Source organism: Scomber japonicus, chromosome 8 (genome assembly GCF_027409825.1).
Source record: "Scomber japonicus isolate fScoJap1 chromosome 8, fScoJap1.pri, whole genome shotgun sequence".
NCBI lineage: Eukaryota > Metazoa > Chordata > Actinopteri > Scombriformes > Scombridae > Scomber > Scomber japonicus.
The window spans coordinates 29,944,991-30,002,501 of record NC_070585.1 but is presented as its reverse complement, the minus strand read 5'-3'; the positions used below and the strand labels follow the sequence as shown (position 1 = coordinate 30,002,501).

General features: G+C 39.7%; 2 protein-coding genes across 2 annotated transcripts in view; one reads left to right on the top strand and one right to left on the bottom strand.

Annotated features, from left to right (window-relative positions):
- slc36a1 (solute carrier family 36 member 1) overlaps window positions 1-927 on the top strand; it is a 52,646-nt gene extending 51,719 nt beyond the window's left edge. Inside the window, exon 12 of the mRNA XM_053324190.1 lies at window positions 1-927. This exon is cut by the window's left edge and continues 576 nt beyond it. The gene's annotated coding sequence lies outside the window, so the exon portion shown is untranslated.
- A 28,108-nt stretch (window positions 928-29,035) lies between these two features.
- On the bottom strand, window positions 29,036-57,245 carry mtnr1al (melatonin receptor type 1A like). Its single transcript, XM_053324164.1, has 2 exons — window positions 56,951-57,245; window positions 29,036-29,805 (listed from the first exon to the last, which is right to left on the bottom strand). Exons 1-2 carry the CDS (start codon window positions 57,243-57,245, stop codon window positions 29,036-29,038), a joined length of 1,065 nt encoding a protein of 354 aa, XP_053180139.1.
- Between the last annotated feature and the right edge of the window lie 266 nt (window positions 57,246-57,511).

Genomic DNA, 57,511 nt, shown 5'->3' with positions numbered 1-57,511 from the left:
AATGTTAATGGTAACATAGTTATTACGGTAAAACGAAACGATTCCTTCAAAAAGATATATATATATAAATAAATAAATAGAGGGCATGTTTTCTTTTTTAGAGAGGAGTTCTCATCTCGACAGCCTGAATATATTGATGTGTTTTATGTTTTTAGTCAAAGATTCAATCTACCTCACAAACTGGTAACGATTTGGTCTTTCAAATTTTTATTTTATTTTTCTTTAACATCCAGATTAGAAGCTGTTGCCGCTGTTGTGTGGACTTTTTTTTAACCCTTTCAGCCCAAATAGCTTCTCTCTTTTTTTTCTATTATTTTTAGAGCTGTTTTCAGTTTCAACCAACCACCCATCACCTCATTTAGAAAAAAGAAAAGGAGAAAAAAAGCTTTTTTTTTTTTTTTTGGTTGCACTTTGATTTATTATGCCTTATTCAGTAAAAAGGGCGCACTACTTTGACTTTAGTTAACACATGACATACATAAACCTTCAATTAATTAACTGTAATATATAAAACAGATGTTAGGGGGGGTTTTTTTCTAACAAAACTTACGACATAAAAATAGGGTTGGGTATGAAAATGGATCTGAATTAGATCCAGTTAATGAAAAAAATGTGCTTTTCATTTTCACTTCTCAAATCTCGACAGTGAGTTGACGATAAGATCTGTTGACGTCACCGTTAACATATGCATCACAGCGTGTGTGTGTGTGTCTGTGTGTGTTAACATACAGCACAGCTCATTGCATTCAGCATCCAGAAAAAAGAAAGACGAGAGCTTATCTTCTAATTATGACTCAGTGTCTCATAATGTTTCAGCGTGTAGTGTAAAATAAAATAAGCAGTGAGCAGTTTATGAGAGCAATATGTCTCCTGGAGTGATCTCACACACAATAACCCCCTCAGATAAGTCATAACGCTGTTTGTGACGAGCTTCACACTTTTATTGGATTTCGTTTATTTTTGTCCCATTTTATTTGAGAACCCTGAAACAGCAAAATACAGTAAAAAGATTCATATTAAAACAGTAAAGTGGTTAAAAAAGAGCCAAACTGAGGGATTAACCATCATTAAGGATTCCTGAGTATCCTGATAATCAACTTTTTACTCTACTTTATTGTTGGAATGACATAAAAAAATGCATTATTAGGCGTAATAGTAGTGAAAGAGATCTTTAAAAGCTGCAAACAGAGGCTGAAATAAAAAGTTCTGTCTTCTCAAATAATGATTAATAAATATGAATTCACCTTTTTTCTTGTTATTACAAATGTTGAGAAAATGATGAAATGTATCTCTTATTAAAATGCAAATGCAAGTACCAGAATAATTTAACATCCATTGACTTTATGTTACCTTTTTGAACCCAAAGGAATCAAACATCCAAGTAAAGTGCATTTAATACTCTCAACTTTCCATGGCTACTGCTATACACACAATCAGGATTTAATAAGACCTCAAATAGATTTTTTTTTTTTTTTTGGCAAATGCAAAGTACTACAGTGCCAAAGTTACACTAAGTACCAAAATAATTTAATTTAATTACAGAAAAGTCAACATCCATTGGCTTTATGTTAACTTTTTAAATCATCATAAATTATCTGATCTTTGATGAAAAGTTGCAGTTTTTTTGCCGTTTAAAATCCAAGTTAAGTGTGTTTAATATACAATGACCAGCAATCAGGATTTAATAAGAACCCCGAAGTGATGAGCACAATCTGAATCTATAAAATAAAACTAATAAATAATAAAATCCATCTCATACCCGACCCTAGAACAACATGTCTGAACAAAATATTAAGAACAAAACTCACATAGGAGCTCTTCTGTGCGACACCTTTTTCTTTTTTTTTCTTTTTTTTGTTCTCATCCTTAAAGAAAAAAAATATTTTTTTGATCTGATTATTTTCTTATGTGTTTTTATGTTTTAATGTATTTTACTAAATTAATGGTTGGATTAAATTTTTTCTTTTAAATAGATTTTTTTTTTTTTTAAATTGTGTGCTTTTATTTTTTAAAAAGAAAGATGTACAAACTAACGACCCTTAAAATCTTTTGCTTGGGTAATATAATATAATGTGTATATTACATGCAGAGCCTCACTTGTAATGTATTATCCACTTTAAAATCACAAGCTGTAGGTTATTATCAGACTCTTAAAATTACCCTCCTCCCCTCTTCCTCTTCCCCCCTTCCTCTTCCCCCCCTCCTCTTCCTCCTCCTCATCCATCCATCTGCGTCAGTAGGCAGAATAAAGCCAACATGTACTGTAAGTTTATTATGAAGCTTCTGTACTGTTGTGTGTCTTCAGTGTTTCCGTGGCAGTATATATAAAGAGGGCTTATTATTAATATTAATATTATTATTTGTATGTTTCGGCGTGGGGAAAAAAAAAACTGAAAACTATGAGCCTTATGTGTAGAGGATAATTGTAACAGCTGTTCCCAGTTGTTTGTTTTTTTTGTGTACAGTGTATATATAAATATACACATCTGTTGCACATGTGTTTGTTTGCACACACGCACACACACACACAAATGTTCTTTTTAAATGACAATATAAGCATTTCTTTTCTTCTAAATCACCTATGAATGGATTTATGAGAGAAAATAGTTTGAATGAGAACTTCTCCAAACTTTCCACTGGACACTTTAGGATGATGATGATGATGATGATGATGATGATGATGATGATGTGGATGTGCAGCTACCCTAAGAAGCCAAATTTCACTTTCGCCCATTTTTATTTAAGGCTGCAATTAAGCACGTTACTTTTTTAATTGTCAATTAATCAATGTATTATTTCCCAATTAATCAGCTGTTTTAGCCAATCAGACAATTTTTTAAAAAAACCGAGCGCTAATCATGTTCCCAGAATCGCATCATCAACCAGGTGAAATTGTTTGTGTTTACAGTTTTAACAAAAAAGCTGCAGATCCTCATTGGACGGACTGAAATATAAATGTTTGGGATTTTTATTTAATAAATGACTTAAAACAGATAACATATTTTTCATGTCAGCACTCTTCTCATTTCTTTACTCCCTGCTCTGAATAAAAGGAAAAAAAAAACATTGAAAGTATTCACGTGTGCTCCTCTGTCTCTTTTTTAGGTAGCTGGGTAAAGTCTTTCACCTTGTTACTGACCGTATCTCTTATTTTGAAAGGTCAGAGGTCATGGGTTAGGTTTTGATGGCTGAATTTGAATGTTCACACTTTACTACACTTGTAGATCTAAAGTGGGTAAAGTCTTTCACCTTGTTACTTTGTTAGAAGAAGGCGGGTATGGGACAGTATCTCTTATTTTGAAAGGTCAGATTTGTGGACTTAATAGATGCGCGGGAACTCTAAAGTGCACAAGGGATCTAAAGCGGACTTCCTGCAGACTTCCAGAGAGTCTGATTGACTTCAGAGTTCAACTGTAAAATTATAAATAATCCTCAGCGTTATGGAAATAAGGATATAAAAGAAAACTACAATACTTGATTATAATTAGCAATAATTGGGGTATGTTTGATAATGCACACAGAACATTCACACTGGCCTGAAGGTTCAATAACATGGATTAGTTTATTATAATCTGCTAAACTACACCAGTCTACAGTATGTGAAGGATTTAATGGAAATATAATGTCAGCAGAGTTTAGTAAAACCTTTGCATAATAACTGAACAACTGAACTGTAATAAATGAGTAACCGTCTTGTTCAAGCAGCTGCCATGCAGATTCTGTGTTGGCCTGTTAAAGAGTTTATATCTTGCTTTAAAGACCATGTAAAGTGAATTCAGACATTTTCACACAAACACATTAAATAGGTATAGTAGTACTATAAATAGGTCATAAATGTATTTCTAAAAAAGGTGTAAAAAGCATTTCAACCATTTAGATTTGAATTGTGGAGCTAGGCTTCACAAACTGTGTTTCAAGATTTCTGTGTTCAGGATTTAGTGGGCCGGTCTGAAAATGAGCATAACCCCCCCCCCCCCCCCTGCTGCTGTAGAGGTATAAATACATTCAGCACACACTACTACTACTGCAGTCTACAGTTAGCCAGTTAGCTGAGTTAGCCGCCGAGTTAGCCACCGAGCTAACTTTTAAATTTTGAAGCCTAATTTCATATATTTGGCGATTTTTTTAATCATTCAAATTTGGCAGGGTGGTTAACAACACACTTTTCTGTGGTATGTCAAACTCAGAACACATATTTATTCTTACTTTACACAGACTTTAAAACACTCGACACAGCTTTGGTCTCCTGGTGAATTTCTGAATCATGTGTCACTGTAAGTTACTGCTAAGGATCCTAAAAGTCCAAATTGTACATTACATTACACACATCCTGGCTATTTACTTTTTTACTTTACTTTTGTGTTATGAGTGTAGTAGTAATTTGTTGTCCCATATGCTAATGAGTGTGTGCCAGAGTTGGAGGGCGATTGGCTGACTGCAGGATTGGCTGCTGTTCACCGACCGGGGGATTGGTTTCCAGGCTGGCGGCGGATTGGCTGACTCACCAGGAAGGACCCAAACTATAAAAACTCCCAAGATGGCAGAGAAGCATTGCCTATTTCCTCCTTTTCCCAACCAGCCACATTACTTTTTGCTTATCTTTAGTTTATTAGCTCTGTTGTTTCAGCAGAGGTGGGCTGCCAGTTTTTTTTATTATCCTGTTTATGTTAGTCAGGGAGGTTAGAGTTAGTTATTTGGTTTCAAATAGGTCATATTGATTTAATTCATAGTTAGGTTTGTTTTGTGTGTTATTTCGGCCTTTGTCCACCCTTATGGTAACCTTAGTTGTGTTTATATATGTACATTTGCAATAAACCTGATTTGTATTGTTGGCTGCTTGGGATTTGGGGAAGAGGAGGCTCTGTTTTCATGTTATGTCTCAGATAGCCCTAACTAGAGTATAACATGAGTTCAATATGATCATTTAAAGACCGTGTAAAGTGAAATCAGACATTTTCTTCTAAACACATTAAATAGGTCATAAATGTATTTCTAAAAAAGGTGTAAAAAGCATTTCAACCATTTAGATTTGAATTGTGGAGCTAGGCTTCACACACTGTCTTTCCAGATTTCTGTGTCAGGATTTAGTAGGCGGGTCTGAAATCTCCGCCGCGTTACGTAACGCGGCGGTAATTATCATAAACCCGCCCCTGCTACTGCTGCAGTATAAATACATTCAGCGCATTAGCCTCAGTCGTTTTCCAGCTCGCTCTCAGCTAGCTAACTAGTCATGACTCCTCCTCGTGTGTGCATCTTCACTGGAAGTCGGGATTTTTGAGCAGTCCGTTGTGTCTGGTTAGAGGTGCCGTACCGACCGCCTCCCTCCCCGGCTTACGTCCTCTCGTCCCGCCGGTGCTACTGGCATTACGTGCCCGCCACCGACCGTCTCCCTCCCCGGCTTCGTGCCCGCCACCGACCGTCTCCCTCCCCGGCTTACGTCCTCTCGTCCCGCCGGCAGCAGGTGCTACTGGCATTACGTGCCCGCCACCGACCGTCTCCCTCCCCGGCTTACGTCCTCCCACCCCGCCGACAGCAGGTGCCTATATCACCGCCACCGACCATCTCCCCCACCGGTTTACATCCTCCCATCCCGCCGACAGCAGGTGCCATCATCACCGCCACCGGCATTATGTGCCCGTCAGAGAGTGTAAGTAACGTTATGTGCTTATAAGTTATAATACTGTACATTTAGGCAATTAAATGCATTTTGCTGAATGTGCAAATCCTGAAAGTGATTTTAAGTCATGCCCGTGTAATGTTAGCATGCATGTAATCGTGACATAATTTGGCCTTATTCCCTGAGCGTCATCCACCTGACAACACAATGATAACCGACAGGTAATATTTTATGTGCACCAATATAGCTATGACAAGGAATTATATGTAGACTGAGGTTCTACGTTTGTGTGTAATGTAAAACATGGACCGAGGGACACCTAAAATGAGCGTCAAAGTGGCTTCCGAGGTACCCACTGTGTGTGTGTGTGTGTGTGTGTGTGTGTGTGTGTGTCCTAATGTCTCTTTTCCTTATTCCTGTTTTCTTTTCCCATGTACAGGTCTCAGTGTCTTCCTCCAGCATATCTGGCAGCCACTGTTCCTGTGACTTACCTTGTGCCTAGACTTGGGCGGTATATATATTTTTTTCAAGCCTTCATAGCTTCCAGACATTTACCTTGGTGTATGGTATTTATTACACATTTCTGGCGACTAATTTCCGTGGTGACTAAAACATTTGAAATTAAACCACTATAACAGTATGAAGCACTCAGAAAGCACCTTGGTATACTGCAACACCTTTATACCGCCCAAGCCTACTCCTGCCTCAGCCAATCTCAGGACCAGAGCTCCACCAGCCTCCATTGTAAAAGAAGTAAGTTGTGACACACACAGATTACTCAATAATACATTTATTTTATATTGGACACATTTTATAAACAAATAACAATATATGTAAGCAATAAATAATAAATCAATCTAAAGGGGAGGTTTAAAACCTGTGTATTCCCCATCTTCATCAGGGTACTCCTGATGAATGCGGAGGACAACACAGGAGGGGATGACAACCCGGTTGTCCTTTCCCAGGTATCCCCAGCACCAGGACACAAAACTCCTGTAGGCCAGGTAGCGAGCACGCCTGTAATAAAAAATGTAGAAAAATACTTTGATTTATATTTTTATGTATGTTTACTTTTGGTATGTTGTCCTCTGTGTAATCAAATTTGACACTGGAGCTGTCTTTCACAAAACATTATTGACATGTGTTGTCTTTTAGAAGAACTTATCTGAAACCAAACTGAACTTATTTGTTTGATTGATGTAATAAACAAAAAGCCTTTCCCTCCACATTTTTTTGTCATGTCTTACAGATTGGGACCTCGGAAGATGAGTTTGATTCATCAACCTGCAGTCTACCTCATCATATTGGCTAAATGGATGGACAAGAAAATGGACAGCAGTTTCCAAGGAATTTCCACGAGCACACAGCTACATTTTCAGAAATAATAATAATAATAATAATAATAATAATAATAATAATCTAGTGATTGCTTGTATAAATGTCCAATCATGTGCATTCAGTTTATACATCTATATATCAAGGTGATGTACATGTTGGTTGATTTACTATGTAGTGAAAAACAGCTACAGAATGAACCAGTATTTATTGTTTGCAATCTGTCCAACATGAGAGTTTATATATAGCTCAGGAAGATGAAGGATTAAAATGGATACAGTCAAGCATCACTCATGTGCTTTGAGTGTAAATGAAATACACTGTATACATTAGTCAACTATAATATGATTGTATAAATGATGTAAGTTTATTCCCGGGTACTAAACCTTACCTGTCTTTGAAATGCATGTCATTTGATCAACACAAGTGTAACTTATAAATATCCGAAATCAGTAAAACAATTATTATATTGTCTATGTTACCCAGATCTTTCCTTTTCCGCCAGTGGTCCATGGTCTGCCTGATAAATGTTTAGGGCATTCTGCAGGGAGTAGGGGTTCAGGCAGACCGGCTCCAAGCCTGGATGAAGAGTCATGCAGCGTGGCTCTTCAGGCAGCTCTCCACATCTACTCTGAACCTATAGGAATATGTGTAATAGGTGTTTTAGTGCTAGACATCTAGTATGCTGCTGCTTATGTATTCATTATTTGAATTATTGTGAAAAACAGTTTTCATTTACATACAGCATTCAGCTCCTTGCAGCAGACATGTTCAACCTCTGTGGGCATTGTTCTGCATTCTCCACATGTGCACCTGCACAAGTACATTTTTAATCACAGTGTGACGAATGTTAACCATTTCAGTTGTCAGTTCAGTATGAAGCCTGGTTCAGCAAAATGACCTAATCAGTTGAAGCATATTGTCTTATTCAGCCTGTGTGTTATAATGATGACATTCAGCAATCCACAAATTAATCAGAAGACACAGGTAAGTAACTGACTAAGTGAAACTGGTTAGTGTTATATTTTACTTTTTTGTAGTCTAATTAGTTACCTAATGCGTTTCCCCACATTTGTTGAATAATGTGATCTGAAAAAACGAGTAAAATGCCTCCTTTCAAAGCTGGACAAACTGAATTTACTTGGGTTTACCACCCACTACACTCTAAAACAAATACTAGTACTACCTTTATTAGGTATAAACAAAAGGAGTAATTAAATTAACGAAACAGTAATAAAAATCAAGTGTTTAATCTGTGAACAGACAAAACAATCACAATTCTTCATTACATGAAACCCTAACGTTTTTAGCTAGTCAGTGGGAGCGTACCTCGGCGGCTAGCTCGGCGTCAGTATCCCATAGTCAGTAATACATATTGCTAACTTGCATAAATAGGAGAAATACATTACCATTCTGTTGCAGACTGTGAGGCACGAGATTGTGCATGTTCATTGTCTGACTCCGAGTCAGTATCTGGCTCTGATGGCTCAAACATGTAGGGCTGGGTCACTGCAATGCTGTTGTTAGCGCTAGCGTCCATTGCTACTGTTGCTATGTTACACGGAGGCAGCCCCCTTCCGCTCGTGGGTGTGTTTCCAGCGCCTTCAGCAGACACGCCCCCAGCGTTTGGCAGCACAGAGAAGTGCTTGATTTTTCATGATTTTAAAAGATAATTTTACATACTTAGACAATTTTTCTAGCATTCAAATTTGGAAGGATGGTTAATAACACATCTGTCTGTGATGTGACTAACTCAGAACACAAATATATTTTCACTTTACACGGTCTTTAAAGATGCATTTTAAGGGTCTAAACAAGGAAAATCATTCCTCTCTTATCTGACTGTATAAAATGGACACAGCTTTTTTTTTTATTAACCTCACAGTTATAAATGTGTTGTGTTTCACCCGCTTCCTGTGGAGCAGAGAGACTATATTTCCGCTAATTTATGCATCATGCGCAGAAGCAAAATTACATCAGGTTGTTTTTTAACGAGCCGAAAGTAAAGCAATTATCTGGGGGAAAGTTTTCAGATTGACGTTTTTATAAAAAATGCTCGCTGTTATTCGCGGAGTAGTTACGAGTCTTAATGTAGCAGAATAAATTCATGAAGAGTGTCTTGCGGGCTGCAGCCGTTCAGATTTCACCCCAGAGGTTAATACGCTGGTTAACAGAGCGGAAGAAGGGCCACTGAGAGTTAAATGCTCGCTCTAACTTGTTGCTGAGATCAGTTGGAACATGTTTCTCCAATTATTTTAACAAATCACATACCTGTAATTGATTTTTCTTTTAAAAATGTCACCAAACATCTCAGACTATCTACTTCAAAACTGTTTATTTACAGAAAAGGGCATTTAAATGTTGAGCTCTGATAAGATTTTATGTGTAACAAATTCAACTTTTCATCATTAATGCAAATATCAAAAATGTACATGGTAATTCTGTCCACATTAATAGTCGCTAACTATAAAAGGTCAAGCTGTTATCAAGTCTTGCTGTCAGCGTGTGTGAGCGTTTATATCTGTCAGCGCTCTGCTGAATGTAAATCCGAGTCAAATAAAAGACCTCGGGGGTCTGAGGCCGAGGCCTGAGCTGCTTTAGTGACCACCATCTCCATTTTTGTTTTGTTTTCTTTCTTTTTTTTTCTCTCTCTCTCTCTCTCTCTCTCTCTCTCTCTCTCTCTCTCTCTCTCTCTCTCTCTCTCTCTCTCTCTCTCTCTCTCTCTCTCTCCGCAATCCCTAACGTACAAAATGCTTTTCAACATTCCCCGCACAAAGCGTCTGAATAATCCTGTTCGCTGCCTAATTAATACAAATGAGAGACGGAGGCCGATTGGATTGGGGAAGAGGGAGAAAAGAGTCCATTGGGGTTAATTTTCATACAGTGAAGCTCCACGCTGTGCTCACGGACCGCCACAGATGGAATTTCATTAACCCGGCTGCTAGCAGGGCAGACTCTAATGTAGACAGATGTATTCAGACAACAGCCCTGCGCATTTCATATGAGCTGGTTATTGTAGCCTGTGTGCATGCATTTATCTTTACATTGCTGACAACGGCCTGTACAGTGGAGGTGTTCTCGCTGATTTCTTTCTGCAGGCGGTTTTTTAGCCATTTTCTGTATCACGTTGGACAGTTTTTCTTCTTCTTGTTGCTCCTCTTTCACCGGCTGAAATAACTCCTATTTGTCGCTTATTACCTTCTGCCCCCAAAAAAAATCTAACAAATACACTATGATCACACCTATTCAGCACTTCCTAATTTGTTGTAAATAAGCTCCATTCACTCCTACAAAGAGGAAATGTGACATTGTGTCTCTGTATTGAACCTAAATGATGTGCACATGGCAGCTCAGTCACATTTTTTGTCACAAAGAACAGCAAAACTACACCTATTATATATACAACTGTGGTGTTTCTAATAATTGTAAGTTGTTTTTCCAGCAATGATGTTAATTGAGTGGAAACGTGTGTTCTTTCTCCTACAAAAAGTTAACAGAAGCTCCAAATCTCCCGTCAGCTTAAGTTAGTTGTTAATCAAAGTGATGAGCTCCACTGTAAGCTGTATATTCAGCTAGTTTGTTCAAATGTTTGGTGACTATTTGGAGCATGCAGGCGAATAGAAGTGGATTATACTGTGAAAAAGATTTAAAGGGCTCACCATTGGAACCAGTTGCTGTGAATCAAACAGCTAATAACAGGAGATAAACACAAATAACATCCAGTATTTGTGTATTTGGTTTCTTTTTCTCATATTTACAGCACATTTCTGTATGTTATGTCTCACGTTGTGATGTCAAATTTATCCTTTTGCAGGTATTTGCAAATGTGCTGAAGCAGCACCAGGTGAGTTGATTAGCTCAGGCCCATTTATGCTCAGCGTTAAATGTCCGTGCTCTGCGTTCATTTCGTCCGTATTTCTGCACGTTTCCATAAAGCTTACGGATATGGACCAAACGGAGCAGTACCACCGGAAACCATGGGGGGACAGTGTTGCTGTCACTACTCGATACGTAACTCTAGTGAGACACGAAGAAGAAATAACAATGGAGGAACTTTTTGAGGAAAGGTTGTGAGAGTTGGTTAGAAACTTTAGGAACATTATCAATATCTCCTCCACAGTCGCCATGTTTATTTTTGAGTTTGTTGTTGTCATAAACTTTTGATTCTGTGCTGCCCCCTGGTGGATATATTGGTTAACATCCATGCCAACGTAAAGGACGCATGGAAGTATGTGAGCAGTGATGGTAACGTCGTTTGAAACGGACGGATACATTTTCGTATATACGTTGAGCATAAATGGGCCTTTAGCCTCATCAGCCTTGCCCTATGTTTTGCCTTCTACACCCTCCTAATCACCTTGGTGAGTTGATTAGCTCAGCTGGGGTGAGATGACTAATGAACCTCTCTTTGTCTCTGCAGCAGTGGCTGGACTGAGACCACATGGAAAACACAGCTGAAAAAAGGACTCACAGTTTTAGATTATTTCGTGTATTAAGTTTGTGTGTTTGGTGGAGAAGTGGCTGAGCGCCGGGCGGCAGCACACGGGAGCTCCATGGTGCTTATTTATCAAATAAAAAGAACTAAACAACCATTATCTGTCTCTGCTGGAGGTGATTGTGCAACAGTTAGAAAACTCCCAGATATACTGAACTTATTCAAACATTTCCCCTGTAGGACAAAAGCCTCGACATCAGCAGCTAAACTCTTGTTCGTGTTGTTCACTCGCATATTTTTGCATCAGATTCGAGCTCGAACATGAAGAAAAAGAAGAAGTGACATCCTACTACTCTTATTTGTTTACTTAGACGGCGGAGCCAGCAGGAGTCTGCCTGGAGGCTTCAGGAGGAGGGTTTTTTTAAACTGTAAATCATGCAAATTTTATTCCAGTAGATATGTGGAAATGTGCAAATGTCCCTTTTTTTAGTTGGCGTTTCAGGGTCACTGTAGACAGCAGACAAACATCTCATGGTGCATATTATAATATCACCAATACTATGTTAAACTATCCACAAGTGGAAGATGTCAGTGTAGTTTTTTAATGAATTAAAACCACAGAAACAATGATTTTTATGGCATGAATTTGTTGTTTTGGAAGTCAAACAGTGTCCTCAAGTCAAGGAAGGAAGGGAGGAAGAAGGAAGGAAGGAAGGAAAGTAGGGAAGAAGGAAGGAAATGAGGGAGTGAGGAAGGGAGGAAAGTAAGGAGGGAGGAATGAAGGGAGGAAGTAGGGAGAAGGAAACGAGGAAGGAAGGAAGGGAAGAAGGAAAGGAAGGAAGGACGGACGGACGGACGGAGGAAAGAAGGAAAGGAGGGAGGGAGAAGGAAGGAAGGAAAGTAGGGAAGAAGAAAGGAGGGAGGAAGGAAGGGAGGAAAGGAAAGAAGGAAGGGAGGAAGGAAGGAAGGCAGGAGGGAAAGTAGGGAAGAAGAAAGGAGGGAGGAAGGAAAGGAAGGACGGCAGGAGGAAGGGAGGGAGGAACAGTCAAAACAGACAGGGTCAATTTGACCCGGGAGGGTTAAGTTAAAGCTGAGTTAAATCTGGTTTTTAAAACATTGATTTTTGACAAGCAGGTTGCATATATGACTATATTTCAGTGTATAGCAGCTGCACTTCATATCTGGAATATTTTATGAAATGAGATTATAGAAATATAAAATATCATTCATCCAAATCATCATTTCTCAACTGATTTCTTTTCATAAACCGAGCAGATGCTTGTGTGAAAGTCTCGAGTGCTGCTCCTGACTTGTTGAAAACTTCTTCGAGTGTTGTTTTTCGATTGAGGCGGAAATATTTTGATGTTGGGAGAGCGTGCAGGCGGCTCTCTCAGCGCTGTCAGGAATATGCAGCTGCACCACCTTCCACTGAAAACCGGGAGATAAGGAGAGCTTCCCTGTAGACACTCAGATTAAAGGATTCTCCACTCTCTCTCTCGTTCTCTCTCTCTTTCTCCTCATCTTTGGAAAAGCTGTTTTCCATTTCAAAACTCTGCGAGCGCCAAGCTGAGCAGTGAATAATGTGTATTTTCTTTAAGAGGATGGTCCCTCCTTAGGAAATAGCAGGTGGGGGTTTGTCGTGAGCAGCATGACCGATCTGACTCTAATTGAAAAGCAGCACCCATGTAGAGATGACTTCAGGTGTGTTAGGAAGATGATTAATGTATTGATTAATCTCTGGATTGGATCTTGGCCCCCATCGCTCATTTTCAAAGTGCATTAAGAAGAAAGGATCTTGGACTGGTCAGTATGAACAGGAGGAATGATAGCAGCAAGAAGAAAATCTATTTCTCTCTTCACCTGGTGACTGATTGTTGTTTTGTGACAGATGTGGTAAAACTGTGAACACAACCTTTAACCTTACTTCACAAAAAAGGGTAATTTTTTATCAATGACAAGACAAGGCTTTATTCATATAGCGCATTTCAGACACAGGGGCAACTCAATGTGCTTTATATTAAAACAAATAAAACATCAACTTCCTTCAACCCTGCATCCTCATTACATTTTTTGGCCCTTATACTTCATTCTGCTTAATTTTGACCTATTGTCCTTGTTCGTAGATGCTTTTTTGTGCCACCTAGTGGTCACAAAAGCACAATACAGCGTAAAAATAAGTGAGATGGCAGTAGCCTGGCTATCGCTAACGTAACAATTTTAAGGGTTAAATTAGTGTCACAGACTCACTTTTAAACAGACTCAGTAACACTTGTTAGCCATTAATGCAACAAATAACTAGCCTGGCTAATGCTAGACCCTACCACAAGTGAGGGTTAGGGTCTGGAGAGGAGCTGTTCATTTCCTTGTATTTGAGGTGGGATCAATGAATGTCGATCAAATGCTTCTGTACGCTACTGGACAAACTTACAGCCAATCATATCAATGATACATGATGACTTATTCAGAGTCTGTAGAGAGCAGCGTGAACACTTCCTGTTTATGAAGGAAAAATCATGTAGCTGAAGCTTTTCTTCTATTTTCAAAGTGAACTTGCCTTCCAGTTTATTTAGCACACAATCTACTGCTGCTTCAAATGGTTGCTGCACCTCCGTGGCCTCCATGCTGGATGTAAACAGTCTCACTCTACGGTCGTCATCGCCTTGAGCCCGCCTCCCCTGTTCTGTGATTGGTTCCCTATGTTAGGCGAAGATTGCCATGGCCATGCTAACTTACAGAGCGAAGTGGAATGAGAGCATGGGTTTACCCAGGCTAAGACAAAAGTGGACCAGGTACAAAATAGTATTACATTTTATGATTAAAACATGTTTATTAACTTATTTGTGCTAAGTAATGTTTGTAGTTTGATAAAAATATGACTCATTTTAGCAATAACAGCAAGCTACGACACTGCTAATCAGGAAGTAGTCGTTCGAGGACATTGGGACTTATATAGTTTGATCCACTGGTAAATTAACTGAATTAATTTTTTTTTCAAAAACAACTTCCTGTTCAAAGACGATCCTTTGTTTTTATACTTATCAGGTGCTACTAGATTAAAAATGCATGCCAGACAAAAGTTCAGGTCTCAGGAGATTAAAACATACAATAAAAAGAAAAGAAAACCCAATTATATAATACAAAGAAAACAAAGTACAGAAAAATAGAAAGAAAACAAAAAGCATAAAATATAAGAGTGCAACATAAAAATAATGATTTGCTTTTAAATAATTAAAAGAACATAGCGAGAAAGTCACATCTACAGCACTTCAAAAGGATGAGAGGGGGTCAGGCGCTAATCAGCTGTCCATCACGCTCTCTGGTTTAACAGCTAGTTAAAACCTAATGAAACCGAACCGTCGTCCACTTAACCTGCAACAAGTTTATCATTAGGTAAGCTGTGATTTAAGATCCGTACCGACATGCGAGAGTCATTTCAATTCAAGCATTAAGATCTCTCCATCTGTATGTGTGGTTGGAAAATCAATGGATGTCTTCAATGAGTCCGTTAATTATTGCTGCAGCCATGGGTCACCGCTCACTTTGACCCCTCTCGACGTATTTAGCTTTAAAAGCAATGAAATTCAAGCTCACATCCAACGACTTAATCATTATATAACATTTATATAATAGGCGTATTTTTAACCTGAACCATATGTGCATGGAGTTTGTTTGCATTTTATGGCTATGAGATCAACTTTTTGCAGCCAAGGTGCATAAAAAGCAGATGATTTTTTTTTTTTAGCAAAGTGCAGCTTGGATGTTTAACCCTCCTGTTGTCCTCGAGTCAAAGAAGGGAGGGAGGAAGGAAGGGAAGAAGAAGGAAGGAAGGAAGGAAAGGAGGAATGGAGGGAGGAGAGGGAGGGAGGGAGGGAGGAAGGAAGGATGGAATGAAATGAGGAAGGAAGGAAGGAAAGGAGGGAGGGAGGAAGGATGGAAAGGAGGAAGGAAGAGAGGAAAGGAGAGGGAGGGAGGAAGGAAGGATGGAATGAAATGAGGAAGGAAGGAAGGAAATGAGGAAAGAAGTATGGAAGGAGGAGGAAGCAAAGAAAGAGGGAAGGACAAAGGAAAAATTAAAGAAAGAGGAAGGGAGGAAGGAAGGAAGGAAGAGTCAAAAGAGATGGGGTCAGGAGGGTTAACAATTGTTTAGAGAGAGAGAGAGAGAGAGAGAGAGAGAGAGAGAGAGAGAGAGAGGTAAAAAGATGAAAGAAGGAGGCCAAACCAAGACGACCAAGACATGAAATCATCGAAAAAAAGAGAGAGCGAGAGAGAGAGGACAAGATGTGATCATCGTGAGTCACCTCTCTCCCTCCTGTTTTCAATTTTCTCCTCAGGACATATGAATAAATAAATGAATTTCTACTTTTATTCATGCCACAGACTTTAACCATCTGTCCCGAGATCCAATGATACCTCCCCTGCTCTTATCTTATCTCCTCTAATCTCACTTCACCTCCTCAGCTCTCCTTGTCATCCCTTCCTTTTCATTTATTTTCTCCTCCTCTTGTCTCACCTCCTTCTTTTCCCCCCCCATTATAATCTCTGCTTTTTCCCTCCTTCCCTCCTCCCCTCTTGACTCTATAAACACCACCACTCTGCTTTTTCATCTCTGTCTGCAAAGAAAAGTTGTCCTCCTCCTATCTTCTCACCTTTTAAACATCACCAATATGTTATAAACTCACTTGATCAATGTGTGATAAAGTTTAGATTTAAGTAGTGCAGGTTTTGAGGCTGGCCTTTGGTGCTTTAACCTAACTTTATGAGATCACTGATATATACTCTCCTCTGCTGCTGGTAAAACTAAAACTCTTTACACTAAAGAAAATATAAAGCAAAGGAGAAAAATCCATGCTTTAAATTGTTGGATTTCATGCCCCCAAGTTTTACATTATTTCAACTGAATGCCATCAAAAAGTTTGTGGTAGACGCACACATCTGGAGGTAGAAAGCAGGTGCTGGACCAAATAACAACATCTGTAAAAGCAGGTAGATTTAACCACACAGTCTATGGATTTAACAGGATATCACAAGTGGCGTTTAGAGCTCAATGTTCTCCTTCAGAATAAACATCAGCTGAGTAATCGGCATGTCTTATATCAACAAAAGTCCAGATGATGTGCCAGTCCCACTCAACACTTTACAGATGTACATATGGGAGCAAATAAATAAATAAATAAATAATACAAAATCATAACGGTAGCACTATGAAATAAAAGGATCCATCTCTTCAACCACTATTGAAATAAAAGATAACTTCAGTTCAGAGCTTTATTGTCCGTCAAGAGGAAATTTGGTTTGTAGTGTAGTTGAATTATGAGGTGTAGAAAAATTCAATATGAAGTCTGTAATTGTGAAGTCTTTCTCTGTTCCAATCCTTTGTTTTTTATGTTATTTTTATTATGTAAAGCACTTTGTGTGTACAGCACTTTGCATATATACCAATATCATGTAACACAAAGAGACATACCAACTAATCTCACTTTGGACCAGCCAGCTAAGATCGAAAAGGACAATTCCTAATATATTTCCAAAGAGCCTTTTTCTTCTTTCTAATAATATAAAACTTATTAACAAATCATTTGAATGTGTTTGAGTTAAGAAATGGGACCTGATGAAAGATTTCATGAAATACAGAACACATAGTTGTTTGTATTTCCTTTTTTGTGCCCATTAAGTGAAAAAGGTTAAATTTCACTACTTTAAATGCTGATGTGACTCCATTTCTTTAGAAGTGTCATCGCTCTGTAACTATTAGAAGAGGAAGTAAAGAAGGAAACTGATGTTATCTCCTCAGCACCAATCTCCAGTCACATCCTCTACTTTCTTATCTCATTGCCCCTCTTCCCTTCACTCTTGTCATTTACAGTCACTCTTTCCTTTACTTTACCACTTGATTTTCAGCCCCTATCCTCTTTTTTCTACCTCCTTTTTTTTCCATCATCTCTCCCACTTCTCACGACCTCTTGCCTCTTCTTTAAACCCCCATTCTCCTGCCCTCCTCTCATCTCCTCCTCTCCTATGGTGTAAACACTTTGGACTGGCGGCGTTGCTCCCGGCGACAGCTCCTCTTAGACTGACAGGAAGCTCATCAGATCTCGTGAGTTACCGCAGCAACGGGACTCAGGCTCCAGGAGGAGAGGGGTGTGGGGACGGATGGATGCTGTGCGAGTTTAACGGAGAGAAACCTGACAGCTGTCAGTGTAGTGAGAGGTTTCTGTAGATTAACGTGATAGACAGACCAGAAGTGAGAGGTGGAGTGAAGTTATTTATATGCTTAAAATTGGAGCAAGATGGAGAAGAAAGTTCAGTTAGACAAAAAAAAAGAGGGAAAAAATGTTGAGTAATGACACACATTTCACACATGCTGTTTTTATTTATTGCTCTATTGCTTTTTTGTTTTAATTACTTATTGCTATTTTGAAGATTTTTAGTATTATGCTTGAGTAATGAGGTGTAACAATGAAAAAATCTTGACACTTAAATCTTTGTTAATAAGTGAAAACTTCCGTAAACATAAAAAAAACCTTCCCCATGTGGATTTTATATATACTGTATAGACTTTTTGGAAAATGTTTTACCCTGATGAAGAACCATATATGGTAACTTCATTGACATTATTTGCAACACGTTATATCCCCCACTAACACTCTGGGGTTCAAATTTTGAATTTTCCAAGTTTTTCAATGAGTGCCTTTATAAAGGTTTAACACATTAGAGAATAAAATCCATTAAAGTGTGATTTTTTTTGTCCATTTTCAGCATCTAATAACATATATTTGTGTGGCAAAAGTATGTTTTTGACTTTCCTGCCACAGTTTTTCAAGTCAAGCACCCAAATCAGAATCAAAATCGAGTCAAGGATGGAAGGGAGGAAGGAGGAAGGAAGGAAGGAAAGGAAAGAAGGAAGAAGACAGGAAAGGAGGCAGGGAGGGAGGGAAGGAAGGGAGGGAGGGAGGGAGGGAGAAAGGAAAAGAGGAACGGAGGAAGGAAGGAAAGAAGGAAGGTAGGAACGGAGGAAGGAAGGACAGAGGAAAGAAGGAAGGTAGGGAAGAGGAAAGAAAGAGACAAGGAGGGAGGGAGGAAAGAAGGAAGCGAGGAAAGAGTGAGGAAGGAAAAAAAGAGAGAAGGACGGAGGTAGGGAGGGAGAAAGGAAAAGAGGAAGGGAGGAAGGAAAGAAGGACAGAGGAAAGAAGGAAGGGAGGAAGGTAGGGGGGAGGAAAGAAAGAGACAAGGAGGGAGGGAGGAAGGAAAGAAGGAAGGGAGGAAAGAGTGAGGAAGGAAAGAAAGAGGAAAGAGGAAGTAAGGGAGGAAGGAAGGAAGGAAGGAACAGTCAAAACAGACAGGGTCAATTTGACCCGGGAGGACGACACAAAGGTTAAAAGTTTAATCTGAAGCTAAAAAATGAGTCAAATCAAGTACATATCTTTCAATATTACAGTCTCCAACTCCTAGTGTTTTCATCTGGGTTCAGGTCAGCTGTTTTTGTCTCATCATTAACTCTCCTGTTATTTCAGATCATGCCTCTCTCATCTCATGCTATGTAATCTACTAATTCCTCTCACCTGGTTTCCTCCGCCCATCTCCTCACCTGCAGCCCATTTGCTCATTAGTCCCTCAGCATATAAACTAATCCATTCATCCATTCTCACGCACTCCCTGTCAGCTTGTCTTGTATGTTACCTGTCGAGCTCTCCAGTCTGTCTTGTTTTGCCTGTTCTGACCTTGCGTGCTTGTGTGTTTTTGGACTTTGGATACCTGCCTCCACCTTGTCGGATGTGTTTGCCTCTAAGATTGAACTTCTGGTTTTGACTCTGCGTGACTTTGTTTAGTAAACTGAACTTCCCTTGAAACTTGCATGTCTCTTTGTCGTGCTTTTGGGTTCTCATCTGCCACCTTTTCGTGCTGAAGTCCTTGTTTTTGTTACTATACCCCCCTAACCCTTCCATGTCAGCTCAACAGGGAAACCACTGCTTTGTCTTTTGTTGGAAACAGTAACTATAGGCTTTGTTGATCATGCCCTAGCATTGTTAGCTTTGCACGGCCAAACTGATACCGCTACCAATAAGGAAACAGGAATGGGTATTTACCATTGAATCATAATTGGAGTCGGGTCCCCGGTGCTTCACATGTGGAGCCAGCCACGACAAAAAGAAGTACACAGCGGGGACCTTTTTCCCACCTGGATCCCTGTTTCGTGATGCCATTTTCTGTCGATAGCGGATGTATTTGTCCCTCAGGTTCTTCCACTTCTTCATGCAGTCACGTCCAGGCCTTCCGACTACGAAATTTCCCTCCATGAATTGTTTGCCATCTGGCAGTCTTTATAATGGGGCAATGCAGAGTTATAGAGATGCTCATACTTGCGCATCTCTTCAACCAGACGCTCTTCCACTTGGTCCATTTTCTTTGTTTGTTTATGGTGGGGTACAGGTAGTCAACTGGAATTACGATACCGGAAATACGTTGCTACCAAGCTAACCAATCACAGCCTTTGCAGTCTGCGTTGCCTCGACGCGTGGTTAGGATTTTGTGGAGGTGCACGTCGACGCAGAGAGCTTGTGTGTAGGTACGCTGTTGTTCCGACGCAGAAGAATAAATCAGCCTTAAGGCTACATGTGAATTGATGCTCAATTCCGATTTTTTTGTTTTTTTTTGTTTTCGTTTGTCTGTTCATATTACACTTTTAAATCCTCCTGAAGTGAATGCGACTTGTGCTGTTCACATTTTCAGAAACAAATCAGATATGGGTCACATTAGAGAGAACAAATCTGATTCAGGTCACTTTTAACTGCAGTGTTAATGTAGCAAAAGAGGGAATTTGATGCTAAAAAGCCTGTAAATGTGTCAGATCTCACTTATTATCTGTGACTGATGACTTTGGCAGGGACTAATTATGAAGGGATACTGTGAAGAGTCTGAATATGAACAGTATGAGGGTTAATAGTATGAACAGGAGGAATGATTTTGGGGGGAAATTTGTGAACTTATCCTTTAAAAAAAGAAAGTCAGGCATCCAGATGTGAACTGTGTGTGTGAAATAAAGTGACAGGCAGCGTCGGCTCACAGTGAATGTTCTTTTTATTAAGACATGTTTTCCAGGGTTCAGTTGGTTTCTTTTTGTCTCATCAACATTACAAACATTCAGAGGAAACATTCTCCACGGCGATGTGCAAAACAGCGTGTGAAAGGAAAACAGGTACATTCTCATTTACTGTTGGCTCCCAGTGCGACTGGCTGGCCCTCAGCCAAAGACACAGAAACCTTTTTGTTTTTTTTAATGTTTTCTTTTTTTTTTTAACTGTTCCATACACACAAACAACAAGCTCAGTTCATTGCATTGATTTTTCAGCACTAAAAAGAAGGAGGAAAAAAAATAACTTTCCATTTACACCACTACAAGTAAAAGGCCTGTACTGTATTTGAATGTAATTTAATATAATTTTAAACCCCTCTGTGGGCCAATTATATTTACTATCACCCTCACCGAGCCCACACCTGAGGTCGCTTTACAAACTCCAGCTCCTATATGGATATAAGTTCACATCCATCTGTACTCTCAGCTCATTCTTTTCTTTCATATCTACCCTTTTTAACTTTTCAAAAAGCAAACTGAGCTTTTAAATTGGCTTTTTTTTTCCATAGACACTCTGCTTCGCCACCACATATTTTTTCCATCCATATTACTTTTTATATTCTGTGATCAGAGGACTTGCACTGTCATTACCCAGAACGTATATGGTTTTGCAGGTGAAAAGATGTGTGCTTTTAGATAAAACAGGGCTAAATATGGTTGGAAATATAAAGTTTTTTTAGACATCTAGGTTATATATAACCCTTATTTTAACAGAATGTCAATGATAATATCACAATATGTAGCTAAAATCAGCTACACAGTGAAATATAGTCATTTAATTAGATTTAAATAAAGTTATATGTAACCTAGAACCAAATTTAACCCAGTTTAACAGTGATGGTTAATAATTCACCTTTGTTTAAATTTTTGGCAAATAATATTAAATAATCTTTTATTATTGTCCACAAACAAATAGTGGAAATTTTGCCTTCGGCTTCACAGGTTGGATAAAACACATCACAGTAAATCACAATACATACAATAATAAATAACACAACATGCACAGTACAGACTACGATAACGGACATGGTTCCAGTGTGAATGGGGGGGCTTTTTTTATGAATTTCAGCAGAGTTGTTGCATTTGGTATGATAGACTTTTTTTTTTGGAAATGTTTTCAGTTGCTTGCAGCGGCTCGATTTGAATCAAAAGTCCTCTACTGCTTCAACGGGATGATCATTAATCTTAAATAATGAAAAATAATGACAGGCATTGTGGTGACTCACAATAACCACCAGCTCCTTTTTTTTATGTCTTACTTTTGTTTAATAAACTGTCTTCACACCGCTCAGTAAGCTCACCAATATGGTGGAAATAATGTAGACTCATTAGCTGTGTCGCCTGTCTGCATAAGAACGACTAGCACCATGTCATCAGCGTATTTGTGCAATTGGCAGGTTGAATTTCGTAATTTGCATTTCATCAGTGTGTAACAGGGAGAACGAAAAACAGGTGAGAGCGACTGTATGAGAGGTAAACACCGTCCGCACCTCAGTCTCTGTCCTCCATCTGTGACCAACTCTTTAATCCGCTGCATCACATGGCTGTTTAATGTTAATATCACAAATCACACTATACTTCTGCATACAATTAAACACTGAGCTAAAATATATATGTGTAAAAAGTCTGTCAAACAAGTGATTTGTGACTTAGTCTGCTGGCTCAGCGTGCAAAACAACCACAAGTGACCTTTACACTGCAGGCATTTTGACATATTACAGCAGGAAAGATACTGTTTACATGAAGCAGTTTTGTCTGTACTTGTGTTCTTTGTGTGAATCTAACCAAATATAGTCGAAATGACCGTTAAGGCCCATTTACGCTCAACGTTAAATACAGATCCGGATACAGACGGAGCCTTCTGTCCGTGCTCTGCGTTCATTTCGTCAGTATTTCTGCATGTTTCCATAAAGCTTACGGATATGGACCAAATGGAGCAGTACCACCGGAAACCATGGGGGGCAGTGTTGCTGTTACTACTTGATACGTAGCTCTAGTGAGACATGAGTAACCTTCCTGTTGTCCTCGAGTCAAGGAAGGGAAGGGAGGGAGGAAGGAAGGAAAGGAGGGAAGGAAGGAAGGGAGGAAGGAGGGAGGAGGGACAGAAGGAAGGAAGGAAACGAGGGGGGAGGGAAACGAGGGAGGAAGGAAGGGAAGGAGGGAGGGAGGAGGGGAGGAGGGAAGAGAGAGAAGGAAGGAAGGAAAGAAAGAGAGAAGGAGGGAGGAAAGAAGGAACAGTCAAAACAGATGGGGTCAATTTGACCCAGGAGGACGACACGAAGAAGAAATAACAATGGAGGAACTTTTTGAGGAAAGGTTGTGCGAGTTGGTTAGAAACTTTAAACATATCGTTTTTGTCTTTGATGCAAGAGGAATATTATCAATATCTCCTCCACAGTCGCCATGTTTGTTTTTGAGTTTGTTGTTGTCATAAACTTTTGACTCTGTGCTGCCCCCTGGTGGATGTATTGGTTAACATCCATGCCAACGTAAAGGACGCATGGAAGTATGTGAGCAGTGACGGTAACATTGTTTGAAACGGACGGATACATTTTCATACGTACGTTGAACATAAATGGGCCTTTAATGTGACTAACAGGTGTTTTCATTTTTGCTCTAAAATAGTTAATTTAGTCACTTTATTAAGTTTTAATATTCTTTCAGGTTAGATTTTGACGTGTTAAAGCATAAAAAGTATCTTTTAGGTGAAGTAGTTTCAGGGTTTACTCACTACATCTTTCTTAATCTGCTTTCTTGTCCAAGTGATTTAAGTGTTCTTGCTCTTCTCGTTTGACTTATGTGGACTTTGGATAGCCGAGTATTAAGGATACATTCAGCAATGGCAGAAGTTTGGAGCCAGATCAAAAACTTTTATTATGATGTCATTTATTATGTCACTTTATTAAGTTTTAATATTCTTTCAGGCAAGAAAGATTACCTATAAATGGTCATTTTATGTGAATAATGCCTATTTGTAATTTTACTCAAAGGGAGGACTCGCTGGCTCTGATGTTTCTACAGTGTAATTCCTTTTTGGGAGATAAATTTTGGTCTCACAGATGAAATATGATATTTATTGGAGCCACACTAGTTTGTCTGAAGGTTAAGTGAAGCTTCATGTTCAGGGCCACAAATGTATTAAAGTAACTATATTAAATTGATTTTTTTTAACACATAAGAGATTGGATTTTTATTCTAGCAACATTACAGACTGAATAAAATAACTGACTGCGTCTGACTGTCATTTATATTATTGTTTTCATCTTAAAAAGTCTGCAAGTGGAGTTTTGAGTTGAGATTATTTTGTCTCAGTGCAGCCATCAATCATCACACTGCATCCTCCCACCCTCGAGAGTTTGGACATACATGTTAAAGTTTGAGCTCCAAGGTAACTACACACAAGTCTGAACTTAGCATACTCTGCAAAGACCTGCACCTTTTCTCCTTTAAGAAGTCAAAATGTCTGCAAAAGGTCATTTTATGATTATTTTATCTATAACTTGATGACAGAACACAACTAAAAAAAGCTGTTGTCAGGTTTTTGTGCTCTCTGCAAGCCGTCGTCTGTGCTCAGTCAAAGTTTGTTTATGAGGTAAAAGAAGCATCACTCTGTAACGCCATCGTACCACCAAGAGAAGAATGAGAGTCTCTGTCTCAGTCTGGGTCAAACAAAAGAGCATTTAACTTTAATTTTCTCCTCCACGTGTGTTTTGGAACCGGCGACAATGTTGGCACACACACTTAACAAAGACACACACACACACACACACACACACACACACACACTCAAATACAGCTGGCTCTGTTGCAGCACCCCTGGGGTCTTCAATGGACCTTTAAATTGGAGAAAAACTGATACTAGAACCGCCTGGACCACACACACACACACACACACACACACACACACACACACACACACACACACACACACACACACATAGCGAGCTCGTTAAAATAGGACTGAAGCACAGGCAGATTATCACAGCAGCAACACTCCGCTTATTCATACATATGCAACATTCATCTTCCACTTTTCCAGGAGTGTGAAACACAGTGATGTGGTCAGAATACTGTTCAACAAACCAGAGCTTCATTACTCATTTTCATGTCTCTCTTTTTTTATGTCCGTCCATCCATCCGCCCCCATTATCTCGAACATAATAAAAGCCAAACTTCTTCATAATTGGCACAAACATCCACTCTCAAGCTCAAAGATGCACTGATTTGAATTTGGTGCTCAAAGATCAAGCTCACATCCATTTATTGTCTCTTATATATCTCAGGAATGCCGGGAGGGGAATGGGAATTTACATCCGAATTTCATCCGGCGCAAAAACGTCCACTTGGTTTTAAGGATGAACTGATTTGAATTTTGGGCCATAAAGCAAGAATTCATAATAGTGACAAAGTTTCACACAAAATTAAGTTCAGGAACAGAGACCACGCCTTATATCTCCCTTATGTCACACCTTATCCGCTCTTCTCTCCTCCTCCTCCTCTTCCAAAATCCTTTTCTAACGTTTTCTCTTTTGTTTGATTTCAGGAACAATGTGGTTTCCATCCATAGACTGTATGAAAGAAATGGACGTAACATCCGTGACGTCACCCATTGGTTTGTGGACTGCTGCTTGGAAGCCAATAGTTTCGAATCTGGGCAGCGGCTTCTTGAAAATTTCAGGTGCATGCTGGGAAAAATAAAAACATGAATTCTACTTATATGGGCATGAGGCGGAGCCATGGGAGAAGCGGGGAGGTTGCTATGGTTGCGAGGGCTGGATCTCGTGGACATTGGTCAATCAACCTGTCAATCAGGACGTAGCCACGCCCTAATGTATACCCTGCTTTATCATCAAATATAAAATCAGGGAGGCCAAATTGTCACAAATCAACATCATACTGCATTGAAGAAGTTGGTGAATTCTCCATTGACTTGTATAGAGACGGTCGCCCCCTGGTGGCCTTTTGATAGAATGCAGTTCTAAGTTACTTCCGTGTTGGCCTCATTTCAGAGGACCGGAACTCCCCGCCTGTTTCCATCCTGGACCAGAAGAAGAGACGGCTCCCTGACCCAAAATCTCACCATAGAGAGCAATACAGCAGCCTCCACCTCCACCCATCCACCTAGCACCCCAATTCCCACCTCCTTCCTTCATCCTTTACTTTACACCCCCATCCCTTCATCCCTTCATCCCTTCAACCCTAATCCCTCTTCTACTATTGTAATAAATCTTTAAACTCCTCACTAAGTTGGCGTGGTCTCTGTTAGTGAACGTCTAATTAGGATAAAAAGATGAAGAGATGTCTGAGTCATACTGTACATGTCAGCATAGTGCCACTTAATACACTTAATACCTTTTTTCATTAAATCCCCTTTAAAGTATTAACTATACATTTTACATGAGTCTGGACAGACGTGGATGTAAACTGTAACTTGACTGGTTTAGCGGAGGGAAACAATGATGTGATGAGGACTGTGTGTTTTCAGCAGCTAAAATAAACAGTTTTGATGCATAAAGACTAGTTTGAAATAAAAGTGCACACAGTATTGCTTCCAAAGGGCAAAGATTGTTGTCTTTTTTTTTTCTTTTCTTTTTTCCATTTTAAATGTCTTCCACACACATATGTGTTGAGTCCACCAGGTGAGAGGAAAACACCTTCATGGCATCTGAGCGGATTAACGCAGGATGTGGCCGAGGTGGAGAAACCCCTCCTGCCTTTGCTGCTCCTGTCCCAGTGATGATGTGAAGATGTGACACAGTCCCCGAGAATAAAAGACACAAGTAACACTTCCAACAGCCGACAGCTTTCACAACAGAGACGGAGACTCTGTTTAACAAGTCCACATCTTAAAGTTTAAGGGGCTTAACATCCTTGTTTATTTTATTATCTTCAGTCAAATTGCTGATATTCATTAAAACCGCAACAATTAGTCGATTCATTGATTATTTTGAGTGATTTTCAAAATAAAATGCCAAAATTATCTGGTTTTAGATCCTTAAATTCAAATATTTTCTTATTTCTTTTAGTCTTCTGTGACAGTAAATTGAATATTGTTGCTTTCTGGACTGTTAATCTTAAGAGGAAACATTTTCAAGACCAAATAAGACAATCAGGATTTGAATTGACAGATTATAATCAATGATCAAAACAAACAATTGGTTGCAGCCTTAAAATAAAATAACACTCCAATATAATATCTTCACACACTGTAGTTGCTCTAATGCTGCAAAATAAATAAAAAAATAAACTTCTCAATTTCCATCATCAGTTTTGTATATCTTTGTATATCTTTGGATAACGCCAGCAATTCATTTAATATCTAAAGTTAGTCACAGGTTGTTGGTTGGTAATTGAATTTGAAGTCATTAAATTTGCAGCTCTGTCAACATCTGTCCTCTCTGTCTTTGTCCCTGTGAGAGTTTGGCTTGTTGCTCCAAAAAAAAGATTGAATGAAATAAAAAATCATTGAAAATATATGAAAATAATCAGTGTAAACAGCTTTTATCAGCCTCTACCTAACTGTTAAATCATTGCTCCACAGTAGTAGTGGTCAAACACTCACACACAGGGTAACTCAAGGGTGTTAATTGTTCATTTATCTCTTGTTTTAAGCCAGATATATGCTCATTTTAGTCTATTTTTAGATGAGAATGTCTTTTTTCTCTCCCTGTGAAACAGATGTTTGATGACTCATCCTGCACTCAGGGGCTTTAGCGTAAATTCATCTAATAAAATGTGACTTTGGGGCGAGTAGTTAGCCACGCGGGTCATATAAAACCACACATAACTGTTTTGGGATCGTTGAAACTAATAAATTAATACGGAGAGAGACAGGAAGACCCATTTTTAGCTGTCCAATCAATTTTACACCTGTCACATATTCTGTTTCACAATATGGAAACTAAAGACGCTCTAACTTTCAAAGAATGTGAGACCTTAACCCTTATATACTGTTCAGGGTCAAATTTGACCAATTGTCACATCTGAGAGCCTGAAATTGAATGGCTTACCATGATGTGACTCAGAATATACAAAAAAGGAAACATATTTGACCCATATTCAATTTAAAGTATCTTCTTCATTTTTCATATTTAATATAATTAGTTGAAATAGTTCTCATGTTTTATGTAACATTGAATCATAATATAGGGTCTTGAAAACTAAAATATAAACTCTCTCTGCTCTCTGAAAGCTTCATTAAGGATAAATCATGTTTATCTGTGACTGAGGAGCTCTTTATGAATGATCTGTGGTTCAGAAGTTTGTTATAGAGACTAATTATGTGAGGAAATACTGTGATGAGTGAGAATATGAGTGTGATTTCTGCTCAAACAGGATGTCGAGTTGTAACCTGTGTGTGTGTGTGTGGGGGGGGGGGGGTGATTGGATATCAGATAAGTAGAGGAAGACAGTCGGATTTGATTGATATTGATCCGTTTTTTTCTTTTTTCTTTTTTACACCTGTGCAGCATGAGGTAACCATTAGAAACGACATCTGTTTTGAAGTTAAAAGCCCTTTAATACAGATCAGAAAATAAAAGAGGGCGCTTTCCTTTGAGGATGAATTCTGTTTTTTTTTACTTCCTCAGGGACAGAAGTGGAGCTGAAAGCAGCTGGGGCTTATGGGTAATGTAGTCATAAGGAGGAGAACCTGTAACGCTTGTGTGAAATATAGCAGCTGCCAGTCGTCTCCACTATGAACATTTCTTTGCTATCAAAATTAATCATCTTGATGCTTGGAAATGTGCATGTGGCAAGGTATATCACACTACTATACTATACTATACTATACTATATATATATATATAATTTGTTTTTCTATCCGTATAAATAAATTACTTTTTGTAAACATCTTTCTCTCCATTTTTGAAACCAGCATTCATCACTTTTCTCTTCTTTTCTCTTCTGTGAACAATCACAAAACAGCATAGAAATAAATAAAAATTTCAGAGTAACTGAGTTTGTGTGTGTGTGTGTGTCATTCATGAAGGATTTTATGCATCAAATGAGAAGGGTGGAGAAGGTCCAACATCAAATATATGTATGAAGTTTGCTATAAAGATAGGTAATTACTTATTCATGACTTCATTAAAGAGAAAGTCACAATGAAACACGTTACTAAGTAAGGAGTTACTCCCAATCTGTCTTCCTCCCTCTCTCTCTCTCTCTCTCTGCATTTTCTCTGTAGTGTCTCTTTATCTCCGTTTCCCTGAAGGCATCACTGATAACTCTCAGTGTAGCATCATTTATTTCATTTTGTCTCTGCCCTTCACACCTCGAGCCATAAAAAGTTCTTCTATTTTTCTCCTCCATACACAGTGTTTTTCTGTCTTCTTTATACTTTTATACGTTTTTTTCCCCCTTCCTCTCATTACTAAGTTTCTTAAGGTCTTTGTCAGGGTCATGTTCTTCTTTCTTTCATCACTTTTTTTTAATTGACTTTACTTGTCAGATAAAAGTAAAACTACCCCCCCTCCCATCCCCCTTTGACTTCCACCCTCCCTCTCAGCGTCTTTTCTCAGCAGTGGAACTTGAAGATGATCAGGACGATCCTCTTGTATTCCTTCCTGAAGTTGTGGTTCAGGACGCCGTAGACGACGGCGTTGAGGCAGCTGTTGAAGTACGCCATGAAATAGCTGGCCGTGAAAAGCCACTCCGGTATGGCTCGGCTCAACCTGGAGTCCAGCGCCACCGCCAGGCCGATCAAGTTGAGCGGCGCCCAGCAGACGGCGAAGAGCACAAACACCACGAACATGGTGAGGAAGTTGCGGAGGTCGTGTGGTTTGATCTTTGGCCGCGAGTCCGGCTTGACCCTCCGCCTCACCTGGATGACGAGGATCCAGATGCGCAGGTAGCAGTAGGTGACAATGCCGATCGGCAGGATGAAGTGCACCACCACCACCGTGATGGTGTACAGCGAGCTCACCGACTGGGCGAAGGTGCAGGAGTAAACCCGCGGGTCATACTGCAGCGACTCCACGAACCAGTTGGGCACGATGGCGAGGATGGTAAGCGCCCAGACCAGCACGACGTAGCACATGGTGTTGCTGTTGGAGAAGAGTTTGTCGTACTTGAGGCTGTGGCAGATGTAGCAGTAGCGGTTGATGGCGATGCCTGTGATGTTGAAGATGGAGCCGATGACGCTGAGGCCCATGAGGAAGCCGCTGATCTGACAGTGGATGTAGCCGGCGATCCAGCCGTCGTGGAAGATGGCGGTCAGGACCAGCGGGTAAGGGTAGATGGCGACCACCAGGTCAGCGAGGGCCAGGCTCACCACGAAGGCGTTTCCTGCAGAGCGAGAGGAAGCATAAGAAGTGAATTATTCTCACAATCTTTAAAGTCCATGTAAAGTAAGAATAAATATGTGTTCTGAGTTTGACATACCACAGAAAAGGGTGTTGTTAACCACCCTGCCAAATTTGAATGATAAATATATGAAATTAGGCTTCAAAGTTGTGTAAAAATCAGCCTCTTTCTCCTCTACCAAATGCTGTGGGTGCGCCCGCCGAATCCGCTGAAACCCCGCCCCCTACCAAGTGTCACCTGTCAATCAAAGTCACCACCTCTACCCGAAACATGGACGCTTTAAGCACTTTCTGCTGCTAACTCACCTGCTAGCTCTGCGGCTAACTCAGCAGCTAACTAACTCAGCTAACTGGCTAACTGTAGACTGTAGTAGTAGTAGTGTTAGATGTACTAACAATAACTGGCCACTAGGCAGGTTAACGACTGAGCAGAGTGGACTCTTGGTATGGGTTTTTTCTGATATTGGGTTGCTCTGATTTCTCTTTGGCTCGTTCTTCTAAATTACAACAAGCCCTCATGTTTGGGTTGGTCATAAACACCTTGTCTAATTTCTACCCCAAGTTAACCCTTTGTGGGTGTGCTTGACCGTTTCGTAGGGATCACTTTGTGTCATGATATCTGGTCAAAACGGTCTATTTCACCCAAACAAAAAGACCTTCAGATTGCATTATGGTTGGTTGTGCTAACATGTAAACGAAGAATAACACGTAAGATGAAATGAGGTATGAATGAGGTCTGTAGAGGTCTATAAAACATCACATTTAGGATCAATGAGGAAAAAAATCCATGTTTTGTGTTGTAATGGCCTCAAAGAGGAAGGAAAAGCAAAGCAAACAGATGATTTTTAAATAGCATTTTCTTGGTGTGACCTACAGAGGGTTAAAGGTCTGCGGACCCTTTATTGATCAAATTAGGAAGGAGAGGTGTCTCAATGGGACCTAATTAGATTGGACTACACTGTTTTGTGTTGTGTTGTATTGCAGTGTGCTGTGATCCACCAGGTTCATTTTCTCTCCTGACCTTCCTCAACCTCTCTGTCTTAGTTAGACTGACTCGATTCCTGACACTCAATCAGCTTATTGACATTTCAGTCCTTGCATGGATTGACATGCATGGTTTTTGTTCTCCATGAAAAACAAATTGTGTTTTTCCTCTTGTTTCCTCCAGTTTTATGTTTGAGCTTCACTCAGCAGAACGATGCAGAGTTTGTTTTCATGTTCATCTCCTGAAGGAGGAAAGTTTCTCTGAGCTAACCTTGAATCTGAGTTTAATGAGTCTTCATATCAGCATGATTTGTTACATCAAAGCCAGTTTTTGAAGCCAGTCAAGGTCCTAAATGAAACTTAAACCCAGGGAACTGAAGTGAACGTGTGGAAACTTGAAGCCTCCACTGCACATACGCTGAAAATGCATCTTCTATCAAGCTATTATAATTGGTTTTGGAAATGACTGGATTTACAAATTCACAGATTTTGGATTTCTCAAATAAACCCACACACGAACAAAAACAAAATAAAACCCAAACCGGGAGCTCAAGCTCAAGAACAGGACGTTAACTGAAGGAAATGAGCACAACACAAATAGTCTCCAAAAAAAAAAAAAAAAAAAAAACAGACGAGGAGAAACTGCAGACAAAATTCATGATCATCAAAATCATAATAGCATCTGGATCATTAAGCTCTCACAAACCTCATCACTCACACTTCAATGCCTCCAAACATCATCACGAGATAATGAACACAACTGTCCAACACTGTTCATGTACACACTGACTTTAACTTCTTCAGATTACTCACAAACACACACTTTGCCCCCCCCCCCCCCCCCAAAAAAACTTTATAATGATAGATTATTGTTGCTTCTAAAGAAAAGGAGTAAACACTGGTTTGTATGCCGGTCACATGAGCTGATGGGTTTGACTTTACTTTAGTTTTTCAACAATAAAAGAAGATCTCACCCTGCTGATGTACGGTAAAGGTCTCCCACATGGGAAGACCTTTCAGATTAGGTTTGAAGAGCATTTTTAGGATAACATTTGCCTGTCGCCCAGAGCCAACTGCTCATATTTTCTCACAGTATTAGCCATCGTCTCAGAATCCCTTTATGAAACTGTCATGTCTGTCCTGCATTAGTATGACAGACGGTTTTCTATCTGAGATATGTATGTCAGCAGATAAATGTGAGGGGTGAGATGATTAATGGGAGAGGAAAGAAGAAATCTGTTTTCAGTTAGTTTTTTTTGACTTTCTCTCTAATCTTTTTGTTTTCTGTGAAATATTGGATCATTTGAGCATCAAATTCCCACTTTAGCACTAAAAAGACTGTAATGTTGAAAGATATCTACTTGATTTGACTCATTTGGTTAGCTTTCAAGTCACCCAAGATCACCTTACAAAGAATAACAGAGAATAAAACCAGACATCAAACTAAAAACAGGTGTAGTGCACAGTGTTAAAGTGAGTGGGTGCTGAGCAGCTGAAGGCTCGGGCACCCACGGTGCTGAGGCGTGATGTGGGGATGGTTAATAGACCAGCAGAGGTTGAGCGGAGGTTGCGGGAGGGGCTGTAGTCCTGGAGGAGGTTGCAGAGGTAAGAAGGGGCTAGATGATGGAGGGCTTTGTTTGTGAGGAGGAGGTTTTTGTAGTGGATGCGGTATTGTACCAGGAGCCGGTGAAGTTGGATGAGAATAGGGGTGATGTGGTCAGACGATTTGGTGTGGGTGATGATCAGGGTGGCCGAGTTCTGAATAATTTTTAGTCTGTTGACGAATATAATATGAAATATTGGATCATTTGAGCATTTTTTCAGTCATTCATTTACTTTTTAGCATTAAATTCCCACTTTGTGTAAAAAAAAAGATGGACTTTGGCACTAAAAAGACTGTAACGTTGAAAGATATCTACTTGATTTGGCTCATTTGGTTGGCTGGAGCTTCATATTAGCTTTAAATCCATTTGTGTGCATTATAAAGGGATCTTCTAATGGTCACTATGGACAAGAGGAATGATTACAGCAATAAAACATGATACAATGCTCATGTGGGCACCTGACAAATGTAAACCTGTACTTTAACTATGATGCATCTAGATTAAAATCTGACACTCTGGGCTCGGCTGACTAAAACTGAGTGTTTCTGCTGTCTGGTTAAAACCCTCAGTTGCTGCTGTAGAAGGATAATGAACACATATTTTAGAGGAAGCTTTTTATCAAAGCGTCTCTTTTCTTCACCTCTGGGAGGAGCGTGGTGGTGAACTCTAGCAGCGTTAATAACAACTTGCTCTACCTGCACCATTTATCACCCCTTGATCCCATCTTCATTATGAGGAGGCCTCATCCTTAATATTCTGCTCGACGACTCTGTGTCTCCCGCACGCCACAGACGGCTAGTTAGAAAAGAGCTGTGGCTCGGAGAGGAGAGACCAGGGACTTGTTAACCGCCAGTCAATACGTGTTAGTCTGTGGTTCTGTCTTTATTGTTACTGCATTTGCTCTTTTCATCAATTCCCAACAATACCCCCCCCCCCCCCTTCCACCTCATGCAAGCTGGAGCCATATGTTAATAGAAGAGGAAGAGAAATGATGCCAAGGTTAGAGGTTCAACTCCCAGTGTAGATCGGTGATTGAGGAAGACATTAAGAAGTGTCAGAGTCGGCCTCATTAGAGACGTTTCATGCTGTAAACGTGGAGATTCATGGTACCTGAAGGAGCTTCTAGAGGTGTCAGCTGCGGCCACGGCCTCAGTTTGTATCTATAATGTGAAAATGTGTCTTTATATACCAGTATGTATCCTGTTAGCTGAAGTTAGCAAAGTGGAGAAGCAAGTTTCACCATGTTTGACTGACACTAAAGCAACTATATCATACCAGAACATTTAACCCTCCTGTCGTCCTCCCGGGTCAAATTGACCTTGTCTCTTTTGACTGTTCCTTCCTTCCTTTTTCCCTCTTTCTTACATTTTTCCTTCCTTCTTCCCTCCCCTCTTTCTTTGCTCCCTCCTCCTTCTTTCCTTCCTTCCTCTTTTCGTCCTTACTCCTTTCCTTCCTCCCTTTCTTCTCTCCTAAATTCCTTCTCTCCTAAATTCCTTCCTCTTTTGTCCTTACTCCTTTCCTTCCTACCTTCCTTCCTCTTTTCCTCCTTACTCCTTTTCTTCCTTCCTTCTGTCCTTCCTTCCTTCTGTCCTTCCTTCCTCCTTTCCTTCCTTCCTTCCTTCCTTCCTTCCTTCCTTCCCTCCCTCCTTACTCCTTACTCCTTTCCTTCCTTCCTTCCTTCCTCTTTTCCTTCCTTCCATCTGTCCTTCCTTGACCTGAGGACAACAGGAGGGTTAAGTAAAGTAGGTATTAGCAGTAATATTATACATTTATATTATTTGTACTGATGCATTACCATGTAAGCATCATTTTAATGCTGCTCTAGTTGAAGAGAAGATTTTACTTATTGCTTTACAAGCTGTCGGGTACTTTAAATCTAGTTTTTTTTTAAAAAATATCTGCTGGTTGACATGTTTCCCCTTTGGCCTAAATCACTTACACTGAAAGAACATTTGAAGCAGGGTGAAAACTACAGGGGAGTTTGGCTCCCCTTAAAAAGACATGAGCTCCTCTGACAACATATTGTCTCTAAGACACTGACAATATGCTATTTTTGCCACGTTTCTCTATTTGTCTGCATTATCATCATCATGAATCATGCATTAAAATGAGTCCATTGCGGATGTATGACTCACACAAGAGGGCTATTCATCACTAATTCACTTTAAGAATGATACTAGTACTAGATGCTATTCATACCATCATCATTGAAGTGTGGCAGTGCTGCATCATAAACTTCACCCAGTTTAACTGAAACTTTTCTTGGTCACTCAGTCTGTGCAGCGAGTCGACATTATTCATTTCTCTGTCATGTGATAGTCATCACAAGTCAATTAACTCTTAATACCAGAGCCAGTGGCGTCTTTTGACCTACTGCAAATGTTAATGAAGTAAAAGCTAAACTATTTAATATAGTACATCACTGTGCAGAGTATACTGTGTCCTGCTTGGCTGTATTGTATCATACAGTGATGTTTGGAGGTTTAATGTGTCATATATTCATACACTGTCAGTCACGAAATAATCTAAGCTACCCCCAAAAAATACAGTATGTATATAGTTTGCACACCTGTTTAAGGGCGATCTTTTAACCCATTTAAGCCGGGAAAGCATTACCGCATTTCTACCATTAAAGCCGGGAAAGTGGATACGTTATTTTGTAGTATTTGTAGTTTTTTCCACCTATTTCCCGTCTCTTAGCCAATGAAATGCATCAGAATATACACGTGGGAGTGTCGCAATGAGTTTGTTGAATTTTTAAAAAACTTTATTGAAGGTTTGGACAAATAAATTCAACTTCTCATGAAAGCCATGACAGGTATAAGCTCTCAAATACCTTTTGAATTTCATTTCTATCTGCTACAAAGCCTGAGAAATCAATTATTTAGTAGGCGTTGACACTCTTCAGGTTTTAGGGGGTTATTTTAAAATCGCCCATAGGTTTTACAGCCATTTTTTCCAGGCGTTTTAGGTCTAAATGGGTTAATATTCAGTATGAGCAGAAAGAATGATTACAGCGAGGAAAATCTCTTTCACTGACAGAGCTGAAAAATGTTGAACCTACCCTTAAAAGTTCACACTAATACAAGAAGTGAACAAGAGGCACCGAAGCTCCCCTCATGATGAATTAAACCCAAATAGGTATGCTAATTAGTATCTCCATTAAGACAAATGATCAGTTAATTAGCAAACATTCCTGTCTCCTGTATTGTACCATACAGTGATGTTTAGTTTGGATACTCACATGGAGGTTCATATATTTATCATAATGTCATTTATGGAAAAATGTGAGCTTCTCTGAATATCTATATAGTTTTATATAGGGATCTTTTAATAGTCAGTATGAACAGGAGGAATGATTACAGTGAGGAAAATCTCTTTCAGTGTTATATAAACACCTGACTGAGTTGAAAAATGTTGAACCTATCCTCAAACGTTACTCGAGGCACAGAAGCTCTCCCTCATGATGAATTAAACCGAAATAGTTATGCTAATGAGTCTCTTCATTAAGACAAATCATCAGCAAACATTCCTGTCGATGCGATGCGATCTTTGCCTCTTGAATTCACTCAGAAGGTACAGTGGTTTCAAACATTCATTGGTTTTTATTCCACATTGATATGCAGATTTATGCGGCGAGTCGCTCCAAAATCTAATCAGATCATCTGTTGGTTAGAGGAAGCTCGCTGGGTTTGAAGCGGAGCGTCCACACACACAGACAGACAGACAGACAGACGGACGGATTCCAGTGTGATTGGGCTCCATCCTGTAACCACAGAAAGTGTCAGCTTCGTTCTTTCTCTCTCTGCTCGTGTGTTGTGTTTATTTTCTTGCAGCAGCGTGAGAGTGTTTCTAATCCTGAAGGCACCTCTGACTGCTGCTGCTTGTTTCTTGTTGCTTGTTCAAGTACAACAGAAAACACTGCTGTCACACAGGCAGGCGGATATTGGTTTGCAGCTAGCAGCGAAATAGAAAATTGACACTTTTTTTTCAACTGACATTTCTGGATTATACGAGAATAATGAAAGGACACAAGAGTTGGTGGTTATATAAACTCAAGCTGGGAGTTTTAATGAGGTTATATTATCCAATACTGAAGTTCAAATGTCCTCAGCACAGAGCTATAGCTACCTTTGAGGACATTAAAATCATCAAAAAGAGTTGAATCATGCCATTTTACAGGCTGTTTCTCACATGTTCACATCTAATATAATTAATTTTGACTACTTTACACCAAAGAAATACATAAGTATAAATATCACAGCCTATAAAAAAAATCTTACTTTGAGGGAAGCTTCCTGATTTAAATCTGAAAACACCCATTTGAAGCATCATTAAACAACTTTAAGGCTGTAGCCAACTTTTTGATAACACGATTAAACTATTCAATCAAGATGTGCAGTCGTACTTTAATTGGGAACAAACAACTTTTCAAACTTTCCCTCTGTGGCGTTTCTAAGTGGTACTGTAGTGTGCGCTGTTGTTGTTGTTGTTGTTGTTGTGAAGACAAACAGGGTCACTCTCTGTTTCACTCTGAGTGACGCACCATGAAGAAGTGATCAACACCACTTTAGAAACAAGAGAGAGAGAGAAGAAAAAAGCATGTTCACCGAAGAGGTAAATTGAAATAGTCACAACTTTATATTGAATTTTGGCAACAGGCTACTATCAATGATGTGCATAGCATAGTAATAACATAGTTTGGATAACTAGTAGGGTTGGTGTCAGGATGGAGGGGGAACAATGTGAGTTTGTTAATTCATGTAGTCTCTAATGGAGACATGAGAGCAGATCCTTTAGTATGTGTTGCATGTGAGGGATTTTTTGTATCTGTAAAATGCAAATGGGCATCTGTACAATAACTTTTGTTAACTCAGTAAAGACACATGGTAGTAGAATTGTCTATGGGAGCTTTCACAGCAATTTGTGCGTACTAAACAGTCCATTCCGACCAAAAGCTCTTAGTTCGGTTCATTTTCGTTGGCGTGAAAGCATCAATCGCACTCGGGTGCGCACTAAATCAAGCGGACCGAGACCTCCAAAAAGAGGTGGTCTTGGTCCGCTTGACTCTGCACCAAATGCCAACCTACCGGAAGATGAGGGAAAGTCAATTGGACAAATCTTGATTCATTTGCAGGTGTGAATGCGGACCACACCGCAGCCTGTATGCTACATGGTAACTATTTTACTGCCTGGTACGGACCAAATAATCGAACTAGTGGTGTGAAAGCGCCCTTAATGTCTAATTTATGTGGGAGTCAGCAGTGTTACATGGTTGGTTCATGTGTTTTAGTACCTCATGACTCTTTCCACTAGGAGTTACAGTATAAAAGCTGAAACTGTCCTTCTCCATGCTGGCATGTACAGAGTAAAGAGAAAGATTCATCACTCCGTCGTCTGTGCTTCTTCAGAGAAACTTCTACTACACTTGTTTATGTTTTTACAAAATAAAAGAAATTGCACAGATAGAAACACTGATAACATATTTTCTATCCGTTGAGTCTGTTAATTTTCACATGAGCAAAGCTTCATATGAGTCACGGTAGCTAACAGTAAAAGGCCCTCACAGTATACTGAAACATAATGTACACAGATATAAGTAGCCTTGAGTGTCATGAGATTTAATTTCACATTTATCATAAAGCATAAATGCCCTCTTCCTCTGGTTGATGCACTTCCTTTGTGCCGTAAATCGAACCTTCATTTTCCCCGGAGATCGTATCCAGTGCCAGAAAGAATGGCAGAGTGAGAGCGACGCTTAAAGGGAACCACATTTGATACTGATGGTGTCTTTATTCTATAGCTGTTACCCAGTGCAATCAACATGTACTTCATAATAATAAGTAAGCATACATCATCATCATCATCATCAACAACATCTGTGCTGCTGCTGCCGCTGGTAGCGAATATAGGCGCTGAAGCTTCTTACTGTAGCCTTTGATCAATGGCCGGCTTCAGTAATTGGTGAAGTGATTGTTAGCGGGCGTTGATAGAGCTGATGAGAAAGCTAATGAGTTCTTGCTGTTTACATCATTTTTAAAAAGATATTCAATTTCAAAATCTATATTTTCGACTCAGCTTATGCTTGTGTCAGTTACAATTGATTTCTATCATTTTTATGGACAGATGTAACGGCACGAAAAGCTATAAAACCTCCATCAACTCAATCATCTCCTGCAGCATAGTCCTTTTCCAGATATGGCTAAATACACTAAACTACTGTCTGAATATCAAGCTAGCTCAGTCTCATTTGCACTAATTCTTATTTGCTCCATCTTTCATTCAACTTTTACTTACAGATTTGGACAGTTGCCTAATAGAAAATGCTTTCTTGATGGAGTTTATGTTATAGGAGATGTCATTCTCCAGATGTGTCATTACCCGTCAATGACACATCAAGACAAGAAGCCGCAGCATTGCTCTCATATAATGTTTATAGTCTGTTATCGCTCTGCTCAGTATTCATTTGCTCTTTAGATTGAACTGGAGGCATCACATCGTTTTCTTGACATGTCATATTAAAGTTGCTGTAATGACCGGTTTCGAGCTTTTAGTTGAAACTTCACTTCTAGCAAATGAGTATTTTTGTGAAATATGTCTGACTTAATAATACAAAACAAACAAACGTCGATGCTTCAAATCAACTTCAGTCCGTCATTCATTCAGATGCAATGCTACACTGTCAATGCTACACTATATTTTTTAAACCTCACAAGGCCAATTTTGCAACCCTACAGCTGTCTGATGATGAGAAAACAACCATTTTACTGTCATTCATCTCTGTTACTGTCCTTATATGAACTGCAGCCAGGCAGCATCACTTCTTCTCTGCCGTTATGAAGCAAAAAATAAACAATATGTCCGGTATGAGAAGTCAGTGCCTTTATCTAACTCTGTGGACACTGGCATGGTCGGACGAATGACGGGAGAATAAAATATGTGCATTTGTCTGGCTCTACAGAAATACAGAAACAAGACTAGACCCATTCTCTTCATGTTGATAACATGTTGTTATGGTCGCTGTTGGAAACCTGATACGTTTCCAATAGTAACCTAGTAACAATATATAGATCTAGATCAGGTGCTGCCACAGATGTTTCCCCTCCAACAGAGAACACAGACAGATAATGGTTGTTTAGTCCTTTTTTATTTGTTAGATAACCGCCATGGAGCTCAGCCACGTCTCCACTGAACACACAAACTTAAAACACAAAACAAACTTAAACTTTGAGTCCTTGTCTTCAGCTGCGCTTTCCATTTGCAGTCCGTCTGCTCCCTCCTTAGCCAGCTCTGCCCAGCCTCTCTCCTACAGCTGACTGCCCAAACCCTAACCCTAACCCAACCTCCACAAAGGTTTCCACCCAACAGCAGCGTTATCCAATTTAGAGAAATATAAAAGTTATTTGGGAGACATGAGCTTCAGTGCCATCAGAGGCCCTTGGGGGTACTAATGCAGCCCTGGACAATGGGGAGCTTCTCAATTCTACGAGTCAAAGTTCGATTGGATTAAAATCTTCGCTAAGCCAAGCAGGCGGGTCAATTCGTAACCCCCTCTTTTTAAGTTTATACAGCGTAGTTTCAGGAGCGGGACCACACCACAACTGCTCTGCCTCCAGCCATTCTTATAGTCACCACCAAGACTTCTCCTCCACTTCCACTCTTGTATTCTGCCACCCCATTTCTCTCCTCCTGTTTCTTCCTCTCCTTCATAAGGTCCTGAGGGGGGTCAGTGCTGCCAAACGCAGTCAGCAAACAGAATATGCTCATCAATCGTTTTTCTTAATAAATTATTTAAATGCATCTTGTTGTTGGTGTGGTCCTTTCTAGTGAAATTATAGTTTAGTGATTGGCTCCTGGTCAGTCAAACAGTTACTTTCTGTGTAAGCAAAACATCAGAACCTGTTTAATACACCAAAGTTATGCATTTATCCAGATTTTGGTGAAAATATGAGTCTTTTTCATTGAATCTACAGCTAGCTTCATACGGCCATCTCTCAGTTGTGCAGGAGGCTACAGATATGTGGTGTAAGATTTTAATGGGTGTGAGGTTGCAGTGCTTTGAACTCCACGTTCCACATTTCACTCCGGTGACAGAACAGAACAGCAGATACATTTGTAAAGAAAATGTATTTTCAGAGTAACGATCTCGGGGTGTGAGGTTAAAAACGAGGCAGGGCTTTGTTGTGTCTGGAATAGCGTCTGCGCCTCGAGCAGCAGCCGCGCCGCGTGTCCTCTCCATCTCTAAAAAACACCAACAGTCAGAATTACAGCAAATGATAAAGTAGCCGAGCAGTTACAGGAAATTAGACAAAATAAATCATGGTGCCGTGGCAGCTCGACACAGCGTCTGAATCTTTGGGCAGGTGCGCTGCAGCAGCATGGGGTCGTGCGTGTGGTTTGATCAGGTCAAGCTCATCAGACGAGATGTCAGGATGGGAAAAGTGAGGCCATGACTTCATGTCGTTCACTGCAGCAGAGCACATGCCTCACAGTTACGGCAGATGCTCGCTGAATTGTTAAACTTCCTGCCACCTGTTGCTGTTGTTGTAACATCTCTCTTCTGCTCTGTGTTTATCGGGGAGAGGTGTGAGGGAGGCGAGAGTCTCACCTGCAGGGAGGTTGATGGAGGACTTAACGCAGTGATGTGATACTTCCGGCAATGACTAATCACAAATATAAATGCTTAAACTGAGTGAAATAGACAGGGCTAGTCCCCCTTGTACTGTTCTCATTATCTGGCAACACAATTTAACAGCAAGCTAAACTCAATCCAATAAATGCAGAAGAATCAGGGATCATCTTAGTTGTGCCTCTAATAAGATGCCATTGTTGATGCATTTATGAATAAAGAGTGAAACTGGAACAAAATACATAACCAATTTAATAGTGTTGGTGCTATGACAAAGAAGCTGTGACTTGCTGTGACTGCTGCACACCATATGAATTTTAAATAAACTGAATTGCTTGCTTTTCTACTCGAAATGTATATTAACTTATAATAATGCACTTGCACTTTACATACAACTTACTTCTTAGAGCATGCACTCTATTTTGGTGCATTGCCAACCAGACAAGCACATGTTAAATCTCAGTAATTACAACATATATCTTACAAAGTTCACTAAAGCACCCTACTCACAAAGATCATCTACTTTCAGATCACATGCAGTCTACTTCCTGTTAAAACAAAACCACCACTAGTAGGTGCTAAAACATCATTAAAATAACTCTAGAGAGCCAATATAGTGCAAGACACTCCCAAACTTAGGCCTGTCACAATATCAATTTATCATACAATAACGTAATTATCAACATCATCATGTCTATATATGGACTTATCATATAAACATGACCTATGATCTTTTTTTCACCTCAGTATTGCCACACTTAGCAGCTAAGAGGCTATTCATGTCACATTAGCTAAGTGAGTAGTGTCCATTCCTCTCTGTGCATGTCCTGAGTGGAAACTGCAGAAGCCAGCGGCGCTGCTTATATGGACTTAAAGGTAAATAACTCTGTCCCGACCCATAATGGCAGTCTGTGTTTTTACTTAAGAGGAGTGCCCACTCTCCAATCCTAACCCCAACTATTATATTATCATTATATCAGTGGTATAAAATGATCTTTAAATGACAATAGTATAGTTTATCGCGATTATTTCTGAGACAATGTATCATCCAACAAAAGTAATTCACATGACAGGCCTAGCCAAACTCACGAAAAACTCAAATTTTTTCACTTCTACTGGCGTCTATCCATGAGAGAGTGTTAGATTCTGGTGCTCATTGTGTTATATTGAAATGAGGCAGAAATTAATAGCTCAGAATTATCTGCATGGCTAGAAAGCACCTAAGTGGAAAAATATGTTGGGTTTTGTGTGTGTGTGTGTGTGTGTGTGTGTGAGAGAGAGAGAGAGTGTGAGAGTGTGATTTGGGTGACCTGAACATTTAAGCACTACTTGTCTAATATAATAATACCACCTCACATGCCTGTATCCTCAAAGGTGACTGTACAAAGTTAGTTATAGATTCACAGAAGGTACGATAGATTCAATACATCATATAGCAAAACAACTTTCCTATCATCTGTGTCTTCTCTCAGGCCTGTACTGTAAAGCTTGATGGACTGAGATTTATTATTGGGAATATAAAATAAGAAAACGCCCCTTAGCTCTTTAGTCATTTTGATGAGTCACTCTGTCTCTCTTTATTCATCCCATGGCATAACCCTCCAACAGTACCAAATCAGCCATTGCGCATCATTACACACCATCATTACCAGCAGTTTCATAGTTCTCAATCCAAATCAGTGCAACACACCATTAACAGGTCCCAACATTTACCAAATAGGTAAATCAATCCAGCAAATTAATGGTAAAAAGGAAAAGAAATTCACTGGTTGTGGAAGCTGCAGCTGCCTGGCCTCAATTTTTCTCTTTAATAAATTTTTTGGAGGAAAAAAAAAAGAAAAGAAAGTATTTTGCTCCAAATGTGTTTTTAATAGGCAGCAAATGGACATAAAACTAAAGTTGAATTAAGTTTGCCACAGACATGAGAGAAACAGCAGATGGGCCTCGTCTGATTCATTCAGGTCTGAACCCTTCACATAGCTGCGTTGTAACCCTTAAATGTGAATATATACATCAACATGGCCGTTATTCCTTTATATGTGATACTTCTTATATAGGTATTAGTCAGCCAACTATCACACTCAAAACAGACGCTTCTCTAAACCTTTTTCTTTACATTTCCACAGCCCTATGTTCCCTCAGCCCTATATTCCCACAGCTCTGTGTTCCCTCAGTCCTATCTTCCCTCAGCTCAATGTTCCCTCAGCCCTATATTCCCACAGCTCTGTGTTCCCTCAGCTCAATGTTCCCTCAGCCCTATATTCCCACAGCTCTGTGTTCCCTCAGCCCTATGTTCCCTCAGTGCTATGTTCCCTCAGCCCTATATTCCCACAGCTCTGTGTTCCCTCAGCCCTATATTCCCACAGCTCAATGTTCCCTCAGCCCTATATTCCCACAGCTCTGTGTTCCCTCAGTCCTATGTTCCCTCAGCTCAATGTTCCCTCAGCCCTATATTCCCACAGCTCTGTGTTCCCTCAGCTCAATGTTCCCTCAGCCCTATATTCCCACAGCTCTGTGTTCCCTCAGCCCTATGTTCCCTCAGTGCTATGTTCCCTGAGTTTAATATAAAATAAAATACTACTACTAATAATAATAATAATAATAACATGAGGGGCCAACAGCACATTATGTGCATTAGGGAATGGCCATTCCTGTACCATGGGAATGTAGGCCTGAGGAGGGCCGAACTAGGTAGAAAATCCTTGAGGGAACATAAGGCTGGAGGAACATAGGGCTGTGGGAACATAGGGAGTGATATACTAAATATACTAAATGTGCACTAATACAGGAATTAAACAGCAGGAGTTACCAGCTTTTACAAAAGGAGGGAACAGTGTCTACAAAGGAGCTTCCTGGGGAATGAAATCTATTGTGTTTATTCATTTTATTCATCTACTTCCACACTGCCAGAGTGACTGAGACCAGAGGGAGAGAATACATTATAGCTTTTTACTTTGGTTCCCTGTCAGTTCTTGAATTCGTCTTTTTAAATTAGTTTTACTTGTTTTAAAGCTCTTGGTGGTCTTGCAGTCTTTTTGGAGTCCTTTCATGTCCTGACTCCACTGTACCGACCTTTTGCACCCTCACATCATGAGCTGAGCCCTAAGGTCCTCTACTCAAGGTTTTCAAATTATATCTCAGACCTTTTAAGACGCTGGGAGATTGTGCCTTCCAGTCAGCAGCCCCAAAGCTTTTAAATAGTCTCCCAATGAGCTTGAGGTTCTTGGATAGCACCATCTGTTCCTACAGGCATTAACCCTTACTGTTCATATTCAGGCTTTTATCAGTAGCCCCTCTAAATCAGTCTCTATATGTAATGTTGTGTGTAATTTTGTGTATCAGCTGCACTAAAACATTTTTAACCCTCCTGTCGTCCTCCCGGGTCAAATTGACCCCATCTGTTTTGACTGTTCCTTCTTTCCTCCCTTCCTTCCTCCCTCCCTCCCTCCCTCCTTTGCTTCCTTACCTCCTTCTTTCTTTCTTTCCTACCTCCTTCCTTCTTTCCTCCCTCCCTCCCTCCCTCCTTTCCTTCCTTCTTCCTTCCTTCCTTCCTCCTTCCTCCTCCCTCCCTCGCTCCTTTCCTCCCTCGCTCCTTTCCTCCCTCCCTCCTTTCCTTCTTTCCCTCCTTCTCGCTTTCTTTCCTCCCTTTCTTCTTTCCTTCCTCCCTCCCTCCTTTCCTTCCTTCGCTCCTTCCTCCCTCCCTCCTTTCCTTCTTTCACTCCTTCCTTCCTTCTTCCTTCCTCCCTCCCTCCTTCCTTCTTCCTCCCTCCCTTCCTTCCTTGACTCGAGGACAACAGGAGGGTTAAAAAGATGTAAAATATTTCCACTTTTTGTATATTCTGGGTCACATGAAGATAAGTTGATACATTTCTGACTAAGAGAAAAGTTTTTAATGTGTTTTTGGTATATTTAATGTGTATATTTCATGTTTTAACTTAATTTATCTCTCTTGTATGATTGTATTTGATTTTATATATTTTGCATGTGAAGCACTTTGTGACTGTTGTCTATGAAAGGTGCTGTCTAGTAAATAAACTTAGCTTTCTCACTTGCACCAGCCTACATGTCTCACAAATGCATCTTTAGTTGTCCCACAGCTCAGGATAAAATCTTTCAGCGAGACAGCTTTTAGCTTTTCATGCTCCGAGCCACTGGAGCAATCTGAGAGCAGCTGGAAGTCTTAATATCTTGTTGTGATGGCTCCAGTGTCTCTCCTTCTGGCTCTGTGTGCCGTGTGATGCAGGTCCTTGTGGATGAGTGGAGTCGAGCCGCCACTGATTGCTAACTGGGGGCACCTGGCCAGCGTCCCTGTTCTACTTAAAGCCTGCCAACTCCAAACTCCACACTGACTCTCTCTCTGATCGCTGCTGATCGAGCTTTGTTTGCTCCTGTGTTTCAGTTTAGTTTATTTTTTTTTACACTTACAGCATCACATCCACACTGACACACTTCATCGTATTAACTTCTTGTAACTTAACCCTCCTGTTGTCCTTGCGTCAAGGGATGAAGGGAGGAAGAAGGGAGGAAGAAGGAAGGAAGGACAGAGGAAAGAAGGAAGGTGGGGGCGAAGAAGGAACGAAAGAGAGAAGGAGGGAGAAAGGAAAAGATTAAGGCAAGAAAGAAAGGAAGGAGAAAGGGAGGGAGGAAAATAGGGAGGAAGAAGGAAGGAAAGGGAGGAAGGAAGGAAAGAAGGAACAGTCACAAAGAGGAGGATGACACTTTGAATTGCTGTAATCTGTATAAATGGGTGTCATAGAAATTACATTATATTGTGTGACATATATATATATATATATATATATATATTAGTATATTATCCTGGGGTTTAACAACGTCACTAAGCTTGAATGCAACATGTTGAATACGCTTTTCGATAATGCAAGCATCCTATTATTATTTTATATTAAATGTTTCTAAGGCAGCTTCATTTATATAGAGCATTTCATACCCAGGGGCAACTCAATGTGCTTTACATTAAAACAAACATTTTACCGGAAAGAACTGGAAACAAAAAACATAAAAACATACAATCAGACTTAGAAGACTTTATTGTTATCGTACAATTACACAATGAAATTCTGTTGGCACTTCTCAGTCAATATATTGTATATTATCCTTGGGTTTAATAATGTCACCAAGCTTGAGTGCAACATGTTGAATACTCTTTATAAATAATGCAAACATCCCATTATTATTGTTTGGTATTCAATGTTTGTCAATATAATGCATTGATGACGTCATTTCCAGTGTTTTCTTTGTTTCTGTAAAAACGTCTTGATGGTGCCTTTCTATGGTCTTCATGCTATTGCCTATATTTTTGCACATGTTGAGTATTATACATTATTTTTTGCATTTGGTGACTACTGAGTATTTTCACTGACCTGTTAGGGAAACAGCAGATTCCTAAAAGACTGTTTTTAAATCTTAATTTACTGAATAAATGATAAAAAGTGGAAATCCCTGACAAAAAAAAGTTAAAATGTCCTGTTACAGCATAATGCAGTGTATTATAATCTCTATATAAGGTCATTCTAATACTCAAAATAATCCATGTTTTTTTGTGAAAGATATGAAAGAATAGCGGGGAAGCTTCAATGAAATAATTAGTGAGCTTTTGGATGAGCTTCTTTAAATCCCAGCCTGTTTTAATAAGAACCTTGTATTATTTTTCATGGATGGGTTAATCCTGTTTCTATAGAGACACAAAATTAATCCTTTTTAACTGTATAATGGCTCCATGCACAGTAATCATGAATGAAGACAAACATATTGTTAACTGAACAAGAGCTAATCAAAGAAATCATGTTGTTGCTGTTGACTCTTTAGCCCTTCTTGAACCCTCTCTGCTTTAAAAGCTGTGGAAAATAATTTTCTGGAGCAAGCACCACACATCAGTTTTTAAGAGGTGTATTATCTGAAAACCCAGAAAAGAGGTTTATAATTACGTCTTCCTCCTGCTGGCCAGTTGTGACCTTACTTGAGTGGTGCAATCACCCACAACGGAAGCAGTTAAGGTTTAATGGATGGGTAGGCATCACATTTCACTCCTCATAGTCCCCTTAAAATCCATACTCAACAAGCAGCATTCATTCAATGGGGAAAATAAATCAGTCATCTCCCTCTGAAGACCTGTCATGTGTGAAATCAATTCATAAGAAGACAAATATTAATAGAATTAAATAGCTTCAGTGTCACTACCTTGGTCACCTCATCATGCTAAGGCTTCATCCAACTTCATGTTTGCAAGTCATCCAATGAAGTATTTCTGTTAAGGCCATATTGTACATTAATAATATCTATAATTTGAATATTGTGTATTTGCAAAGATTTTACATTTTTGTGAAATCTCTCAATTTATGTCATCATTTAATAACAACAGACAAACGTCATTTAGTTATAAGTAAGGTTATTATTTGAAGTAATGTCGATTGTCTTATCTGGCATTGACTTTTATGTAAGCTACATCTGTGCTCCATTAGTCTGTCCTGGTTCTTGCAGGTTTCTGGGTAATTGCATTTAAGGTAGTACGCTGAAGATGCGCAAGAGAGCTGGATTGGTCATTTTGACTTATAGGATATAGACTGCTGGAAAGTATTAAGTAGTATAGGACTCCATGTGGAGACGTTGTGTTTTGTAATTTTGACAGTTGTTAAAGTAAAGGCAATAATTTGTACTTTACTCCAGCCTCATTTTTGCACACGTTTTACAACATGGAAAACACGAGTCAGAAACTTTGCATCCTGCAGAAGATTTAGTCACAAGAATTACCTTAAAGGGACCGCAAATGATTATGAAACCCTTTAGATTTTTTTTAGAGAAACTGAGACAGTCAGTGCTTGAGGACTCTTGAACAAAAACAAGACGATTTTTTTTTTCATCCTGAAGCTGCACAGATTGACTTTAGCAGATGAGTTCACAAAATAGCCAAAATAGTCGCTCTGAGGACGAGAGAGTCTTTTGAACACCAGACTGAGGCATCTGTTGCACCATAAAGGAACTAAGATCTGTGCTGGAAACAGAGATTTTGTGACTGTTCTTGTTACCCGTCTTATTCTTTAGGACCATAAGTGGTTGCGAGTTGAAGGGATTTTAGGTTTCAGCTTATTGTTTAGCTGTTCAGGCTGCAACTTCACCAGTTTTTGCATCATTTAAAGTGTCATTCGCAGCTATAAAACACACTGTACACTACCTGTTCAACTCCCAAACAGAAAGCACACACATAGTAAGCGACTTGCTGGTGAACATACAGTAGTGGAGCATTTAGCAGCTATAGACAAGTATTTCCCTCAGGAGTTGGTAGAGAGCAAAGAGATTGAATTATTGGACTATTTCTGCTGTTGCCAAATGGTTCATCAGCGTAACAGCTGTGAAAACTGACAGAATATCAGAAAAATATTGCATGCAAAGTAAGTATGCTACAGCTGTTCGTATGGCTGCGCAGATTAGATGATGTGTAGCTGAAAATTATGATAATTTTTAGGCTATTACTCAAAATTTGTAGTGTTTCTATATTCTTAGCACAAACAAAACTGATTCCAGACCTAAACTATGTCTGTGATTTTTTTCGTAAATATCAACTTTGATAGATACAGTGGATAAATAAATAGATAAATACTTTATTAATCCTGAAGGAAATTAAGAATGAACTTTAGATAGTGTTAGATAATGTTAGATTTGATGAATTACAATTAAACCTCAATGTAAATGACCATACTCAGATTTTTGATAATAACATGGGATGGGTTATGAGCATAATGTCTAATTTATTTTTGTAACATCTTAAATATTCTGAATTTTGTATGTGTTTTAATATGATCTATATGTGCGAATTGACCGGAAATCCTATATCCTGTACCATTGAAATTGGTCCTGTAGGCGGCACCGCCCGAGTTTTGCTTGGCCTTCATGGCAGCCGCTGGTGAATGAATACTCCACTTGGGCTTGTTGGATTATTATTGGCTCTTTATGCTTAATTTGCACAATCTGGGTCTTTTGTCTTGGTCAGTTTGCACGTTTACGATTGAAGGGACGATCGCATTTGCCAGTTTGAAAGTTTAATGACAGAAGAAAGGACGTATCTCATGTTTACATTCCTTGGAGAGCGCAGCGAGGTGTGATGCTTTGATTGTGTATATTTATAACATGTAGAAATATTTGTGTATGATTTTTAGCTTTGTGTAGTTTAATTAAGGTAACTTTCATTCATGTAATATTGATGTGCGCTGTGGAAACATATTTGTGAAATGTTTGTTGTATGTTTTCAATACAGTTTTCACAGTGTGGTAAGGACTCGATGAATTAAAGCTGCTGCTTGATGTCAACCTGCTATTTGGTGGATTTAATAAAAGAAAACCTTCAATGCATCAGTCGAGACTCTCTATTGTTTTCAATCCAAGGACGGCTACACTCAACTCTAATTAGTGTATGTATGTTTGCTAGTGTATGTTCATAATCTAGTCATCAGATATCACATGCAAAGTAAGTATACTACAGCTGTTGGTATGGCTGTGCAGATTTGATGATGAGTTTCAGGCAACTACTCAGCAAACAAAAACTAAGAAGAGACCTAAACTACATCCTCAATTTGTTCATAAATATCAAATTATGTCATGTAGAAACTTCAGAGAGTGTTAGATTTGATAGACTACAATTAAACCTCAACTCTAATTAAAGCTAGTGTCTGTTCATAATCTAGTCATCAGTGAAAGTTATAAACTGTGTGAAAGTCACTGCCGCCCTTCTGCAGAGAGCGCTCTGATTTACATAACAAGTTTGATTAGTTGAGAGCTTCAGGGCTCATTGAGAACCATTAGCGTTCCTCAGAATGAACTCTGGTGTGGTCCGGAGATGTTGAGATGAAAATGAAGGTTAAACAAGAAGTGTGAGCTTATTTTTTACCAGCAAATCTCCTCTGTGGGTGGTATTACAGAGTATACCCCCCCTCCCACCCACTTCCTGCTGGTTTCCAGCTGTCAGACCGCTTGGTTTGGGATTCAGTGCAGCACCCAGTGAGCAACCATCTGCTCAGCTTTACGTCGCATGATGCAGAGTGACAACATCCAGCATCCCAAAGCTTAAACGAGACTAAATTCCATCTGTGTGGAGCTGCTGACATTTAATATGAATGTAAAGGCTCGTGTTAAGCGGGTCATATCAAGATTTTTGTCATGTTCATAGTCACAAAGACGGGTGTTAAACATAGTCAAAGGTCAAAAACTGGAGATGACATATATAAAAATGCTCAGTGAAAGTCAGCCTTGCAATTTTGCTTCTATGTCCTCCTCATGATGACATCAGATTGGTCACACGTCCAAAAACAGCCGTCCGTTCTTTAGTCTTTGACACACTCATGCAAACCTCAGATACAACAGACAAACACTACTGGATATTAACCATTGCTGTACAAACATCGTCCTAGATCATCCTTTCGATTTCAACCAGCTACCTCCAGAGATTCTAACAATTGTTTCAACCCCGCGTTATCGATCCCATAAACAAAGATAGGCTTCCTCCTGGAGTTTCATCTTCCTCGTTAATGTGCAGTCTCTGACGAACAAGCTGGACAAACTAAACATCTTTACCCTCACATGGAGAAAACTCATGGACTGAAGTTTCAGGTTCTTCACAGAAACAGGGATCAACAACGATATTCCAAACAGCTTGGTTGACATGGTGGGTGTGAAAGCAGGGGTGGTGGCATATGCATGGTGCACTATGGTGGACTATGATAGACTCTTTCATTGCTGATATCCTATGCTCTGCTGAAATGGAGTTCCTGATTATTAAGTGCAAGCCCTTCTGTCTTTCACGTGAGCTCACTTGCATTGTTGCTACTGCAGTTTATGGCCATGAAAGAACTTTCTACTGCTATAACCAAGCTGCAAGCCGTGCACTCAGACTTTAAGTACTTTGAGATCTGGACTCCCAAAGTTTCATCAGAGGGCATACAACTTTGGACCTCCCCCACCTTGGACAGTCTGACCATCTCTGATTGTGTCTGCTACCCAATAACCATGGTCATCCAACATGTGAATGTGTGAGTGTTGACTCCTAACCTGATGTGCCAGATGGTTTGGGTTGTCCTTGGAAACTGTTAAAAAAAGACAGGCACTTTCAAAAAATACTTGGCAGATGACTGGACAATGGCATCTGTCAATCACCGTCTATCATTTTGTAGCTAAAGAGCCAAATATTTCCCTCAGGAGTCTGTAGAGAGCAAAAACAGAGCTAAAAGAGGGTGACTATTGGACAACTCATGATAACTACTTAATGCTGGTTGGAAACTTTTTTTAAAGCTGAAGTTCTAAACTTGTTTGGGACACATGAAAAGGATCAAGGAGAGCAGAAAATATCTTTAACACAATGCTTTAAAATAACTCTTGGCCCAACTTTTACACACATTCAACCTGTGACAATACACATTGTGTTGGTTTCAGGGATCAGAAGCCAAAAAGATAAGTAAGCACCATTCTAAAAGCAACTCGATGCTCCGAAAAAACATTTATAAAAGTGAATAGAAACTCCATAAATGTCTCTCCCACTAAATTCAAATTCTTTGGGTTTCTTCAACATTACGACACTGCTCTAATTGCTTATTTTACTTTAGTTGATGTGTCTCATTGCCTATTTTAAACATGATTGTTTTAATAGTAAGGCATTAATGATCCTTAATTGGCTCTCAGGCTTCAAGACTGAACAGCCATCACTGACCTAACTCAGCTACACCTCAGTGCCCAACTTTGTTAAATCTGGCTCTTAATACTCACAGAATAGCACAAAGCATAAATGTTCACCCCTTATTCTATCAGTTATGTTACAGATGATCCATCCATGTTTGTTCTCCCTGTTGGTGTGATTTGTTTGGACAGATCTGGAGACAGAATTCATATTTTTGTGTTGACCAAATCAGCTGCACTAAGACCCTTCGAGGAAGTGTCCAGCATCCAGTCCGAAACTAATTCTGGATCGGTTCATTTGTGGTGGGGAATGTGATCCAACCTCAATCCAATCCAAGCAAAATCATCAGTCGCTGGCAGCTATCCGGAGAGTGAATTGAAATCAGACCTGGATTAGACTGAAATCCTCTTTAGGACCTTCTACTTGTACCCTTTGTGTAGCAGCTGGGTGGAAAACTTCCTTCATAGTGCCTCAACACTAAGAGACTGGACACCTCTTCTCTGCAACATTTAACAAATAATCATCCACAATGCTAATGAAGAACAGATACGCGCTAATGAATGGATCATGGTCTTATTGTTAGTTAATCTCCACCCTCGTCTTCTGTGGATTCCACCAACCAGACTTTATTATCCTCCAGGTGTGAAAAAGGTTAAGAGCTGCTGATCTACCGGCTTTGAGATCAATTAAAACTAAATTAAAAATAAAGATTGATTGATTGATTAAAACATTAACACTCACTCACAATTCATCATATTGATTTCCAGCTGGACACAGTTTTCAGTTTCAGGAGTAAATAAGTTGAATTCGGACAGTTAGGGTTAGGGTTAGAGTTGAGTTTGGACAATCAGACAGGAACTGGCAACATGTTTGTTTTTAGATGTTAACAAGTACAGATATTTCCACACAGTATAGGAGCCAAAACGTGTATTTGCATGAGTTTGTGTATTTTTTAGACCTCACATCACTTATTTTACCTGTTCCCTTTGGTGATGGCGGGAGTTAGACAAAGGGGGTTACTAGGGCTCCAATATTTTCTGTTGACCGTCGTCATTGTCATCATGTTATCACATCAGGTATTGGTTGATAATTATAGTGCAACTACTGCTTATTAGGGCTGGGTATCTGCACTTGAAACCTTAATTAAGGTATTGACCGAAATAAATCGATACCAAGTAGAATTGAAACGTCTAATGATACCGATAATCAATCCTTTTTAAACACAGAGCTAGAAAATGTGACTATTGACTATGACTGTCTTAATGAAGACGCTAATTAGCATAACTATTTGTTCTTAATTAATCATGAGGAAGCTTGTTAGTAAGAACTTTTAGGTTAAAAAATGTTCAACCCTGTCTTAAAACAGCAGTCAGGTGTTCATATGAGCACTGAAAGAGGTTTTCCTCGCTGTAATCATTCCTCCTGTTCATATTGACTATTAAAATATCTTTAAATGTGCTTTAAGTGATGGAGGCCAAAGGGTGAACATATATCAACCAACAAATATAAGAAAAAAGGTTTAAAGTACCAAACAACTTATAGGAGGGCTTGGTATCGGTACTTCATACCTTTGAGGTATCAGCCGAAATAAATCGATACCAAGTAGAATCAAAATGTCTCCCATCAATCGATAACTGCAACTGATCATTGTTGCACCCAGAGCTAGAAAATGTGACTATTTGTATTGACTTACTCACAGCCAATCAACACAAGCGTGCCCCGATTTAATGATATATGTGATTGGTCCACTGTCACGGTGAAGTCACGGTGTAGTCACGGTGAAGTCACGGTGAATTTGAGTTATTAGTGAAATGCATTTGTGTAAAAATCAAATCATTTAGATGTGGAGGAGTGATGGCATTTAATGAAATTTAATGCTTCTATTGACATGATGGGTATCGAAATGAAGTACTCAGTTGGTATCGGTATCACTTATACCTGGATTGGTATTGGTATCTTAATGTTTTAAGCAATACTCAGCTCTACTGCCTGTCAGTCTTTTTATGTTTGCAACCAACAAACAGTATTAACCTTCATGTGGGCTTCAGCATGGATTTGTGTGGACGCGTCACAGATATGAGCTTACTAAGTCTCTCAGCTGCCTTTTTTCTTTTTCATTGATAGCAGCCTCTACAGGTATTCCATCAGAATAGAATGAACCGAGTTGTGTTTATAGGTGTTTTTTTCACACCGAGCAGGCAGGTAGGTGTATTGAATCTGTCCAAGTTGAAGATTGAAAGCAATCTGTCGGTTTCGATGACACTGACATGATGAACTGTGACACTGATGATCAGGTAATGTGTCTCTGACAGGCTAGATGGAGAAAGAGGAGATGGATGGAAGCTAAGGTCGGAGAAATGGCACAAAAAAAGGAGAATAAATTCACCTGCGGGAAAAGAAAAGAGGAGAGGGAGAGGTGGAATTGAAAACGAGAGACCTGACAGTGTAAGAGAGAGAGAGAGAGGGAGAGGGGGTAGATGTAAGTGAGAGAAGAGCGCAGTGATTAAAGGGGCATCAAATGGAAAAGACCTGGAGAGAGAGGAGATGAATCGAATCAAGAAGATGGAATAACTGCAGAAGAGGAAGGGAGGGAGGGGGGAGAGGATGGGGTTAAGAAAGGGTGGAGGTAGTGGAGGATGGAAGGGCTCAGATGAATGAGAAGGTGAACAATTCAATCATTACATTTTCACTCACTGGAAAAGTGGGAAACAAATGACTTGTCTTTTTTTTTTTGACTGAAGTCGTGCTCAGCTACGGGGAATGACACGATATGGACGTTTAAATATTGATTATTGGTTGATGTTGATTTGTCGCCGTCAGAAGTCTGGAGCTCAGCAGCATGACTTTGAGTGGGTGCTCCTCTGAGGCTCAGAGGTTTAGACACTCAGCAGATACAGATAATTAACTCACACACTCTGTATGTTGACTCATTTTTAAGATTCACTTCCTTTTTGACCTTTTGGATGCTTAAAATTGCTGTCAAGAAGTTTAAACACATTAAAATGATCAGAAAGTCTAACTATAATGTTAAAAACTGGGCTGGCAGAAAGTTTTCAAACAGTATAATCAGTGTTTCAACAGCTTTTTAAATCATTTTTTATGCAAATTAGTTGTCAGAAATGTGTGAAACCATTATTCATCTGCTTGATTTGAATTTCAACCGGAGCCAAAAACCTGTGAAATATTATTCCTGTTGTCATGTCATATTTTTTAATCTCCTGCCAGCATCATTACTGGAGTGCTGCTGTTCTGCTCAGCAGCCGCTCACAATCAGCCCCTCAGATGCAACAACTTCTCATCAGCATGTGAACGCACCGCAGCCACAAAACATTCAAACCAGTTCACATTCATTTTCAGCTGTGCAACCATTCAGCAGCATATTAAAAACCACATACTCACAAAAGATTTTCTAACTGAAGATGTTCAAGGACAAGCTTTTTATCACAGTGATGTAAATGTGAGAGCTCTTGAATAGAAAACAGTCCTACCAAACACCAGATCTACCTGCTTTGCACAAAATTATCAACATTTGGTAACCTGAGTTCATTTCACTGAATGGCAGCTCAGAGAGGAGATTTTAAACCTTCCTCCAAAACTCACTCACATTCTCCCAGCTGGTCAGCAACCTTTTGAACTTTGAAGCTTCTCTACCATCAACGTATCCTCTGATTTGAACAGTGGGTGCAGTGAATTGATTTTTCTGCAGGACTATTAATACTGGAGCTTCACAGGAAGTTAGGCATCACCATTTCAGGATGCGAGGATCGTAAACAGACACAAAAACTTATTAATATTCATATGTTGTCGTATGAGCACAAAGTAAGGTCACTAAGTGCTTTTAATGTGATATTTACTACTTCAGATGGATCCACAGGAGCATGCTGCTGAGTGAGAGATAACAATTAGGAGCCTGGATTGATTTTCCCTCCGTCTGTATGTTTGAGGGGTCCTAAGTGCCTGAGTTACTTATGCACAGCGGTGCTCTTGAAGGTTTGTAGTCTACATCAGTCTGGAGCTACTATCAGATTTGCACATCAATAACAGTGAGTCATCAATTGTGGCATCACTACTTTTATTCTCTGAAAGTCCTTGACCAAGAGCCAAAATGGCAAAGTTCCCAGCCTGCCACTGCAAAGCCCCTCCTGAGGTCTGGACTGTCTCTTTTTTTTCAGACACTGACAAGTTTTCTGTCAGCGCTGCAATCTTATAAAACCACAACATGTCTTATAAAGTGCTGCGAGTCCCGATCAGAGCATCATTGTGTAACACATCCGACCAACAACTTCACCAGATAGACTTTTCTGTTAAAGCTCTCCTTATGTTATTGAGTAGGAAGTGCAAAAAACTGCATTTTACACTAACAGAATGATTTATATATAATCCATAAGCATGCAAGTACACACCTCCATACAACACATCACTATCAGCGGACACAGCAGGATGTCGTGTGTGCCTCCTATAATAGATGTGATGCATTTGGAGAACTGGTACACATTCCACTACTACCATAATACTATATCTGTTCTGTGAGTTTAAAACGACCATATTCATTTAATTTTAAACGTCCTGTGACAGTCATGTGATATTCTTGAAATGAATCCAGTGTGATGAATTGAGGTAGATGTATGACATGATTACAGCAATTTCTTTAAGGTTAGGTCATATACATATGATAAGGAATATATCATGAGGAAATCATAAGACATTGCAAAGTGCTGCAGTGTAGGTTGACTGCAAGCACACAACAGCAACAGCAACGAAGAATATCAACTCTTCGTGTCATGATATCTGCTCAAAAACAAAATCTATTTAACTCAAACTTTTTGGGCAATCTTTACCACTTTCATGAGGTATGTAATGCACAAAAGACCATCAGATTGCATTGTGTTTGTACTAGTGTCTCTAACATGTTTTTTAAAATGCTTTGAACAAATTAGGTCTTAATGAGGTCTGTAAAGCATCAAATTTAGGGTCAATGAGAGCAAAAAAATCTTTTTTTTATGTTGTCATGGCCTCAAAGAAGTAGGAAAAGCAAAAAAAATGTAAAAGTGCTTTCTTGGTGTGATCTACTAAGGGTTAAAACATATACAAATCTGAATAAAGTAGTACATCCTTGCAATAAACAACTAGATGAATGCCATAGGCTTATATAAATGATGGTGAAGGTCAGTTCAACACTTTAAAAAGCATATAGTGTTGACCATCTGATGTGTACGCGGGCACAACACCTCTACCTGCTTTCCTGAGTTTCCTGTTCCTGAACACGGACACGATGACCAGCAGGTTCCCGATAACATCCACCACGATGGTCGTGATCAGCACGCCGGCCAGCAGGGTCACCGCCCAGGGGAAGGACTGGTGGTGGTGACCCGGAGCCCCTTCCTCTCCTGCCGGCGTGGAGTTGCGAGGCACCAAGGTCCCCTCCACCATGGTGGGCTCATGGTCCTCCAGGGACATCAGTTGCGGAAGGTGCCTTGGGTTGACGAGTCGCATCGGTTCGTGGTCACGGAAGGTCGGTTCATTCAGCATTACGCACGGCTTTCAGACTAGGAGCACCGGAGAGCTGTGCGCAATGGCACCGGGGCGACGCGTCCTCTACGAGCCGAAGTCTCCAAACAGAGCATGGCAGGACATTTCTGCAAGAGTGGTCGAGTCTTAACTTTGATTAGTCGCACTGTCTATCCAATGTGGAGGTTAACACATATAAGAGAATACGTAAAACGGACGCTCAGTGTAACATATCTTCATTTAAAGACAAGAAACACGCAGGAAAAAAAACAGGTTTAAATGCCAGC

What these genes read in the sequence shown, in the direction of transcription:
- mtnr1al (XM_053324164.1), bottom strand. Translation starts at nt 57,245, where the DNA reads ATGCTGAATGAACCGACCTTCCGTGACCACGAACCGATGCGACTCGTC. An exon ending in CAGGAAACTCAGGAAAGCAG is followed by an intron (nt 29,806 to 56,950) that starts GTAGAGGTGTTG and finishes CTCGCTCTGCAG; the next exon opens with GAAACGCCTTCGTGGTGAGC.